This window comes from Zeus faber, assembly GCF_960531495.2.
Source record: "Zeus faber genome assembly, chromosome: 2".
Lineage (NCBI taxonomy): Eukaryota > Metazoa > Chordata > Actinopteri > Zeiformes > Zeidae > Zeus > Zeus faber.
The window spans coordinates 43,197,663-43,269,751 of record NC_137189.1 but is presented as its reverse complement, the minus strand read 5'-3'; positions in this window follow the sequence as shown (position 1 = coordinate 43,269,751).

Sequence of the window (72,089 nt, the reverse complement as noted above, 5' to 3'; positions counted from 1 at the left end):
TTTATGTGATCTGCGTGTGTGAGCGAGAGTAAATGTCAACATGGATGGAGGAACATACAAGAAAATCTTTGGGAAGTGACTCATTGGAGGGATCATGGATTATTACAAGATCTGTCCGTCCGCTACCGCGCCGCGGCAACATGAGGTGAGTATTTAGGACCGAGCCTATCGCGCTTCAGCACATGTAGGAGACACAGGAAGCGTCAGCAGTTGAAGCCTTAGCTGTGCTTACTGGCGATTACCCTGACAGTCACACATGGTGCACATGCCAAGTCTGAGTTCTGAGGAGAAAGCACGCAATGACCACTTATGTGGTGGTGTAACGGAAAGTAATATAACGACTAGTGTACCAAATTAATGTTGGAACGGAGTAATAAGTAAAGGAATAATATTACTTTTGATTAGAGTAATGAGTAATAAACAAAATTTTTCGAGTAACGAGCCCAACACTAATGGGATGTTACTTTTTTGAACGACAATGCAAGGCCTTGAAGCCACTTCCATTTTCATGATCCATGGCCAAGCTAAAAGCTTAATGCTTCACATGGACACAAGGCTTTGCTTTTTGGTGGTTTGTAATTAAAACTGAGTATGGATTAGCCAAAATGTGCTTTAAAGCACCTGCCCAATGTTTAGTCAATTAAACTTTTACTGTGACAATAAACAGCCGCCATTTATGGGAAGGAAGGTGGTGGTTTGGATTAATGATACATCCTACAATTCCTTTCTGCTCAAGTTTTAGAAGAAACCCTTTGACCGCAAAATATGTGTTGCTCATAGCCAAACTACTCCCATCGCATTAAGAGGCTTCTGTCAAGTGGATGTGGAAAAGGAGGTGAAATATGCTGCCACCAAGAAGGAAATCTGTCACCGGGATTTATCCAGTATAAGTTCATATAAGGCACCGTCATACAAGATCCACCAAAAAACATATGGTTAACTCAACATATGCTTGATTGTTTTGACAATACTCCCAGTTGAGATGCCACAATTGAATACAGTGTGCATGTGTACAGTATTTCACTCTACAAGGTGAACATGACATGACCTACTTACACTTACACTCGTTTATTATTCATAAGGATTTAGGATTATTTTGTCTCGTTTTTAAATTTATAGCATATTGCCATTTCTTATTTCTTTTAAATTTTGAGGTTTGTTGTTATTGTTTATTGTTGATTTGTAGGTTTACTTGATTGTTTATTGTAATATGTTGGTCAAATTTATGTTCTATATTATTATGTTGTTCAGTATAGGGTGGCAAGCACCAAAGGCGCTTATACCCTATTGTTTATTTATTATTATTATTATTATTATTATTATTATTATTATTATTCCGGCACATTTTCTCGATCTCCATGTTCCCACCAGTCACTTTTGGCACAATTTTCCACATCCCAATAATCAAAATCTAAAATTTTGGCCCCAATCACACCATCGCCACAAGGCCAGAAATACAGACAGACGGATGGACAGATAGACGGACAAACAGCGATTCCTTCCAGTATAGTTACAAGATACATTCAATGTCGTTTACATTGGTCAAGCCGTTTGACTACCAGCGCTCATACAGTAGAGAGCCCAAAAACTGATGCAGCAAGTGCTTTCTCATAAACTAATGGCCTTATTCTCAAAGCAGCACTTGCACCTTTTGCTCTCTGGACCAACTTTTTCAGCGATAGATCACAGCTGCCTCACTTTAGGTCGAGGCTTCTGGGAGAGGGTCCCACTTCAGTTTGACAGCCGTCAATTGATGCTTGCAGCTATATTTTTTCTTGTTATTGCTCATTTTATTTGTATATTTTCATTTCCTTAGTTAAATTTTAGGTTTATTGCATACAAACTATGATTATTCTCTATTTTTATTTGTATTATTTTATTATTATCATCTTTTGTTTTTGATGACCACAACCGTTCCTGGACTTGTATAACCATAGAATATATTTACTGTAAATATATCCATGTATGTATGTGTGTGTGTGTGTGTGTGTGTGTGTGTGTGTGTGTGTGTGTGTGTGTGTGTGTGTGTGTGTGTGTTTGTGTGTGTGTGTGTGTGTGTGTGTGTGTGTGTGTATGTGTGTGTGTGTGTGTATAATATATACAATGAAAAATGAAAAAAAGACGAGCATATATATATATATATATTTATTTATATAAATGTCCTCTAGTATCAAAAGTCCAAGTGGTTGTATATTGAGAGTAAAGATAGAGTACATTCTGTCCTTTATTCATTAATGCAGCTTAGCCGATTAAGCGTAAAGTTTTGATTGTCAGCCATTAATGCATAATACTCACAAATGGCTGACTATCAAAACTTATTTTATAGGAGTAATTGTAGACCTAAAGTCCACTAAAGTCACTTGGCAAGGACGAATACAATACAATCCGTACTGACATACTGTATGTTGAACATTGAAAAATGAATGACAAACTGAACAATTTGCCTCTTTTTTGTGATGGTATTAAGAGCTAGAGGAGAAGAGAGGAGATTCTTTTTGTACCAGAGACAAATGCACTAATTGTAAAGTGGACTTGGAATGAAAGTGTTTGCTAGAATGATGTAATTACTAAGTTATGTCAGACTAAGAAGTTATGTCATTTTGGAAAGTGAAAGTGATTATGAAACCGACTTCTCTCGTTGCAGTAATTTAGTAATTTGGTGATGTGATTGACTCTGTGCAGAGAGCCGGCTCACAGCAATTTTTTTATTCTGTCACATCACTGATCGACTCAGAAATCCCACCACCCCACTACACATGTTTAGAATGACTATTTATGGCCAAAAACATTTTTTAAATCATTTTACTTGTTGCTTTTTAATTGTATTTGTATTCATAGGTATATTGTGATGTTTTATATATCTTAGTTAATTTTAGTTTCATTGTTTATTTCCCAATTGTTATAATTCTTTGTTAATTATACGTTTATTGTTTGTTGCCAATTTTTCTAATTTTTAATTAAACTTTAGCTTTATTGTATATTTTTTATGTTTTTACATTTTTTTGGTTTCTCCACTGGTGACTCTAAGACTGCAAGATTATTCTTACTGATGAAGTCCCCCGCACAAGTCTTCTTCTTACCTCGTCTTCTTACGTCTATGGGAACATCCACACTGGAACGCAGGTATTCTGCGATGGACCGAGTGGAGGAGTCCACATTTCTCCTTTGCGGTGGGGGGTGGGGGGTGTCATACCCACTCACCGTCACTAGGAATGACCTTGTCACCCGCACTCGGCAATAGCAGTGTGAATTACATCCCTTGGAGGCTGCCTAATGTCATCATTACCGTTATTAATGGGACATGACACAAGTCATTGTGGTGCACTAACGCTCTCCCGCCATCTCCGGGGTAATGGCTTCTCCCCCCCACCCCCATGTAATCCTCCACCGGGTTCCCAGCGAGGGTGTCAGGAAGTCAAACGCCTTGCACCAAACTCCCTAAATCTGCCAGGAGACAATGTTAACAGCAGGTGCCCGGGTGTCGTCCTGGCGACAGGCAATATAGTCTCATTTCACCTGATGTGCGGTAATGAATTAAATCCCACTGCCCGGATTAGTTTAAAAAAGTATCTCTGGTAGGGAGGTGTTGAATATGTCAGGGGATGATTGAAATGTGTGGATGACCTGGTCTTTGGGACCAGGAATTCAGGATTAGGGTTAGGGCTGAATGATTTGGGATAATAATCGAATTGTGATTTTTTTCAGACCAATATTGCGATTTAGAATGTGATTTTTCCTTGTAAGTTCCTTATCTTCTGTATTATACACTAAACACAAGCAATAAATCTTTCAATTGTATGATCAACACAAAAATGGATACAGTCATCAAATCAACTGCTCTTTCCTGTTGGCCAGGCCTATGTGTTATGATGAAATGAGATTAATTAATGTGTGAATTTATTTGAATAATCTTTATTTAGTTATTGAATAGTAAAAAGAAAAACCTTTAATCACAGTAGAATATTGACTCACTGATTTATCTTCAAGGCTTGTAATTGTTCAAATTTGAAAATGAACTATAAAAAATATGTAGTGTTTCAGCAGAAATTTATTATTTCTTATAAAAATGTTGCATGCGTATGTCCACATTTCACTGCATATATGTATGACCGTATGTGTAAGTATGTGACAAATAATCTCTTGAACTTGAACTTGAACATATATCGCATACATCTACATACACAGAGCAACACTATGTGTGCTCAGGGACAGCTTTATGTGCATTCAATTTAAAAAAAAAGTTAAAGAAAAAAACAAAAAGAAACAAACAGACACATTATTCTGGAAGAGGCTCCATCCGGACTCTGCCAGGAGCACACGCCATGCACTGTGGCCCGGGTCTCATCGGGGGGCCGTGCGGAGGGTTAAAACAATTGCTAAAGGCGGGGGAGCACGGAGAAAGTGTCCCCGTTACGTATTGTTCCATACAAACTTGTTTCGTTCCATTAGGAGACGTAAAACAAAATAAAAACACACTGTTCTGGTACGCCTCGGAGGGAGACAGGTGCCCAAAATGTGCCCCGTCACTACTACTCCGTGCCACCCCCTCCCCCGCCTGGATGCCTGCTAGACGGCTGCTGATCTAGCTGCCTATCTCACATATAGGAAGAGCCAGCTCTGGACAGTACTATTGGTTAGATCGTTTCAAATTGGACAAATACTTGAAAAACTATTTTTTTTTTATTGCAGGTTTCGCGATTGGAAAATTGCGCTCTGTTAAATTGTGTTGTCCGTTTGAATTTGACTAATCGTTCACCCCTAGATTGCGTGATGGATGGATGATGTAGGTATCTATAAATATTTGATTGGTCCATTTGTGGAAGGGGTCAATTAAAGCAGACCGTATTAGTGTAAAAATAAATAAACAGTTCTCTATTGGGGCTTTTTCATCATAGAATCAATTTCAGGAACTGTTTTCCAACTTAGGTTTTTTACCATTTGATAATTGTATAGTTCCCAATGTAGGCCTTTTCCATTGGCTGGTTTCCAACTTAGACCTTTTTCAATTGGACAGTTTCCCAACTTAGGCCTTTTTCTATTGGATAATTGGTTCATTTTTTCAACTTAGGCCTTTTTTAATTTTTTCAACTTAGGCCTTTTTTAATTTTTTAATCGTTCTCTTTGGAGAACGATCTTACAATGTTTTGGTCTATAAACAACTAATCATCATTACTACTCCAAGAGTAGTCATTTTCCCAACATAGACCTTTTTCCATTGGATAGTTGGATAGTTTCCCAATTTAGACCTTTTTTCATTGGCTAGTTAGATAGTTTTCCAACTTAGTCCTTTTTCCATTGGATGGCTCCTGGACCCCAAAATAGTTCCTGTTACTGAGGTGGAACCTTTTGAGGGAATGAGAACAGTTGCGGGCGCAGTTTGCAATACTGAACAACACTGATTGGTCAAAGGATTGGTCAAATGAGGATCGTAGTACTCAAAGAATGAAGACAATGGAACCTGGAGCACTCTTGTTGTTAGCATGCTGACATGTAACTACAGTCACTGGAAAAAAAGGATACCTTGTATTGTTTCCTTTTCCTTCAAGTCGTGTTGCAGTTTGATTCAAGATTCAAGAGATATTGATACTGACATTGTTGTCAATATCCATATTAAATGAATGATCATAATGATGCTGAATGTTGAATTAAATTAAAACCATTTAACAACAGTTATTTAACAGTGAAATTCCACTGTCAGACATGATAAACTCAATATCTAGTACTGACTATCCTGTTTGAAATTGAATTTATGAATTGAATCTCCAAATTTCTTGGAATAGATAGTATGCATTAGTTTGAAAAACAAGGTTCTTCAGCCCTGCAGAACAGATGGCTAATTGTCCATGATCATCACCATTTACCACGGGCACATTTAGTTTGTGCCTTAATTCCAGCAACTTGGTGGATGTTCAAAGTTCTTTTAAAAAGAAGGAAAGGATATGCATGTACATATGGTCCTTGCATGAGGTCCATTTGGGCGGAGGGTTATTAGCTTCCAAAGGCAATTCTCACATCCAGTAGACTGTAATTTTACTGTTAAATTATACTGTTTACTAAAATGAGCTTCCCCAGTAGCTTTGCTTAAATAACTGAGACTATTGTTTCAATATCCGTTGCAGATTTCCTTCTGATTTTCTTCGAGCAACGTTTGAAAATGAACAAGTTGACCAAGCATGGCGAATCTCTATTTCCTCCTTTATATCTTCTTGTTCCCTGTACAGTGAGAGCGGTAGTATGACTGACTTACAGACTAACCCTGTACTGCCTGGAACTGGGGGGATATCAGCTTTTGCTTAAGAGCACTTTGGCAGGGCACACATTTTCTGCTTCCCCTAACTCCTTGTCGAATGAGTCGGACTGTCGCTAAAGGTCTAAACACTGTAAATGATCTAGAAGGGTTAAAGGTCAGATTGAAAAGTGATTCCAGACAAGGGCTGATGCCTGGTCAGCAGTGGTTTCCCAACCTCGGGTCCGGCCCCTCTTAGCGGGACGCTAAAGATCCCTGAAGGGGGCACAAAGAACTGATTAAGAAGTTAGGGATAACATGCAGCCAGCTAGTCATTATTGCAAACTAACCCCTGACAGGGTGATCTAGGTCTTGTATCACTCTGAAGGGTGTTCATTTTGCGATAATGACTAGCTGGCTGCACGTTACCCACTTATTACAGGGCTACTTAATAAATTATACTTTGAGACAGAATATTAATTTGAAATTATTTATATTAATTAACTAGTATGCCTAGATTAAGAGCTTATGCTAAGAAAATTACAATGTAGTGATCTATTCACCATACAAAAATGTTTATTCTACCTGACTTACTTATTTAGTGTTATTGATGAGAAATTAGACAGATCCCAAATAATCTCTTCAAGTTCTTCATTTTAGTTTCTATGTAATGTCCAAAATGGTACCACTAGCTAGTGTTAACATGTAGACGGAGTGGGAGTGATGCAAGTGAAGTGAGAAGTCGTGTGGCCCGTGGCAACGGTCATTATTAACAGATCAGTGGTGATTATCCAGAAATAACTGATTGTAGCTATTGACCAATCAGAATCGAGTATTCCAGTAACCCACTTGTAGTCCCGCCCTCCTACCCCCTTTTCCAATTCACTACTCAGCTTGGCAACCCAGGACAACCACCCACCCATCCCTCTTATAAATACAACAACAAACAACAACGTCAAATTACTCACTTTAATATCTCCATAGATTTACAGCCTGCAACTTTCAAAAAGATATTCATCTGTCTATAAATCCAACATATTCATCAAGCACAAGGCACATTCTTGGCAGGAACAGAACACTCTGTCTATTAAAATAATGTTCCATCCTAATGTTCCAGCACAGTTTGGTGTCCCTGGTGCTTGTAAGGTTTAGTACGTAAAGTAAGAATATAATATATTAAGCAAGAGGAAGACAAAGAAGCTTACATGCTTAAATGAATTGTATCAAGGTTTTGACCTTTTTTCTTTTTTCTTCATTAATTGGTTCAGTCTGACGAAGTGGAGGAAAAAGCAATGAAAATACAACAGTAAAGAGGCAATGTTCAACAAAAATGTGAAAACAGTACATTCAATTACAGAGCATAATATGCATAATTGAACCGGTTCTAACCAGATATAAATCACAATTTCTATAAATCCTAAGATAAGGGCCGTCTCTAAGCCCATTCACCAGAAGTCTTCTGTTGAGTCTTTTGAATAAACCAAGGTCTGTACATAGGAAGAGTCTCTCACCAAATTACCATGAGAATTTCAAAAGATATAATATAATACAATTTATATGTAGGTGTAAGATTTGAAAATTGTCAGAAAATGTCTGACCTTATGAAACATACCGAGAAAGATTGTGCAAAGAAATTAACCAGCCTATACCAGAATTTTTACTGCATTAAAATGACATATCTGCAAAGTAATGCAAGTGAAATTATGACAATAATATTATTTACGGATATACATGCTTTTGTTTAATTTCTTCACTTGTAACTAATATAAATCTTTTTAAAGAGTTGCAAGTTTTATCCAATCCTCACTGCAAAATCACACCCCTGCATGCGCAGTCTGTGATGGGATTTATACTGTATAGGAGACATTTTTTAGTTGTTTTGAGGATGGTGACTTTAAGAGGTGAGTTAAATAAATTTCCCTGAGATCTTCAGGTTCCATGGACCGATACGTCCATGTTCGGTTTAAAGTGTAAATCCATGAGACATGGATGGAGACATTGGGTGGATTACACTACAAGTACCAGAATTCCATTTCATCAAATTCATCGCGGCTGCTTTTCACTTCGTGTGCGTAGCGGACCCCGCCACACCAACAGTGGAAACAGAATACCGAGCAGCGCATGCGTAACACAAAATGACTGATTCTAAAATAAAGTGCCAGCTCAAAAAAAGTCATATCAAAATTTTATATGCGTTTTTTAAACAAAATAATCTGACGGATTACAACTTGAAAAAAAGACTTGACTCAGGGTTCATGTACATCCTACAAACGGCGTAGTTCTGCAGAATGGAGTTGCGCGGTCAGGACATTAAGAGTTGGGCTCCAACTCTTAACGACCCACGCCCTGCAGTACATCCTATTTGTGGGTATGACTAATTTGTCCAACCCAAAACCAGCCGTTGCATAAACTACACATACAAAAGCAAACGGAATATATGAATTAAAAAATAACCACTGCGTGTGTGTGTGTGTGTGTGTGTGTGCGCGCGCGCGTGTGTGTGCGTGTGTAATACGCATCTCATCATTGGAAGCTTCCTTTAACTCCACGCCGGAGCTGCCACTCCAACCCAATAATTACCACATCCTTCTTTACTGCTAATGAGGAGGTAAAATATGGGAGCGTCCAGTAGCCGCAGACATTTACAACCTCAGTTCGCACAGAGAGAGAGAGAGAGAGAGAGAGAGAGAGAGAGAGAGAGAGAGAGAGAGAGAGAGAGAGAGAGAGAGAGAGCGCTTCAGCCTCACAGTACATCACAGCCAATCACAGCTCTCACTCCCAATCGCCCAATCGCGTTTGTTACTTGAGAGTGCATTGTAACAAGTGTGGTTCTAAACTGGACCGGGGCAGTTCTACGTTTTTCCAAATTGAAGTAACCAAGTCAAGTAGGAAACTATCGATGGATGCCGAGTAAACGTCCCAAAACATTACAGTATAAAACAACAAAGAAGTGGCAATGTCAGGGGTCAAACGGTCAGCACCTGACCATGGCTTTGAACCTGTTGAAAGAGAGAAACCCCTGCAGGTCCAGGAGGTTTCAGAACTCCAATTTGGGGTGGTTTGGTATGTGCATGAACCTCATGATGTTGGAGCTGCGTCGCCCCTTTCTCCCCCACTCACGCTGGATGTGACGAAATCAGCCGGCAAGCTGAGCGATGAGATGCACCTTACTCTGCATACCAGCAGCGGGCAGTAGTCTGTATTCATGATTCAAAGAAGAAAACCGGAAGTCCCAGGATTGCAGAAATAAAAACAAAGGAAGTAGCCCGCTGCCTCGCCTTTTCACGCCACTCGCATTGCACTGCTGCCTCACAGCAAGAAGGTCCCGGGTTCGATTCCCGCCTGGGGCCCTGTTGGCACTGTGCTCCTTTCTGTGTGGAGTTTGCATGTTCTTCCCGGTTTCCTCCACCTACCATCAGTAAGGACCCCCAACAAAATATGCACACATCATCGTCTGACCAGCGATGGACACCGGGCTCGTCACCGGGCAGGACGAATGGTGCCCACTGCTCCTGGCTGCCCCCCCGGAGGGAGGACAAGCCAGGATGGGTTCAATGCAGAGGCCTCATTTCAACGGCCACCATCCAAAAGCATGTGCATGTGTTGTAGTGTGGTGTGTTGCGTGACTATTAAAGATTTAAAAAGAAAATAATAATCGGATGAGTTGAAGTTGACGAATGAGAAGTGTGGCAGTTCCGCCCGCAATACGCCACGTGAGTGACTTTCCTAGGGATTCGCAAACACAGAGCCACAGGCCATGATGGTAAAAATACACCAGTTTATTGGAGAGAGTGGTAAGATGTAACAAGCCAGGAGCAGATGGAACATTGTCATGGCAATGTGTGTGTGTGTGTGTGTGTGTGTGTGTGTGTGTGTGTGTGTGTGTGTGTGTGTGTGTGTGTGTGTGTGTGTGTGTGTGTGTGTGTGTCATGTGTTCATCGATTGCTCTGATGAACAACAGGTGCACAGCCACCCCTGCTCCAGGGCTCAATTAAACTAGACCCAAGGCAGCTGTGACTGTGTAAATTCAACCGCTGCCCCCCAAGAAGTTTCTTCTGTGTTGACACCTTTAACAAGGTGTAGTTGGCGGGTGTTGCTCACTTCCGTTTCCCTTCTCGTACGCCGACTTGCTTAAACTGAACGGCCAATCAGAGAGCTCCCATTCACCTATGGCTTCCTCAGCTGATTCAACAAGGTGAGTCGGCTGAGAAGCCGCTGGCAACAGTGTGTCCCGGCTTAAACTACGGCCGAGGGTCGGCCATAGACGCTCAACAGTGGTCAAACGAAGCAAAAGCTTTGCTGTGAATGCTACTGTTTGCCCATGCAGTTACTTCGATGCGAAAGCCATCGTTGGAAGCACTTTGGTTTCCACCCTGGTACCACACCTTCACACGTTGGGTGAAAAGAGAGAGACTGACAAAGTGTTTTCTTCAATTATAATAAATTCATCCACAATAAAAAAATACTGTTATTATTGGTTTTGTTTGGAGAAATGGGGACACACAGCAGATGGCTCTATCCATCTATCTATCTATCTATCTATCTATCTATCTATCTATCTATCTATCTGTCTGTCTGTCTGTCCGTCCGTCCGTCCGTCCGTCCATCTATAGATTTCCAGCAAGTTTTTTCTCCATCACTTAAAATGCTCTTTAAGATCCTACATCATTTGATTTGAGTTTTCAAATGGTCTGACGTGTCCCCATTGCGCTGCTGCCAGTAAAAATGAAAGTGTTTCAAATATTGAAAGAAGTTTAGATATTTTGTTTACGATATGCTGGAGCCTACAACCCTACGAGCTGTCCCTTAATTATTCATCAGCTTGTCCGAGAAGCTCACCACTTCACAAATGAATAATAATTCCCCGTCCTCCTGTAGGTGTTACCAAAAGAGAACGTTTCCTCCGCCTCCACATCAACATCGCTGGAACACATTTGCTCGTAATCAAATGAGAACACCATCAGCATTATTAATTAACTGAGCGCTGATGCCTTTGACAGCCTTTCATTTGACAATTGGCTAAAAGTCGCCACATAAACAATGCTCGGGTGTTTTCCCATGTGGTTACAGAGTTTAGCACGACACTGGTGCTGTAAAGTGACACGTTTAATTAAGCAGATTGATGTTTAATAAATAACAAGGAAAATCAGCGGAAAACTGCGAATGGACCATCAAGGAGCTTATGAGGTTATGTGCACAATACAGGTAGGATGGATCTACCGCCACTTTACAGGATGTGAAAGTGAAAATCTGTGAGTTTATTTCCGGAATAAAATATATCCCATATTTGTTGTTTTGTTTAGCTCACACTTTTTGGAAAACAGCCATTTAGTGTGTTGGCATTATGCATGTACGCCTCTCTCTCTCTCTCTCTCTCTCTCTCTCTCTCTCTCTCTCTCTCTCTCTATATATATATATATATATATATATATATATATATATATATATACAGTATATGCTGTTTTCAATATTTGGTGGCAGGGTCCACCACCTGACCAGCATCGCCAGTTATGGATGTACAATAAGAAAAGATATTCAAATTATTGTTAGAATAAAGACAGGGGTTAAAAATAACGATATTCCATTCTATTCTGGTCTATTCCGCTCTTAGGTAAACAAACCTTTGATACACTTTGTTGACATCTGCTTAATTTCTTCCTGCGTGTTTGAAACGCCCCCAGTGACAAAGTGTGTTTGTATCTTGTTTTAAAGCTGTTTTGTCAGAAAAAAAAAAAAGGCTCTCTTGGTAGTGAAGGAATATTAGAACGTCGCCTTCAAGTCCGTAATAAATCTTAATTCCCCTTCCCCCCGTCTCCCTGTCGCTCTTTCCCCGGTTCAGCCGGGGGTTTCAATGCCCCCTGAGCAATGGGGAAGGGACGACCAAAAAATATGGCCGACAATGGTTATGAAAATCGGGTTGTCTTATCGGGATTCAATTCTCTGTTCCAGGGGAGACGGCTGAGCAACCTCATGTGTATACCAAATGTATAAAAGCTGATTTATTTTGAGACAAATATCTTTTAAAAGCAGCGTTCGTTTAAATTGACGTTATGTACAATACCTAACCTAACCTGTAAATATGTTTTTAGAAAGCGGCTGAAAGTAATGACTACTCAAGTGGACTGGACATCGGTTACATAAAAAAAAACATTCAATCATATTTTACTCCTGACAATTCATTACATTCCCCCTATTCCGATGTTAATTGACGTGTCAGCCGCTAAAGCAAACTTTGCTGTTCCCCTCTGGGTGATTCGCTTCTTGCCGGTTCCACATAAATACTGGTTTTGATGATTACGCCATGTTGGGTGTGTGTGTGTGTTTTTTAAGAGGATTCAGTCTGAAAAAAAATCTCTTGTAAGGACACATTTTTGTTGACAAGCTGATAATTATTATTATTATTATTATTATTATAATTATTATTATTATTATTGGTATTAGTATTAATAATATTATTATCATTACAGTAACAGCAACAATAACATTTCTATATGGTTTATCAATTAAAATGACACAGAAATATTACTATTATTATTATTATTATTATCAACAGCAGCAGCAACTACAACAGCGACAACAACAATATCAACAAAAACATTTGTAGGTGCCTTGTCAAACACAATTGAGATTTGAGTAGCATTCAGTACAGATAAGCGTATGCAGAAATAATTATTATTAGGATAATTATTATCATTATTATTATTATTATTATTAGGATTAATATAATCAACAACAACAATGATGAAAATAATAATAATAATAATAATAATAATCATAATAATAATAATAAAATGTTATTATTATTATTATTATTATTATTAATAATAATAATAATAATAATAGTAATAATAATCTATATATATATAGATTATTATTATTCACCGAAGTAAAACAATGTGGCAGAGTCCAGTCCTCCCCCTCTGCTCCTGATAAAGCTGCTACACTTGCCGCTGGCTGAGAAGCTCCCATCAGAAAATGACATCTCCCTATTCAGATTGGCTGATTCTTGTCATGGCCTGCGTGTGAAAAGACGCGGGTACAGAGGGCTAAAAAAAACCCACGCAGCAGATAAGCTCAGGTCTGGCTGTTGACACGCCTTGCTCCCAAACAATGCAAATCATTCAGGACAATCTGCACCCCCCTCCCCAGCCCGCCTTGTCCTCCACCATTTCAAACCGCCAATTCAATCCAATACCGGCTGCGTGGATGCCACATGCCGGCACTGTGAATACTATTTCCATATGATTATTCCCTCCATGAATGGCAAAGTTCCCCGCTATTTCATCAACCTTTTGGCCCGCACACTTGCGACAAACCGCAAACACCTAAAGTCTCTTCTATTTTCCCTGAAAAAATCCACTCCAATGGGGAAGCTTGGAGTGTTTTTGTAGCAAGACCTCGGCAATCAGCAATGCCACATGATGAGAGAAAGAAAGAGAGAGCAGTACAGTATGGGGCTCCCACAGGGGTCATTTACCACTCCCCATTAATTATACCAACAAAAAGAAAAAAACTGAAATTTATACCATATATTTTGTACCATAACTCTTCCAATTAGGGAGCTTGGACTGTATAAAACCAACGTGAGTTTTCAAAACCCAAAGCCCATAAAAACATGACACACTTCTTTCAAAATAGGAGTGCCAATACCACCCAGGCAGTGCCCTTGAAATTAAGGCTACACATTCTATAGCTCCACCAAACAATTGCATCTTGACTTCCAATATCGTCTTGACTTTTGTTAGATGATTTCAAATTATAACTTTAAATCATAGTCGTGCATGAATATAAGTTCTATTTAAAATTCAAAGTTTAATGTTGAACAAGCAAAGGATTAGGGTCCAGGGACGGAGAGTGAATCAGGGTTCAGGAACACCTAGGCAATCAGGATCAGGGAACAGGCTGGGAATCAGGGTCCAGGAACAGGCAGGGAATCAGAATCGAGGAACAGGCAGGGAATCAGGGTCCAGGAATCACGATAGTAGACAGGGCTGAGAATGCAATAGATACAGAGACACAAAGACAAACAACAATCTGACCGCGACAGAGTTAATGGAGGAGTCTCGGTAGAAGTGGAAGGCAGCTCAGGAACGGGAACGTGCTGAGGCTCGGCGGGAGAGGCTCACGGCTCGGGAACAGCTGGACCTCGGGAGAGGCGGCGACTTCTCAGGAACTGGAATGGACTGGACCTCAGAAGAGGCAGCCGACGACTCTGGAACTGGAACGGAGTGGACCTGGGAGAGGAGGCAAGCAGCTCAGGAATAGGGACACAGCGAACCCAAGCAGGATCTGCAAACAACTCAGGAACATGCTGAGCCTAGGCGGGAGAGGTTGGTGGCTCAGGAATGGGCTGGACGTTAGCAGAGGGGACCGACAGATCGGGAACAGAAACAGGTCGAGCCTCAGCAGGATCTGGCAACAATTCAGGAACATGCTGAGCCTCAGCAGTAACAGGCTGACGGCTCAGGAATTGGCTGGATATCGGGGGTGGGGGGGGGGGGGGGGGCAACAGCTCTGGAACAAGAACAGGGAGAGCCTCAGCTGGATCAGCCAATGACTAAGGAACGTGGTGAGCTTTGGCAGGTGAGGCTGACGGCTCGGGAACAAGAACATGGCAAGCCTCAGCTGGATCGGCCAACGACTCAGGAACGTGCAGAGCCTCAGCAGGGGAGGCTAGCAGCTCGGGAACAGGAACAGGGGGAGCCTCAGCAGGATCAGCCAACAACTCAGGAATGTGCTGAGCCTTGGCAGTGGAGGCTGACGGCTTGGATACAGGGTGAGCTTCAATGGTGGCTGACAGCTCTGGACCAGAAACAGACTGAGCCTCGGCCTAGGAGACTGGAATGACAGGCTCTGGAGAAATGGGACGCAGAGAAGGGTGGGCATATAACTTCCACCAGTTAAACGCTAACATCGGGGCAAATTCAGGCTCCTGCTTCCAGGAGATAGCGAGAAGCATAAGGAAAGCTAGCTCTTCAACTTCAAACACCTCCTGCAGCGGAGACTAAAGGGTTCACAGGGAACCACACTCCCTCCTGGGGGACTTCTGAGGGTCCCTGGAGAAGAAGGTGAGGCGTGACCTCCACAAGGGCGACTGCTGGGGATCCTCAGGGGCTGGAACAGGACGGTTGATGGCCAGGACATCCGCTCAAGACTGGCGGCTAGGTCAACTCTAGGTTGACTCCAGGCTCACAACCCGCATCTTATTGACGAGCTGGCCTACTGCGAGCAGGCTAGTGACCAGCAGGCTAGTGGCTAGCAGGTGAATCTCGTGGTTGGTCCCTGATGAGGAACCCCCTGTAGGCTACAAAAACCAGGTCCACTGGGTTCATGTTTGGTCAGATCGTTCTGTTATGGATACGGACTGGTAAACCCAAACGCAGGAGTAAACACAGTTTTAGAAGTAGGTGCAAGGTTAAATGTTGAACAGGAAAAGGATCAGGGTCAAGGGACAGACAGGGAATCAGGGTCCAAGGACAGACAGGGAATCAGGGTCCGGGAACAGGTAGAGAATCAGAATCAGGAACCAGAATCAGGAAACAAGCACATTACTCACAGATATGCCATGTTTTTGTTATTTCATGGTAGGGTTGGGCGATTAAACAATTTCGATAATTTTCATGATAAAATCTTCCATGATAACGATGATAACATCTATGAGAATCATTTTTGATACCGTTTACTCAATCTGCCAAGAAGCAACACAAACAGTGAACCGCACAAAGCAGAGAAAGAGCCACGTGACACGAACAGCCAATCGTACAGCAGGAGCGCTGCTGCTTCATCCGCCCTCTGGTCGGCAGCGCGCAGCTGGGATGAGGCCCTTATTATATTTATAAAATAGAATGTTTTTATTATTATTGTTATGTAAAGTTATAACAAACTTTGTTTTTGTTATTGTTACAGTTTTTTTTTTTTTTTTTTTTCAAAATTGAAGAAGATCCAGAAACCACAAACATCGATGATGAATCTATGTGCACTGATAATGTAAAAAAAAAAGCAGATTTAAGTTCAGAAGATGAAAATATTGATGAAACATTAACTGATAAACAACAACATGGAATGTTTATGGAACAAGTTTCCAACCAGTTGATATTGTACAGGATGTATTAGAGCAGCACTTTGATGATGTTTTGTCTGTAAAACCAACAGAAGGGAACAGCCCTGCACCATTATTGGGAGATGAAATCAATGAAGCATATTCTTTCTCAGTTCTTTTCCCAAACAACAATGGGAACGTTTCATACGTGCTGTCATCCGAGTTTGAAATCTACATTTGTATCAGGAAATATCGCTGAAACGTTTAAGGACATTGGCATTAGATTCAGAACAGGTGTCAGAACAGGTGTCATCATGAACCAATGTTATATAAATCCACGGTTCGTCTCTGAGTGGTTATAAAAGTTGAAAAATTGTAAATCTGTGCTACGTTGCACAGAATCCCGAGAACTGTAATATGTATCTAACGCAACGAAACTGGAACCCGTGTATTGCTGCCTGCAGCTATATTTATTGTTTTTATTTATTTTATTTTTAAACCTGTGCTGTCAGTATGCTGGGCATAAAACACAGAGTAATTGTTTGCCATTGCATCTAGGACAGAGTTGGTCTACAAGTGGAGTTCAACTTCTCAGCCTGCAATGCAACTCTTTTTTATTTTTTTAATAATCAAGAACTGCTGCAATAACTCTGTCCTGTGAATGACCTGTGGGATGACAAGAGCACAGTTTTTTGTTCCACAAAACCACCACCAATCCCCCTCTTTGCCCGCCATGTGCCTCGGCCATGTCGGGCAGCTCTGCGCTCCCTTCAGGCCCTTGACCAGCCCCCGGATGTCGTGCATGCGGACCGCAGAAAAGAGGGCAGCAGATGGACCCCCACCCACAGTCTGGCCCCACAACCACTGGCACCAAGAGTGCCAGAGAACAGTTACCCAGGCAGTCCGTCGTGATGGCAGGAGTCCGCCCACCACCGACGTCCGCACACTGGGCAGGCTCAGGTTCCAGCCGGGTCACAGGACCAGACGGAATGTCTAACCAGCCCCAACATGACAGACCCCCCAGCCGCAGCCCCCACCCCCGGAGACGAAGGTGGGGTCTGCAGCCACAGCGCCAAGTGCCACGGACATCCCCACAGCCGCAGGGCACCTACCCAACTGCAGAGCCCCGGTGAGACCTGAGGCACCCCCACGTGCCCCAAAACACCACGACATTGCCCCGACTTGGAGTTATGTCAGTGATAAAAGTAGCCATATTTCATTAAATGAATCAACCTTGTTTTTGGATATTGCCAATAGTTTTTCTATTGAGATGTATTCTATTAATAAATGTAACTATTGGGATGTGGTGAGATTATTTCTGTTTTTCCAATAGAGTAATATTGTTTCCTTGATGATTGTTAAGGCGATTATAATGGGTCCAGAATGTCTGGATAGTTGGGCAGAGCCAGATGGCATGAAAGTAGTCATCTCTGGTATTAAGAGAACAAGCGTCTTTATCCACCAACCCTAACCCTAACCCTAACCCTATTTTGAACATTTTGTGTTGGGTGATATGAGCTCTGTGCAAAATCTTATATTGGATGAATTGCAACTTGGAATTGTGGGTCATAGAAAAGGTGTTGTAAATAAGCTTCCCACAGGTTGATATTAATGAAAACAGCAAGGTCTCTTTCCCATTCCATGGTAGGTAAAGATAAAGTGTTTTTAATAAAAGTTTGTATAGTCTCGAAAAGGGATTTTTTAAATTACCTATATGAGTAAGATGTTCAATCATTGGAGGAGGTTGTAGGATGTTGTTCGTTTATTTGATTTCATTGCTTTTTCGGCATCTAAGGAGGCAATAACAGAATTAAAGTTGTTCCATTGAGATATGCTGATCAGACTGAATAAACGACGGATATTGCTGGATGAGTGCTTGCCCTTGACAAAGCCTGTTTGGTCTGGGTAAATTATAAATGGAATTACTTTTTCAATCCTGTTGGTTAGTGTTTTACTAATAATCTTAAAATCGCAATTAATTGGACTTATGGGTCTTTAACTGGAGGGGATGGTTGGGTCCTTATTGGGTCCGAGCTAAACCAAAATGAGAGCAGTATTCATGTGTGGCGGCATGGTGAAGGTTGACTTTACCTCTGTAACCATTCTGACGAATAATGGGGATATAAGTGGCCAAAAGTGTTTATAGAATTCCACTGGGTAGCCATCTGATCCAGGTAATTAATTGTTGGGCGAAGAGAAGAGAGCTTTCCTGAGGTCTTCTAGAGTAAGTGGTTGATCTCATGTGGTAGCCTGCTCTGTGAGTAGTTTAAGGAAGTTGATATCATCAAGGAAGGAGTTCATGTTTGATATATTTGATTCACTATCTGAGTGATATAGCATATTATAAAAGTCTCTGAATATTTTATTGATGTCTTGATGTCTTGTTATCCTACCCTGTGGATCTTTGATGACTGTAATAAGTGTTTTATGCCTATCATGTTTCAATTGATTGGCAAGAAATTTACCTGATTTGTCATTGAATTCAAATGTATTCACTCTTGTTCATTGAATATGGATTTGTGTCTTTTGATGGATGATATCATCAAGTTGAGATGTAATTGCCTGGATCTCATTTCAGATTTGTTCAGTGGGTCAGTGGGTTTTTTGGGAGTGAAAGTCTTGTAATCGTTGTTCTCGTTTTCTTTGGCATTCTTGTCCATTCATCTTCCTGTGAGTGGAGACTGAAATAAAACTACCTTTGAAACTACTACTAAGAAAACTACCTCTCAGAACTGCCTCTGCCGTTTCCCAGAGTAAGGATGATGATATTTTTGGAGAGACATTGAGTTCAATGAAGGAATTCCATTTTCTGGAAAATAAATGGTTAAATTCTTTATCTGTCAGAAGTAAGGCGTTAAACCGCCACCTGTCCGGGGTGGTTACGGGTTCGGGTTGATTTTATTTATGAGGTTGAAACTAATCGGACGGTAACGGAAATTACAATAGGGTGGATTTCAGGATTAGTGATTTTGGACATTACAGAGTTACTTGTCAAAAAAAAAAGTCTATTCTATTGAAGCTTTTTGGGGTGGTGAATAATATGTGTATTCTATACAAGTATATTGATTATTTGATCGCCAACAATCGCCAAGAGCAAGATCACTCATATATTGTTTTATAGTGTCAGACAAACATCAAGGCTTGAGATTATCTCTGGTTTGTGAAAAGTCTAAACTTGGATCAAGTGCTGTGTTGAAGTCCTCTCCCAGTGTAAAAATTGAGTCAGAGAATTGTAGTTGTAGAGTTTTGAAAATATATTGTGAAAGAAATTTTGGTTGTCCTCATTGGGGCCATAAATATAAGCAAATTTATATTTAAATTTGATGTTTCCCAAAATTCTGTTAATTATTATGGATCACCCTTCTGTGTCTGATATTGTAGTTTTATTCTGATATGGGATACTTTTATTGATCAAAATAGAAACGCCTATTTTTTTTGTGATATGATGCAGAACAATTCTGATTTACTCATTTAGCTTTGAGTTTGAGGTGCTCGGATGCAGTGAGGTGAGTTTCTTGCAGTAGACAGAAGCTGGGGTTGGTCATCCTGGTGGGGTGACTTAGGATTTTGCTACGTTTAGCTGGTGACCCCAAACCCTGACATTCCAACTAACAAACTTAATGGGTGTCATTGTGGTTAGTTAGTAGGTGATGGACATGGATTTGTAGTTTTCCCATGCAGCAGCAGAGTGCATCCAAGGCAATAGCTATACTACCGTGCCCATGTTTTCCGATGGATAAGTCTGAGATTGTATCATTTACATTCCTTTTTACTGCAGAAAGTTTATAGGGCTACATATCTACACAAACAAATGACAAATAGACAAAGATAAACATAAAACATTGCAGAGTCAGACATACCCAGTGAGAGAGTGGATAGAGAGTGAGTGATGGATTAGGGTGATGAGATGATGAGAGTGGGTAATATTTACAATCCTGACATAGAGATGGTCCAAATTTCTACATATCGCATGTCAGAATCATCAGAATAACCAGGGTGTGATGGAGGAGTCTCTAATGTTAGAGTGAGTAAGTTAATGAATGAGTTAGTTGTGGTGTCCGTTCACACTGCAGGCCAACATCATCTAAATCAGATGTTTTTGCTCATATGTGACTCAGACCCGCTTTTTTGTGTTAACAGCACAAATCATTACAATTCGGAATTGAGCCACTTTCATATGTGGTCCTTAATGAGATACAGCTCAGATTTTTTGCAATGGGACCTTTTCATAATCACGGACCGAACCATAGCACACAAAATGTTCATGGACCGGGGACTCAAAAAAAAGGACCCCTGTGTCTCGAGAATGAACTTGGAATTCGGCCCCCCACTTCGGGACAGCAAGCAGAACGAGGCACATCGCGGCACCACCCAAAGCTCCACCTGCCCCGCGGCAGCCAGCCAACGTTAAACAGCGCATACAGCACAGGGAGGCAAAATAAATCATAAATAATAAATAATGAATAATAAATATATAAATAGACTGACCCGGAGAGGGGGCACCCACGCTTAACTGAGTTTTATGAATAGTCAGGACCGTGACCCCATTTAAAAAATGATGTTAACAGCCAACAAAAACATCGATCTGAGCAATAAGTCTGAATTGAGCACTTAAACCTGCAGTGTGAACGTAGCCAATGATAATATTATTATAATTATATTATTAAGCATCAAGCCAATATTATTATTTTTATTATTCTTGGCCTTTTGTGCACTAAAAGTGTCACAACAACCATTGAACCCATGGACACGGTTGAGGTCTTTCCCGGAAATAGCAGAACGTTTATGCATCACCGATACGCCAGTGTTCTAAAACTTCCGGTCGGGAAGTGAAGCGAGATGAGTTTTTTGAGTAGGAAGCTTTGTGACATCATCATTCAATTTGTTATATGTGATCGGGTTGTGGCTCCAGATGCCCATTTGCATCGTGCAAGGTGCATGGTGCAGACTCCATCGCTGTGATGGTGTGTGTATCATCTTACCTGCTTGATGTTGCCTTTTTGGAAATAAACGCATTCTGTCTGTCATTCTGTGCCGGCTTATTTTGCAGCATTCAAGCCAGTCAAAACATACAAGGTGTCTGAGTCCAAATCCGTTCTGTGTTTGTGTCCTCACACATGAAGTTCGCTTGCAGCTCCAGACCAATGGGTCTGAATTCTGCCTCTTTTGCGAAGTATTATTCGATTTAGAATTCTATCAAATGGAACTTATAAGATTTATCCATTTAGAATGTGAATGGTCTTGGAATCCACACTTGACCCCCCACCACAGTGGCAGGGTTGGATTTTTTTTTTTACTTTGTCCTAGAACAAAACAAAACAAATTTTTGGAAAGGTCTAAGTTTGAGAGATTTCAGTGGACCCTAAACTGAGATGTTGACCTTTTAACCCTTATCAGAGGTCACTTTTGAAGCCCTATATCTCAGTAATTAAGATAAGAAAATATAAGATAAACCTTTATTAGTCCCACAATGGGGACATTTACATCGTTCTAGCAGCAGAAAGGGGACAGCAGAAAATAAAGAGCATATCAAGTACATACTATAAACAATATAAAATATATAGAAACATAAAAATAAAAAAAATCACCATAAATAGGAACCAGATAGTACTAAGTGTATTGCACATATCTTGACACATTGCACATCAGGGGTTTTGTAAATATAAAAAAAATGCACTTTTTCACTGTGTGTGTGTGTGTGTGTGTGTGTGTGTGTGTGTGTGTGTGTGTGTGTGTGTGTGTGTGGTTGGTCTACTGGCTGCACTGTCAGTTATACAGTCTGACAGCCGCAGGGAGGAAGGACCTGCTATAGTGACACTATGGGTGAAGCAGCCTATCGCTGAAGGAGCTCTCCGGTACCATCAGAGTGTTATGCATGGGGTGGGATTCGTTCTCCATCATGGATGACAGCTTAGCCATCATCCTCCTTTCTCCCACCACCTGCACTGGGTCCAGGGGGCCCACCCAGGACAGAGCTGGCCTTCTTGATCAGTTTGTCAAGTCTCTTTCTGTCAGCTGTGGTGAGGCTGTTGCCCCAGCAGACCACTCCATAATAGATGGCTGATGCCACCACGGTATTGAAGTAGGTCCTCAGGAGAGCCCCCTGCACTCCAAAGGACCTAAGTCTTCTAAGCAGATAGAGTCTGCTCTGACTCTTCTTATAAAGTGCATGTATGTGATTAGTCCAGTCTAGTTTATTGTTAAGGTGAACACTCAGGCACTTGGAAGATTCCACAATGTCAATATCCATTCCCTGGATGTTCACCGGCGTCCGGGGGGACTGTCTGCGCCTGCAGAAATCCACCAGAAGCTCTTTAATTTTCCTCGCGTTCATCTGGAGGCGGTTCCGCTGGCACCAGTCTGCAAAGTCCATAGTGAGTTTTTTCAATTCCCTGTTGTTCTCATCTTTGATGAGGCCAACGATTGCAGAGTCATCAGAGAACTTCTGCAGGTGACAACTGGTTGAGTTGTACATGAAGTCTGCAGTGTAGAGGGTCAAGAGGAAAGATGCCAAGACCGTTCCTTGCGGGGCCCCCGTGCTGCAGATGACCATGTCAGACTCGCAGTTCTGAGACCTCACGTACTGTGGCCGGTCTTGGAGGTAGTCCAGGATCCAGGAAGACAGATTCATGGTCCACTCCTGTGTGCTACAGCTTGTCACTCAGAAGCACAGGCCGAATGGTGTTGAAAGCACTTGAGAAATCAAAGAACATGATCCTCACAGCGCTCCCAGGCTTCTCCAGGTGAGAGAGAGCTCGATGTAGCAGGAAGATGACGGCGTCGTCCACCCTGATGCCAGGCTGGTAGGAAAACTGGAGCGGGTCCATTGATGATCTCACCAGGGGGCGGAGATGCACAAGGACCAGCCTCTCCAGGGTCTTCATGAGGTGAGAAATCAGTGCCACCGGCCTGTAGCTGCTAAGGTCCTTGGGGTGCAGGATTTTCGGCTCCGGTCCCACGCAGGAGGACTTTGACAGCTGTGGTACTATCCCCAGCTTCAGGCTCATGTTGAACATGTGCTCCACTATCCCACAGAGCTGGGCTGCACATGTTTTCAGGATCCTGGCGCTGATGCTGTCCGGACCTGCAGCCTTTCTCTCCTCTATCTTCCGGACCTCTTTTCTCACCTGGATGGTAGTGAAGGACAGATTGGAGCAGGGGGGCTGAGTGAAGGGTGTGAATGGGGGGGCTTGTACTACCAAAATATGGTCAGTGTTTTGGACAGCTCTGGACATGTACTTTTGGAGAGGTGGTAGTGTCAGTAGGGAGCGCAATTTAAAATGGCAATATACAGTGGACATTTACAGTAATTCAGGACTTTGCATATTATATACAGTATGTCAATTCTGACAACAAAGTTATATTCCCTGACAAAATTAACCCCTAGTAAATAAACACATGTACAGACATGTGACCAAGTCTTTCTTATCCAAATTATTTTTTCTTGGGCAAGTCATGTCAGGTCACAGGTTATGTCAAGTCAAGTCGAGTTCTTAGTTAAGAAAGGTCAAGTCCCAAGTCAGGTCACTTTTTTTACCCCAAGACACTGCAATCTTAACTGCAGTATCCTGTCTTTATAAAGAGAAAAGACACGCTATTAGTACCTCTCTAATCATGATATTATTGGTCAACTACATTTGTATTTAAATTATTGATATTCAGTGAAATAATTGTATCAAACAAATAAGTCCATAAAAGCTTTTATATTTCTTTATTTCTTCTCAATCAAAAAAATATTCCCTCCTCATCACCTTTAAACAGTGAAATACTGACAACAAGACTACAACATCAAACTTTGATACATTTGGCCACTGTCCGTCTGTCTGCCTGTTTGCAGAATTTCTCAAAAAGCTATGAACAGATTTGTACAAATTGATTTGATTGAATGAAAATGATCGAATGAAATTATTTAATCCAAAAGTGATGAGTCTTGGCAAAGTCTTGGCTGCCATGATGATCTCATTTGATCAGTGATGCCGATTCCGGTCCCGAATTTGCAGTCCTAGCCCTAGTCCTAAACAATGTTTTGACTGATACTTACTAGTATAACATTTTTAAATCTATTTGAAAAAGTCTTATATTATTAAAGCTTCTATATTTGAGAAACTTTAACTTATAACCAAACAAATAAATAAAAATAAACACACAAAGACCTTTATGATGGAATAAAAAAGGGTAAAAGATGATATTACATTTGATTTCTTTTTCAGAGTTTCGGGAACACATCATCACTTTTGAAATTAGTTTTTCCAAGTTTCCAAGGGCGCAACATGGCGCACTGCTTGCAGGAGAGGGACCTGAGCGCAGACCAAATATGGCAGACATCCCCCATGGATGTCCACGTTCGACAGGAAACACTTCAAGTCAACAGCGGAAGATGGCGTGAACATCTGCTCTGCACAATGCGTGGTCCACTTGTGGAAAATGGAGACGACGGCTTTACAGTGGTAAGATAGTCTTTTAAAAAGTTTGTTTGCTTTTCTAAGGTTTTATTCAATGTTGTCAACCACAACTGACCATCTGTAGTGTAGGTTAAGCAGCTCATTATGTAGGTTTAGGTGTGTGTTAAGTGACTTTGAAAAAACAATCCAAACTAACCCGAAATATTAATGCTAATAATAAAACTGAACTGTTTTGCAGAAACTCCTTTGAGGAATCCAATCATGAACCCTAGCCCAACAAGCATCGATACACTAATCCTGGAAACACAGGTGTATTGTAAAAACATTACAAAACCGTTAGTTCTTCTTTCTGGAAGTCAGCCGGCAATCTTTTTGACATGAAAAAGAAATATCCCTCACTAAAATTCTGCAACTAAATTGTTATAATAAAAAACAAAACATTGTGGAGAGCCACAAAGTTGTCTATGTGGGAAACCCTGGACTGGCAGGTCAAAGGTATGAGGGTGCTAGGAGTATGGGGGAATAGGAATTTGCTATACCAACTAAAAAGTTTTTAAGGCTTGTGCTTTTATAATATAAAAGATTGTGGAGGGACATCACAGATCGACTGGGTAGCTGTTCCAACATGGGAGCATGAAAACAGAAGGCTGCTCTGCCTGCTTCAGTAATAACTCTTGGAATGTGTGAAAAGCCGGAGGACCTGAGAGACCTGACTGGCTCATCGCTGTCCAGCATGTTGGAAATATCATTTAGTGCCAGGTTAGTGAGAGCTTTGAAAATCATCAGAGATATGATTAGCGGATAAGTAATTGCATAATTGTTTGTAAACTATCTTTTCAAGAAATTTACTGAGAAATGGGAGTTGACTATAATTAGGATAACTGTGGTCAATCTTTTACCCACTTGGAAAAAAGTGCACTATCTAGGATAGCACAAGGAATGATATAATATTTTACATTTTATAACTGTTTTCAGATCGTCATCAAAATCCAGGAGGCCCAAGTACAAACCCACTACACGCAGAAGTACCAAGGCCAGTTTAAACCATCAAAGAAATCAATGCAGTTATTGTACTGCAAGTAAGTTGTTTGTTCAAATGAATAAATAAATGGATAACAGTGAGTTGTAGTGATGTGTGATGATCCTCATGTAAGAGTCCTCTCTCCATGTACATGTCTAAGGAATAAAGACTTGTACAGACATCTGAATCAACACATCAGTCAGGGTTACTGAGGGAACATTTCTCCCTGACAAGGCTGACTCCCTGACTGATAATGTTTTTGGCCCTTCTTCTTGACCTGGAATTATAGAGGTCATGAAGGGTGGACAAGTCACAGCCAATGACCCTCTCTGCTGCTCTAACCCTAACCCTAACCCTAACCTGTCGAGTCTGGCCTTATCCTGGACGTTGGCAGGCCCATACCAGACATGCGGTTTCATCAAGTTTTTATATACTTTTTATTGGTGTATTTTCCATGATTGATTAACTGATATGTGTTGCTTGTTGATCTTTTGAAGTGTAAACCTGGGTAACGATTTCTTTATAGGTTTAAATTGCTGGGGTCAATTTAATCCCAGACATAAAAGACGTCTGTTTATTTTAACATAATAGCTGCGTTATATTTTGATTTTGACAACAGTTGATGAAATAAAAGTGTTAAGGGTCCTCATCAGTAGCTCACAGGGTCTTCCAGTGCCTGTTCATATATATTTTTTAAATTGTTTATAATAAATTGTTTAATAAATACTTTGATTTAAACCTTTTAAGAGTCAACTGAAATTTAAAATATATTTCTAATGATTATATATGGTATATATTTTTTTAATTCGTGTGCTAATTCAAGACAACCCTCATCTCAATCATCGCAATAGCGATGAGAATGAAACACAGTAGAGGAACAGATAAGAGTAAATAATAATAAATGAAATAAAACACTGGCTGTGTGCCCAATGTTCAATCTTATTTATTGAGTGATTTTAGATCAGTGATTTATTTATTTTTTGTTGATTTTGATCCTGAGTCCCTGCAGGATTCAGTAATTAACGGGGACCTCAGGGAAAAATGAACCCCAAGGAGGCCAAAGTTCTTGTCGACCACGGACATCTATGGCGCAGGACTGCCATATTTGGTCTGCTTCTAGGTACTCCTGGCTTGGAGAGCCGTGTCCGTGTCTAAACAAACATGGAAGGATTTATAATGCCTAGTTTGACTTTAGCACTTATTTTGGTGAGTAACTTAAAAGTAGTGTTAAAAAAGACAAGTACGGGTTAATTATTTATTTAAAAATCGTGACACATAACTGCCGATCTGCATAACTGCCGATCCCGATGTGGTCAATAAAGTCAAATAATGGCCGTTTCTATCACCATGTTGCAAATCAGTGGCACCGTGCTTTACGTTATCTGCACGTGGGTGCGAATGTAAACAAACGTGGAGGAGTGTGGCGCTTCGAGGACCAATCACGGCGCACAGAGCTTAACACGGAAGAGAAAAAAACACTGTTCCTTGTTTCCGACTTATAACTTTCTAAACATCAACTTGGGTTTGATAAGAAAATCTCAACTTGCACGATAGCACCATTCATGTGTTACTACAACATTTGGCCGTCTGCTACCAAGCCGCGACAACATAAGGTGAGGGGGACTACCGAGCCGAACAAAAGTACCTTTTTGTTTGCCCTCAATATAACAGCGACGTCGCTGATTGGTGGTGGTGGTTACCATGGAGATGTTTACCGCACTGGCTGATGGGTGCACAGGCGTGCAAACGCTGACATTTATATCCAGTTCAATTGTATCTGTGAATGAAATTCATACTAAGGGTATGAACCCTTATCCCTATTTTCACCCAACCTTGAATTTAATAGACCATTCAAAGAAAAAGTGAAACCAGTATCTCGCTTTTATTTCGTGACAGAATGAAAATAAACCCATGAATTTTAAATTTTAATACAACCCCTATCACCTCGCTGAAGTGGCATACTTTTGTTCAGTTAGTTCACTTTCAGTGGATATATCTGCCACCCCCCCTTCTAAAGTAAAATAAAAGCTCCCCATTCAAAAAGTTATTTGTATGTGTATGTCCACACAGTCAAAAGTGATGTGTACAAAGAGAACCCTTTCGTATAAATTAGGTCTGAACGATTTGGGATAATAATCAAATTGCGATTATTGAGACCAATATTGCGATTTCGATTTAGTTTGTAATTTTTTTTAAGTTCCTTATCTTCTGTATTATTCCCTTAATACAAGCAACAAATATTTCTATATTATGACCAACACAAAATTGGGGGCAGTAAGCATATAAACTGCTCTTTCCTGTAGGTCAGGCCTATGTGTTATGATGAAATGAGATGAATTGATGCATGAATTGAGAAGAATACCATATCTTTATTTAACTATTGAATTGTAAAAAGAAAAACCTTCAATCACAGCAGATCATTGACTGATTCATTTAACTTTAAGCCTTGTAATTGTTCAAATACAATTGTGTATCCGATTGTGTAACATACAAAAAAAACATATATATTTTTTTAAATCACAGACTTCGCGATTTTAAAATTGTGTTCTGTTGAATTGCGATGTCGGTTTGAATTCAATTAATCGTTCGGCCCTCCTCTACATTCACCTATCACCTATCAGTCGTATAGTTCACTTTGGAGTACTAAAGATAAGAGATAATATCCAATAAGACATTTATAAAGGATGCCTGTAGCTGCATGTGTACCAGAGCACAAGTTATGAGAAAGATATGATCCTTCAATTCTTGTACTTGAGGCCATATAATTTGCAGCCGACAGTCGATAAAAAAAGCTTTTTCGCTCTTCACCGGATTGACTTGAAACATTCACCTATTTTGACTGGAGTGTCCTGCCGTCTCCATGGCGATGCTCCCGAGATGCATTAGCCGACATTAAATCTGAAGGCTAAAATGGTTTCCAATACATTATGTATCATGTGTCTTGTGTATCTGCCAGTACAAAATGTAAGTCTTCGGTTTGGATTTAATGAATGAATATGTACATTAATATGTTTTTTCTTCAAATTATCTTACATACACTATACTGTACATAATTGACATTCATTTACAGAAAAGTCACATGATTTCAAATGTGAAAACCACACATTGAATGCAAAAATATGTTGCTTTATATATACTGTATATACAGTATACAGTATATGCATATATATATATATATTGTTGATTTATTTTTTATTGGAAATATAGAACCGGGACACAACTACACTTTTCAATTTCATTTTCATAATTATTCCTCCAAATTTTGAAATACACTAAATCATGGAAAACAAAACAAACCATATTTTCATTTAAACAACAAAATATGTGTTTTCGGCACAAATTGCATATGATGATATGGGATTCACATGTGGTCACATATATAAACCACATATCAAAAACATTTGAAATCCACACATATGTGAATTCCATGCTAATTCAACATAAAATATATAATTCATAATAATAATTCATATTATATCTATTTCAAAAATATTAAATAGATAAAGACCTTCAAGTAAAGATATATAAATAAAATCAGATATAAAAAACACAACTAAAAACCGAAATATGTTCTTGATTTTTAGTGAAAAAGCATCATGTTTTACGAAGAGATTGAATAGCAGGCACTGACTCGGCTGCAGCCTTATTTCCTCAGGCAGGTTGTTCCAGAGCCCAGGGGTCCTGCTCCTGAAGCCCCAGTTCTAGTTCCACTCAGCTTATGAACGTCTGAGGTAAGGTGATAAATTCCAGGGTGATACCAAGACTAGAAATCAATTTTTACCAAAGCTGATGGATAGATCAATTCATCCATCAATCAATGGTACAATCAATCAATGGTACAATCAATCAATCAATCAATCAATCAATCAATCAATCAATTAACACAAGCTTTGTATCTGTCATATATATTATAGGCAAGACTAAATAAATCTCAATATTAGCTTATTTCCTCGATGGAGGCCCGCACGTCATTTCACTTAATGATAATGAATATTTTGAAATTCAGATTGTTTTAGAAAGTAGTAAATCCCACTCCTGGATGATTTTATCACGTTAACATTCCTGCACGGGTCAAAATCTGTTATTTATTAGTGCTTTAGTTGCTGCGGCTGATAAAAACAGCCGCTCCCAAAATATAACCAATCATGCTCATAAGCTGCCCTCAATTATGTAATAATACTTCTTCTTGTGCCGCGAATTGGGACCATATTATTATTCCATTTATCATGTGCACATGCCCTAGTCAATGTACACACACACACAAATACACACAGACAAATTTCCATTTAATTATTTAATAATGTCCTGTTACGTTTTGCACGAGTTGCACCAATGCCACACACAAACTAATCATGGTTTGTTTTCATCCTTATTATTTTAAAATGTAACCAATCTATAACCCGGCACTATATTGTGAATAATTTAGATCCATGACTGCCCATTCAGTAACCCATTCCACTGGGTCCCTGTGCCACCGGAGAGAGACTTTTATTCGTATCGTGATTTAAATGGCCAGGATATCCAGGCGTAGCCGAGGGCCCGAGAGCATCCAATTTGAGGCTGGTGAGAGTGGCATGTCGACCTATTTGCCTCATCAGAATGTGATCTCCCAGCATGCACTGGAACTGGAGGAGTTGTTGAGGTATCTCGGCGTCCTATTCAGGAGTGTGGTTAAGAGGGAGCGTGAGATTGGCGGATGGATGGGTGAAGTTTCAGTTTTCCTTGCAACCCTCACCTATGGTCATGAGCCTTGGGTAGCGACTGAAAGAATAAGGTCCCGGATACAGGCGGCTGTAATGAGGCTCCTCCACAGTGTTGCTGGGCTCAGCCTCAGAGATAAGGTGAGGAACTTGGAGGTCAGAGGACCTCAGACCTAAATTCCTCATACATGAAAATGTATTGCTGTACAAATGAACAGATTCGGACTCTCAAACATCCTTCCCAGCTCCAGCTACAGCCTAGTCTAAGCTAGTGGCCATTAGATGGATCATTCTTTCCACCAATAATTACACTAACCACTGCTTTCCTCCCGGGCATCTAATGATATTTTTTTTGTGACCGCGAGCCGGGCTGATTTATAATGCTGTCCACCCTGCCTTTTTTTTTAATTGACACTGTGTTTCTCTCATTCACATCAGTAAATTCATTTTGACCCCGGGACACCTTATCCCCCGCCCCCACCCCGAGTGGCTTTTTCTTAAATGGTGTCCATAAAAAAAACGACTTCATTGATCTCTCCAACCAATGCTTTTAATAAGTGCTTTGCATAACAAGTGTTTGAGTGCTGCACGTAGTGTACCGTCCATACATATATACAGTTAAGCATGCTTGGCCGCATGGTAAACTTTACAATGTTCTGCAACAAATATTTTGGTCATCTTGAGGCGATGAAGCTTTACGGAAGAAGGATAAAAGTGAAGAGGCACCTGCACTTTAATTGTTGCTTTTGTGCTTGTCTGTGCAGGCATGTCTGTCGATGGGGCCTTTCCCTTTGCTGCTTACGTCCGCATCGCAGCGACACAACGTGCATGGAAGTCGTCCTTTCTGCTTTTTGGAATGAATCCATGGTCTTTCGACCTTGTCGAAAGACCAAGTCTTTTCTGCGGTTTAACCAACCCCTACAGGTAGATTGGGTCTGTGCCATGACGTCAAGAAGCCACATGGCTAATTTGGTTACGTTTATTTAAGCAATGAAATGCCAGATATTTATTTTTTACACCGCTTTCTGCCAATAATTTGTAAGACCACAAGTCTTAAGGCTTAAGACTGTATACTTACGTAGCCTATTAATTTATTTTTTATTATTAAATATGTTATTTTATCATTTATTTATTCATTTATTATATACCATTAGATAAAATACGAAAATATGTGTGATTTCAAAAGGGGAACAAATAGGCGTCTGGCTTAAGGCTGCGCTGGTAGACACGGTATTTCAAAACCGGACCGTCGACCTAAAACCGGTTGGACGGCCACCTGAGTGTGTGCGTAGTGAGAGGAAGCTTGTGCAGGTTTTCGGGGGGCCTAATTAACGACGGCCGTAAATCAGTGCCTGGTTCTTACGGTGGCCCTGAAGTGCAAAACACAACGCCAAATAACAAAACACAACAAATCAAATAAAACAACACCAAATCAGTAAACACAATGACATTAACTCCGTCTCCCACCGGAAAAGGTGGGTGTCGTCGCTGATTTGATTATTAAGGGGATATCGTCAGGTCCGGTCGCCCCCGAACTCAAAGCATTCCCACAGATACCGCGTTTGGGGATTTGACGTGCCTCTGCGTGGTCGCCATGTTGGAGCTGTCAAGATCTGCTCATAAACAATACAATGTGTATTGAGAGATGCAGACTTCTCTACAAAATTAGGACTGTAACTTGCTCAATTCGGAACCGATTTTCATGAAATTTGGTTTGATATAAACGTGGGAAATTGAACATGATACTGGTTACTTATTAGAATTAATTTCAATCAATGGAGGTGGATCTAATCAGCTCTATGACCAAACATTAACCCTTCTGAATAGCCACAGCTTCCTCTGGGACATGCAGGCTCCCATCTATAAAGCTCCCATCTAGGGTAAATTATTTAGAATTTAGAACTTCTCAATTTGTGAGTTTCTTAAAAAAAAAAGTAGATTTCTGTATCTATTACATTGTTATAAAGCTGCCTGGTTGCTTGTTATTGTATTAATAATAAAATCAACTCATTAACAAAATAAACAAAACTATTTTTTGTTCCCCAGACGTTTTTTTCAGTTAAGAGAAGAACGTACCGTGAGTTTATCCGTACACGCCAAGACACATACTGTATGAGTGCACTTCTGCAGGCTGGACAGTTGCCATGACATAAACAATATCACAAATATTGGTAATCTCAAATATTGTAATTTCATCAATTCAATATCAATTTCATTAATTCACTTTAGACACTGATACATACGATACAATACTATATTATAATAACACAATAGTTCAATACAGTACAATAATATAATATAATAATACAATACAAGAGTATCTCCTTCTTTCGGCTGCTCCCGTTAGGGGTCGCCACAGCGGATCATCTGCCTCCAATACCTTCTGTTCTGCGCATCTTCCTCCCTTACACCACCCGCCTGCATGTCCTCCCTCACCACATCCATAAAGCTTCTCTTCCTCTTTTCCTCTTGCCTGGCAGCTCCATCCTCAGCATCCTTCTCCCAATGTAACTCTCATCTCTCCTACACACATGTCCAAACCATCTCAATCTGGCCTCTCTCGCTTTTCCACCAAACTGTCGAACCTGAGCTGTCCCTCTAATGTACTCATTCTTAATCCTGTCCATCCTTGTCCCTCCCAATGACAATCTCTGCCACCTCCAGTTCAGCCACCTGCCTTATTGTCAGTGCCACCGCCTCTAAACCGTACAACATGGCTGCTCTCACTACCGTCCTGTACACATCCCCCTTCACTCTTGCTGGAACGCTTCTGTCACAGACCACTTCGGACCACTCTTCTCCACCCTCTCCAACCTGCCTGTACTCTCTTCTTCACCTCTCTCCCGCACTCTCCGCTGCATTGGATGGTCGACCCCAAGTACTTGAACTCATCCACCTTCTCCACCTCCACTCCTTGCATTCTCAGCTTTTCGCCGCCCTCCCTCCCTCCCTCCCTCCCATTCAGACATATGTCTTAGTCTTGCTGACTTTCATTCGTCTTCTCTCTAATGCATGCCTCCACTTCTCCAGGCTCTCCTCCACCTGCTCCCTACTCTCGCTACAGATCACAATGTCATCTGCGAACATCATAGTCCACAGAGACTCCTGCCCGATTTCATCTGTTAACTTGTCCATCACCACTGCAAACAAGAAAGGGCTCAGAGCTGATCCTTGATGCAATCCCACCTCCACTTTGAATGCAGTTGTGACGCCTACTGCACACCTTACTACTGTCTAACTGCCCTCATACATATCCTGTACCACTCTTAGTACTTTTCTGCCACCCCCGACTTCCTCATTTAATACCACACTTCCTCCCTGGCACCCTATCATATGTTACATTGCATTTAGCAGACGCTTTTATCCAAAGCGACTTACAATTATTCAAACACTGACGGACGCAGCCATCAGGAGCAATTAGGGGTGAAGTGTCTTGCTCAAGGACACTACAGCATGCTAGCAGGAGGAGCCTGGGATCCAACCAGCAACCTTTAGATTTCTAGAAGACCAGCTCCACCTCCTGAGCTACTGCCCTGCCCCCCGCTCATATATATATATATATATATATATATATATATATATATGCTCATATATCATATCCTTCAAGACTATCCCCACCCCATTTCTCCTGCCATCCACTCCATGGTATAACAGTTTGTACCTGGCTACGATATTCCTGGCCTTACTCCCCTCCCACCTGGTCCCTTGTACACATAGTACATCTACCTTCCTTCTCTCCATCATGTCAGCCAGTTCTCTCTCGTTACCCTTCATAGTGCCAACGTTCAAAGTTCCTACTCTCAACTCTACTCTCCTATCCTTCCTCCTCTCCTGCTTTTTACATGCGGCGTGTATGTAAAAAGCCACCTCTTCTTCTTCTGTGGCCAACAGTAGCACAATTTCCACTGTTGGCTAATGGCACCAGTGGCGGTCGTGTTAACCCGGGCCTCTGGGTTGGAAATCAGATTTGTTGTTCGTGTGTTTGATTTGGCATGGTTTTTACACCGGATGCCCCTCCTGACGCAACCCTCTCTATTCATCTGGGCTTGGGACTGGCACTGATGATACACTGGCTTGTGCACCCCCAGTTGCCTGATTAATACAATACAATTGTATAATATAATACAATACTGCAATACAATACAATAATATAATATAATACAATACAAACATGTAGTACACTAATATAACATAATAATACAATACTACAATACAATAATATAATATAATACAATATAATAACATCATATAATAATACAATACTACAATACAATATTATAATATAATAATATAGCTGCAGGCCGCAATTCGCCACGTCCAGCGTAATCAGCCTTTCCTTAAAGTTCAATGGACAAGTGTGCCTTGTGCTTTGGTTCTCTAGTTCGGTGTGTTTTGTGACTGCAGATGTTGCCTGGTATTGTACTGTAAATGTAAATGTAAAATCAACATGAAAACTGCCTTAACAATATGAATGTATTAATATATACAAACCTATAAATATTTAAATTTGTATATATAAACCTAAAATAAATAAATTGAGGCAAGTGGTTTAACTGACTTTAATTGTAGAGCATATGTAATAAAATGATTTGGGTATAGTGCGCTCCACGAAAAGCACAAAAATTAGGAAAGTAGTGCAATAACACATATACAAGAAATACATATATTCCTTGTATTATGAAATTGCTTATGGTTATTGTCAGCAGTAATTATAATTTGGGTAGATTGTATACATGTCTCTGGAATGTCTATAAATTCTGACAGTGATGTTACTGATTTTTTATTTTGTAGAATTTTCTCTAGTGCATCAAAATTGTCCTCAGAAGTCTACAGCGATCAACCACAACATTGAAACCATTGATAGGTGAAGTGAAACATTGCTCATCTCGTTCCAGTGGCACCTGTCAAGGGGTGGGATATATTAGGCAGCAAGTGAACAGTTAGTTCTTGAAGTTGATGTGTTGAATGGGCAAGCGTAAGGATCTTAGCGACATTGACAAGGGCCAAATTGTGATGGCTGGACAACTGGGTCAGAGCATCTCCAAAACGACAGGTTCCTGGTATGCAGTGGTTAGAACCTACCAAAAGTGGTCCAAGGAAGAACAACCGGTGAACAGGCATGGGGCGCAAGGGGAGCAAAGTCAGGTCCAATCTCACAGAAGAGCTACTGTAGCACAAATTGCTGAAAAAGTTAATGCTGGTTAAGATAGAAATGTGTCAGAAAACACAGTGCATTGCAGCTTGCTGCGTATCGGGCAAAAGGATCTGTTGCTTACGTCTTGGTGCCAGATATCACAGGTACCTTCAGGGGTCTTTTGGAGTCCATGCCTCAACGGGTCAGAGCTCTTTTGGCAGAACGACAGGGAGCTACAAAATATTAGTGGTTATTAGTGGTGGTCTTAATGTTGTGGCAGTGTATATATTAATGATCTTTAATATGCTGCACTCTGTTCAATGCAATTTTCTTTTTGGGGTGCTTATACATAAAAAAAATTTCGATTCATGGTGAAAGTGTAGGAAAGATGTCCAAATGCAGTAAAAAGCAATGACAGTTCTACTGTCATTGTCATTTACTGTCTAACTAGTGCAAGAAAAACGTTTTTTTGAGCAGTAGTTGGACAGAACAAGAGAAGGCCAAAATATAGCAATGTATTTCAATGTGGTGCGACATATAAAACAATGAGGTTGTCAAAGAAACAACTTGTTTTTCCTTCCAGCAGTGCCTCCTCTTCCTGGTTTAAGTCAGTGACAGTATCTTGGAAGGAGACGTCTGACAAAGGTAGAATTTCTGTGTTCTTCGTACCTGTAAGATACACAGTGTTGCATTTCGATGGCCTTTCCATCAACTGCTACCATTTTGGTTGCTGTCGTCATCTGTACGACTTTGACCGGATTTCACCAATCTGAAAAAGACAGCAATAGCGTTTGTAGTGAGTAGTAAGAGGAGTAGGGCCTCAATTATGAGTATTGTAGAGTTTTGTTAAAACGGAAATGTATGTGGAATTGTCATTGGTTAATAATGTCGAATGTATGTCATTGTGCTTGGAGGGCGGCAACAGCTGTCAGAATCATTTGTAGTATTGAGCATGGGGTAGTTGGGTCAAAGGGCAACTCAGTTTTTTCCACAGTGGAGTAGGGGGTTACGATCACTTCATAGGATTGTGAATTAGAGGCTGTAAAGTAAAGATAAGGAAGAAGTAAATACAAAGTGTAGTGTATTATCAGTGTGGGTTTTTGTGTCTTTAATATCAGTAATTTATGTTTTTAGATACAAAATCTGTTGTTTTTTAATGTACACTTTATTAGGTACACCTGTACAATCCAATGTAATCCAATACGGAAGATTGAGTTACAAATTTAGTATTATGGTGTTTGTAATGTTTAGGGGTTTTTTTTTGCACTGTGTATGCACTGATACATGCACTGATATGTTTTACCATTGAGGTATAGTTGGTGGTGGTGTTGTACTGAGCTGCATTATATGGTTATAAACATGGAGTTGAATGTACTCATTTCGGACTGTATTTCAACAGAAACAGAACATTATACATTTCTTACAAGTAGAATTTATGGCCGAGCTGGTGTATTGGTAAATAATTATTGGATAGTAGGTGTGTATCTAAGAAAGTGCCGCTGATTGTATGTTATTATAGTGTATTGTATTTTGTAGTGAATAAACATTTACCTCCGTAATCAGTAGTCATTGTGTGGAAACAGAGAAAAATATTTAGCGTCATATCTTTATGTAATGTAAATGATAATCTTCTATTGTAATAAGATACAAAACTGCTGGGTGAGTCGTACTGCAAATGTCCAACTCTGCTGTGTGCGTCTAAATCTACAACTGCATAACATGATCCCTGCTTAATAATTGCACGTGTATTGCCAGTAATTGTTAATTAGCATGCATCATTAATTACCAGTGATCTGTGAATAGCTTTATTAATTGGCATGGCTATAATCCGTAATACATAGTCATAGTGTTCAACACCAATACTGCCAGTCACCGCTTCAGCATACGTTAATGCAAATGTTGTTTTACAGAAGGTATGTTGCCTTGGCAGTCCTGATATTTCAATATAATCTCTTCCGAGAACATTGTCTTTTAATCAATGTTCCTTTCATCAAAACAGCATCTAGGTCACTTGCTGCCCATGTAAAACATTTTGTATCTTGCTCTTAAGTACAGCTGTCAAACTGACAGCTGCGCACTGCTTGTTCCTGGAGCCTCCAAGCGGTGCATCCCCCTGAAGAAATTAACCTCTTAACGCCAAGATGTGGGGAGAATCCACAGGTCAGGTTTTATTAAAGGACGTTTTGTTCAGAAGTGGGTTTTTTTAAGAAGAGAGTGGCGGACCTCTTAAGCAGCACATTTGCTGATATGGATTTCTTTGAAGTATCTGGAAACCAAAATATAAAAATAATATTTCAAAACAATAATAAATATTTCAAAACAGATGCGCAATAAAGACATGCACATACACAATAAATACATGTTCTTTGTATTATGTAATTGCTTTGTATGCATTGATATCCCTGGAATGTGTACAAATTTGCACAGTGATGTTATTGGCTTTTTATTTTGTAGAACTTACTTTGGTCCATGTCAGTTGTCCTCAGAAGCGAATGACGTTTAACACGCTGCGCTTTGTTCAATCCAATTGTCTTATGGTAAAATACTACTTGTGACTTTGTAACTTCGTATGGTTCTGAGTTTGTATCTTATATTCCTTTAGTTAAAGTCCAATCGCGACTTTATCTGTGCTTGACAATATCTTGGTCAGGTTTGGGTTACTGACTTACGTGATCTGTGTACTACGTCAACTTGCTCATGCACGCATCAACTTCTTCGTTGTAACCAAAGTCTCTGCACGGCCCCATCTTCGTGAGGTAGTCATTGTTGATCACAAACTCCATCCACAATACTGGCCGATCTGGATGAAACTTGAATGACGCCATGTTGGAACTGCCCTGAATATACATCTTATTCAGATTGTCTGTGGGTTTGTCGGATCCATCTCATCCATGAAAGTCATCGGAGGACGGTCCCATCTGCACCTGCCACCATCTTGGTAAGGACCCGGTTCTTGACCAGTCATCAGACTGCCATGCTATCACGTGACCTGTGTGAGCCGTCATTTTCGCATCTGCGTGTGTTGCAGTGATAAAACAATCCATTTTTTACTAATTTATTAAACAATAACCGACCGATCTGGATCAACCTTGGATGATGGCATGTCGGGACCGCTGCGAATACATATTTTATTCATCATGTCTGTGAGTGCGGCAGATCCATGAGATCCGTAGACTTTCCATAGACTAGACATAGACTTCCATTGTTTTTCGCTTGACTACTGACTTCAATTCATTAACATTGCCACCCCTTTGGGCAGTAGCCCTAATATTAATACAACAATCCTAATCATAGTACAATACTACAATATTCAATATGATTATATATTATAATATAATACAATACTATAAAACAATATAATATAATATAATATAATATAATATAATAATGCAATACTATGCTATACTATAACTACGACTACTACTACTACTACCACTTCTACTACCATACAATATAGTGAGTCAAGTGTTTGAGACCAATGTTCTGTGGAACAAAAATAGTCTTGTTTATTTTATTAATGAATTGATTTAATTATTAATACAGTAACAAGCAACCAAGCGGTTTTATAACAATATAATAGATATAGAAATCTATATTTTGGGAGAAACTCACAAAAGCTTAAAATTCTAAATAATTTACTCTAGATGTTGCCTGTTCAAGGATGGGGGCCTGCATGTCCCAGAGGAAGCTGTGGCTATTCAGAAGGTTAATGTTTTGGCATAGAGCTGATTAGACCTGCCTCCAGGAACAGAATTTAATTCCAATAAGTAACCACTATCATGTCCCACTTCACACGTTTATAACAAACCAAACTTCATGAAGATCAGTTCAGAATTAAGCAAGTTACAGTCGATTTTGTATAGAAGTCTGCATCTCACATTGGACTAGCGGGAAACCAAAACCAATCTGCAGCTCGTGTTTCATTTGCTCTGCAGAGTGCGTCCGGCCGCCCTCCCGTTCAAGCGCATTTCCACCCGACCTTGCCCGGGTCGCTCCAGTCACGACCGTTTATCTAATATGGGGCGAGTTTGATACGATGGCGATGCAGAGGAGCTCTTGAGGCGTTTTTGTAAGCAACCAAGATGGCTGTCGCTGATGTGGAACGGTCTGTTGAATCTGCTATCGCCGTTGAGGCACCTTACCAAGATGGCTGCCGCTGACTTGGAACGGTCTGTTGAATCTGCTATCATGATAGTATTTTAAAAAACTGTATATATATATATATATATATATATATATACTATGTATACACATTTCGTTGCTCTGATTAGTTGTAGGTCTATCCAGTGCTCTGATTGGTTGTTGTAGGTCTATCCAGTGCTCTGATTGGTTGTTGCTCCATCCAGTGATCTGATACATCTTGGTGTCCGTTGGCAACGACACTTAAATTCCGGACTAATACACATTTGCGAATTGGTCTGGCGATGCCAAGCTACACGTTTATTACAAACTAGTAGTATAATAGTATATATATCAAATACAAATTTTGTCACAATTGGTTCAGAATTAAACGAGTTACAGTCAATTTTGCTGAGAGGTCTGCATCTCTCAATAAACATTGTATTTGTTTACGAGCGGATCTTGACAGCTCAAATATGGCGACCACGCAGAGGCGCGTCAGATCCCCAACGCAGTATCTATGGGAATGCTTTGAGTGACCTGCACAGTGGCCAGTACTTACGTGAGGTTCCGGGGCGACCAGACCTGACGATATCCCCTAAATCAACCGATCAGCGATGATCCTCCTCCTGGATAGGCACCTACCTTTTCCAGTAGGAGACGGAGCTAATGCTTGTGTTTTTTTTTGATTTGTTGTTGTGTTTTGTTATTTGGCCTTTGTCTTTTGCTGCATAATCACACACACACACACACACACACACACACACACACACACACACAATAATAATAATAATAATAATAATGATTATTATTATTATTATTATTATTTTATCACTCTACCTTCTTTGTTTTACAGATTTTTAATTTCTCCCTTTTGCTCTTTCACTGGACTGTACTTGTATGATTGTGTGTGACAGATAAGGAATCTTATATTTCTTCAATGTTTCATCTATTGAGCCCAAATGCATTCAATTAACGGTATCAGAATCCCATTTAAACTTATTTTGAAAATATTTTTTCATATGAAAAACATACTTGTGAAAATATACCACAAATACCGCAAATGCAAACTGTTGAAATCAAATTAAGCATTTTTTTCGTTTCCTTCCCTGACGCGCTGCACCAAACTGAATCAAAGCTGCAAATATCCAAGTAAGAGTCTGATGGCTCCTCTAGAATAAGACGTACCCTGTAAGAGCTTTATTGAAGTCCTTAATTTAGCCACTGAGCCACTAAGAATAGATATTTCTTTTTTTTTCTCGGGACTCAATTCCATATGAGAGCGAGGGAATGAGGGAAGGAGAGAAGTACAATTTATGATCTTTGTAGAAAATAAAATCAGCATTCTCTCCCAACGAACGGGTCCTATGTCTCTATGAAAGTTTGGATGAGACATATTGTTGTGTGATGTGTGCGGCTTGACCAGCTTCAGTTTGACAGTGTTACTTTCATCTATTGGGGAAACTCAATTGACCCTGTGCACAAAACTTCTTGTCCTTGTCTTCCTCTAAATCTTAAATCTTAAATTATTCCTGCAATTTTGTCTTTGAGGAAGGAGCAAAACGAAAACCAACCAATTCAGGAAACCAAGTAGTTTGTTATTGGACTTAAGTACAGTGGAATGCAAAGGTATGGAGAACCCTAGGTCAAAATGGCCAATGACTATCATCTGGCATTTGTCATTAGTGGGAAATGTTTCACCTGGGATTCAGTCCTGGGACAAATTACCTTCTAACAGACACAGGTTTTTATCGGCTCCAGCTCCAATGATGTGAACAAGACACCCCGGTCGACCTGCTAATTTTCGCCTCTTTAGCGGCGCGATGCGATGCGCATTTAAGTTGGATGTTGAATGTTGGTGCATACATAGAGAGGAATATCAGCGTGTCATTTGATCATTTCATGTCTCGTTTAGAATCCAAAATCAAAATGAGAAGTTACCTTTTATCTTAATTTCTTACACTTTTAAAATGATAAAACTATGAGAAGACCCCGTGCCGAGGTTTGGTAACCCTGTCGAGCCCCTTTCCCACATGGAATCCATAACATTGCTGGATAAAAGATATCCGACAACGGCAGTAGGTAGTCTTTCCCTCTTTGGCCTCCTTTACGGAAAAGTTCTGTCTGGAGTCTGTTCCAACATAAGATGACTGTTACGGATACAGTATGTAAATGGTTAGTACGTCCAGTATGGATGCGATCCTTTGGACAATCTGTCGGCAACAGACATAGAATGTGAATCGGCTTTGTTTTTGGTTTCCCCCTCCCGTCTCCCCACCCCTCCCGGAAGGACTTGGTTTCCTTCCGCTGACGGAGCAGGGACAGAGCGCAGTCCCTGGACTCAATAACCCTAACTCAATTTTATTAAATCTGTGTGATCATTTCCAACCTGTCCTACACTCGTTGCCTCTGGAGAAGGAAGGTTTTCCATCTGTTCTACCTCTCCCTGTTCGCTCGCCCCCTCCAGCTCCAGTGTAACCTGCAGGCAAGCGAAACGTTTGAACCCGATGCCACTGCACCGCACCCCTTACTGTAAAAGACACGTCTAGGGTCTGAGTGGCATTTTTAAGATGAAAAATAATAGAATTTAAGGATATAAAGACCTGTCTCTGTAGAAACTGGAAGTATTTTAGTTTCTAGCCTTTGCAGCGGAGTGCCAGGGATCGGACTCCCTTTCTTTTAGAATGTTCTTTTTTTCTTCCTGAAAACACATCATTTTCAAAATTTTGTATCAAATGAATGTTTGTAAAACCCCAGCTCCACCCCTACTTGACCTGCTTGTCCCAGCAATTTTACTGCTTCCATTCACACACACTTCCATTTATAGCTGTACCAGCAGCTGTATTTCACGAGGAATGATGCAAGGTCAAGAGTGGGGAAATTTATGGAATGACTTGTACCAGACATCGACACCAGCTCCTGTTCCTACATTTCATCAACATGGAACATTGTCAGTGGATTTCTGACATTTATTCCATGCGGGAAAGGGGCTTGTGTCAGTACTTCGTAACTCCTACTTTGGCAACTTTAGCAGCTTAAAAATGCTTCCTGTCGTAGCCAAATTCTTTCTTGGATTTTCTCCCATATTTCCGAGCAGAACTCTCTTTGTTCGGAAATGTTCTCCGGCCTCATTGCGTTGTATGGCATGTTTCAAAATCATGTCACAGATTTTCATTGGAATCTGGGGACTGCGATGGCCATTCCAAACCCTTCACCTTCACAACTTTCCTGGAGGTTCTTCATGGATGACTTTGAGGTACTTTATGCTTTTCATTGACCATTTTCATTGGTCATTGTCTTGCTGGAACGATGTCCAAAAAACCCAATGTCTCTTCAATTTCAATGTCTTGACTGGCTCTCAAATATTGTTCTCTAGAATCTCTTGATATTTGATGGAATCCGTTCTGACGTACAACCAGCTGACGTATACAGTAACCCAAAGCATCAAGGATCCACTCCCATACTGAATAGTTGGCAAGGTGTTTTTCTCCACGAATTCTTTAGTTTTGCTTGTTGGTTGTGGTCATTTCTGGTCGAATCTGTCCAATTCACATTGTTCCAAAAGGGTTCAAACTTCTCAAGGTTTTCTGCCCTTTATCCTTTCGTGGTTGTTATTCTTACTTGTTTCTTCACATGGGATGGGACAAACACAAAAATGCACACACACACACACACACACACACACACACACACACACACACACACACACACACACACACACACACACACACACACACACACACACACACACACACAAACAGGCACATGAAATCGCCAACAACCTCTAAATCCTGTGATATAAAAATGGCTGGCTTTTCCCACATCAAGATGAGCGGAGGGTGGGTGGGGAGGAGGGGTATTATCAGCCCTGGTGAGAGATAAGAGTTACGGCCGTCAGCCATGAGTGCCATGTAGCACAGCAAAGGCCAACCGGTCTTGACTTCAGACGAGGAGTCGCTGAAGGTCAGGGAGATTGAACGGGCGATCCATTCACAGAGATGACAAGCACACCTGTGCATTAATGAGGTCTATTACCCTACAACATGTCGTCCCCTCCTCCGGGGCCACAGGCTCTCAGGGATAATGTCACGTTCCTTTGGGAGTCCATGGTTCAGAGTCGCTAGTTCCCACCTCAGAGGTGAGCTTATGTTTGCTTGTGAATTCTACAACCTACAATTCGTATGTAAAGCAAGGGTAAATGTGCAGCCACACAGTCATTATCTCAAAAATAACCCCTGGCAACAACCACGACACACCCCTAATGACCAATTACAATTTAGTATTTCACAGATCTCCGTGATAACGTAACACAAAAAGACAGTAGTTTAGATTGAAGTTGGATGTGTTAAGTAAACATCAGTACAAAGGGAACTTTGTTTGGCATTAACGGTGTGTGTCGCCATGTTGCTGTGACATCAGGTCTGTTATCGCCACAAACTCGGGTCTGAGTGATTTTTTGCCAAAATCTGTGGTATTTGCAATTCTGAGACTTTAGGGATGGTTGTGAGATAATTTCCTTTGTCTTCTGTGGATATCTTTCTATCTGTCTGTTTCTTTTACACCAAAATAGAAGGTTGGATTGTTTCAACATGCCACTTGGGTTGAACGAAAGATATGGTTACAAGGAAAGAAGACAGAGCAAAAGACAGAGAGAGACAGAGAAGGAGGGATTGACTTGGTGTGGAGGAACATGCTGCCATTAGCAGCCGTGAACAGGAAATTATATGCGGTCATTTCCAACATGGAAACAGGATACCTGGGTCTTCTAAATGCTCAAAAATTGGGTTATAATCATAAAATCACTTGAGGTAGTACACTGAAAGAGCGCGATTGTAAGCATCATGAGGCTCAATGGCAAAGACAATCATGAAAATGGAATTTGAAAATAGGCAGGAATATTTTATGGACCAAGAAATGTACTCTGTTGGTAGATTAAGACATTGTGAATGTGGAGACTGTTAAACCCCCCGCCTTATTAAAATGTAGATATTAAAATGTAGGGCTACCTCATCTTCGAAAAGGAGATTTAGAGGCTTATGAAATGCTTTCACGTTGCCCCATTGGACTGCATTGAAGCACAGTAAGAAGCTGCAGCAGAGTGGTAAGATTTACCATTTTGAGCAATATTTGAAGGACTGACTTGAAAAATAGCCAACCTACCCTTTAAGCCATTGACTATTTAGAAGATAACTAAACCATATTGAATCTTACAAACATTGAAGGCAATATTATGGTCCCATACTGTAAACCACTTATTTTTAAACATAATTTTGATCTCAACTAGCCATGAAGTTACTTGAATCGGACAGGGAGATAAAATGATGCTCATTACACCACTGCAGGTGCACCAATCTTGTTTAGTTTCCGTTTTCTTTTTTTTAACTTACTTTAATGCAGATAGTTGTCCCAGCCAAAATGTGCTTTTAATTTTTGGGATTACTGGCAACTGCCGGACAACAGTACATCTGAAAATTATTTTTCAGATGCCATAGAGTGACATAATACTATTGATCCACCTTGCCTGGGATTTGGGACAATTGTTCAGGAATAGAAAATATCCAGTTAGTGCTCCAACAAAGGAAAACAAAACAGATTCTGAACTTGATTTATGAAGAGTTAAAAAAAAGTGCAAAATGAACATCTGGGCGCTAGTGTTAATGTGTAAATTGTGTAAATTATGTGTAAATTATTGTTGAAAGTTCGGCTCTGTTTGTAGCTCTGGCACTTTACGAGTGACTCAGTAAGAGATTTGTTCATTGGTTCAGTTGGTGTTATCAGATGTTGTGAATGGAATTCTAAGAAGAATCATTCAATAACTCTGTTAAAACTCTAAATTTTGGTTGAATGCAAAGTGTAAATCGGTCTCACTTGGTGTACTAACTTCTGACTCAGGTCAGGTCAGGTCATCTAGCAAGCAGAAAGTTGCTGGTTCGATCCCATGCTCCTCCTGGTAGCGTGCTGATGTGTCCTTGAGCAAGACACTTAACCCCCTAACTGCTCCACAGGCCCCTCTACATGGCAGCTTACATCCTAGATTCCGTAAGATGCTAGTATGGGTAAATGCAGAGAAATTGTGAATTTCCCTGTTGTGGGACTGATAAGGGTATATAAAATAAAATAATGCTATGAATGCATATACATTTCAAAGATTTACATTTGAGTATTTCAGTTTGCCGTCTATGAAAAAATGAAGACAGAGGAGAAAGAGTGCACAATGTACCTTCACACGAGGTTCTGTGTGAGATGCAGCTGTTTGTAATAGGCCATGGAAAATCATGTAAATTTCCACATTGCTTCGTAAATCCCTGATCAACTTGTTATGGTTCCAGATCTTTCTCCACGACCTCATCTCTTTCACATGACGTCATCTGGAAGGTGACTTTTGGTGGCTTTCCGTGGCCTTTGGGGGTGAAACACTTTCCCGCTTGATCTGAACCATCACTCAGATCGTCTCAGCCTCTCGCCCTCTGACCGCAGATGTCATCTGCCACTGAGCCTAATCTGACAGTACGCTAATCGTTTCCTCAATTAACATAATGTCCACCCAATAGGACTGGTTAATCTCTGACCCTTAAGACTGGCAGGGGCTAATAGGGGAATTGGAGAGAGGGCAAAGACCTGTGAACTAATTTTGTTTAATACTGTGTAATAATACGAAGAAGAAATCCATACAGATGATTTGCATGTGTGCGCTTGTCAGTGTTAGCGATTTCAAATGGAATAACCTTTTGAAGGTTGAAGCCAATTTAGTTTTAACTAGCTGTTCCTGTGGAATAATCTAACTGCCATGTGAATTCCATGCTGGGATACATGTATTACCACAAATTGATATTGCATGCGGGGACCAGCTGGTAAGCCAATTGTGTTTCATTTAACGTCAAAGCAGCTTCCTGTTACCAGCCAATCAGGTTCCACGATGGCTCTAGCTCTAACTTCACTGAACTTTTAAGCTTGACATTAATTCAGCAGACAAACCGCCATCTTTGAAAGGTGCATAATTGCATAGTAATGCAATTAACAAGTGCATAATTGTTCAAAATAGTGTTTTTTAATTTATTTTTACGAGTTTATATTTCCATAGTGAGATTGATTGTCTTTGTGGAAAATCGGGCAAATGCAATGTCTTTAGTGGACAGGGCTATAACTTATATAATGTATATGACTTTTATAACATATATAATATATATATAGTATATAACTTATCAAACCCATATAATGTATACAACTTATATAACATATATAACTTTTAGAACAACTAAAACGTATAAAACTTATATAACGTATATAACATATATAACTTCTAGAACATATAAAATGTATATAACTTATATAACTTGTATAACATATTAATACTTATATAAGGTGTATAACATCCATAACTTATTTAATGTAAAGAGCCTATATAATGGATATAATCAATTTAAAGTATATAACTCATATAACTTTCAAAATGTACATAACCTATATAACCTATATACGTAACTTATACTTGGTGGCACGATGGCGCAGTGCATTGCACTGCTGCCTCACAGCAAGAAGGTCCGATTGATTGGTTTGATTCCCGCCTGGGGCGCTGTTGGCACCGGCGGGTTATCTCCCAAATAGGAGCCTTTCTGTGTGGAGTTTGCATGTTCTCCCCGTGCTCACATGGGGTTTCCTCCACCTCACGTCAGTAAGGACCCCCACCAAAAACATGCACCCATCATCGTCTGACCAGCGATGGACATTTCTCACCTGGTCCCCGGGCGCGTCCACGTATGCTGCCCACTGCTCCTGGCTGTGCCCCCAGAGGAAGGACAAGTCAGGATGGGTCAAAAGCAGAGAATTCATTTCACCGGCCACCATCAAAGCATGTGCATGTGTGTGTGTGTGCAAGCATGTGTTATAGTGTGGTGTGTTGCGTGATGAATAAAGACTGTTTCTATATAACCTATTTAATGTACACACCCTATATGTGACCCACTGCAGATTTGAGGGACTTTTGGTTCTTTGAAAGTGGAAAATCAGAGCTTCAAAACAAGGTGTCACCTGTGCGAATCGAGCAAATATTTTTAAAGCTAAGACTTGTTAATGACGAGGGTGCAGCAAACCAGGTTTCTGAGATAATCCCCCTCAAAGTTTCCCCCACACTTCATTCAGCCAACAGAGCCACGTGGCTACTTGAAACCCTGTTGAATGGGGACTTGACACCCTGCTGAATGGGACAATCTCTGCATTGTTCTTGTGTTTATAGGGAATATTGAACAGCGTCATTTCCACACAACATTTTTGTTTAAAAAAAAAAAGCTTTTATTTAACAAGTAAGAATATACATGTTTTATAAAAGTGGAATTATTTAGGAGTTTTAAAGTGCAGACAACACAACAAAATGCAGTCTGTCAATAATATTAGTCTTTGTATATCAACCTCAGTGTGTCATTTAATATATAAATGTGTATGCCAAATATCTTCAAAGTTTTTGGAGTTATTTTGTGGGCTAACCCCAAGCCTACACCAGTTATACTGTGAGAGCCTGTTTGAGGCTGCCTCTTTTCATTTTCTTTTCGCCCCTGGCTGCATTTGCAGGTGAACTTGAGAATCTTGTCCATTGCTACTTGTTCATAATCTGCATTACCAACCTCAACGGACATCACGTCATCAACTTCATCAGTTGTAACAACAATGGCGTGTAGTCAGTCTCCTCCGGTGGGACTTGAAAATATTCAGTTTCATCGTCACATTAAGGGTGGAATCCGCTGTTTGAAATGTTCTCCAAGTCTGGGATAACATCTGAACACCGTCAGCCGGATACTCAATAAAAACTTGATAAGAACTCAATTAGAACTCAATAATAATTCACTAAGAACTCTGCAGTGAAAGAAGCACGAACGCGACAGGGAGAGGAGGTGGGAGTGGTTTTGCTTTAAATAAAGATGAAAACAATAAAACTAATAAAAAGTGAAATCAAACTCAATGTAATTTATTGACAGTACCCATATTTCCTCAGATAGTGACCAGGGCTTTTAAATACCTCTACTGCCGTTTGGGTGCCGTGCTCCTCAAAATAAATACATCTTTAATAAACTGGCATTATCTTTTTGTTTGGAGACACAGGAACAGCCGGGACACACAGTGGACCAGAGATCCCTCTCTTTCCATTACCGCGATCAACCACCCTGATCCAAGGTCAAACGTCCCTTGGTTTAAAACGATCATATAATAGATTCACGATTCAAGATTCAAAAGGTTTATTCGTCACATACATATACATACTTTCATACATATATGCAGTGAAATGTAATGCAACACACGGTGCACGGTGATAACACACAATATGTCCTAGGAAAAATTTCTTTCTAATAGACCAACTAACTGACTCCTAAAACGTAATACAGTAAGTCGAATAGACGCTGCCTCGCCTTTCTCACCAGTGTCTGTTTGTAAAGTCCATGCTAAGTCCTCTGTGATGTGCACTCCCAGGTACTTGAAGCTGCTCACCCTGTCAACAGAAGTCCCATTAATCGCCAAGGGCGTGGGCGTCCTTGATTGGGATCCACGCCTAAAGTCCACAATCAGCTCCTTAGTTTTGCTGACGTTCAGGTGGAGGCTGTTGTCCTGGGACCAGAGTGACAGGTCAGATACCTCCTGGCGGTAGGCCTTCTCGTCGCAGTCGGTGATCAGGCCCACGAAAGCAAACTTGATGATAGTGTTGGAGCTGGACCTGGGCACACAGTCATGTGTGTACAGGGAGTACAGTAGGGGGCTGAGGACGCAACCCTGGGGGGATCTTGTATTCAGGGTGATGGAGCTTGACATATGCTTCCCCACCCTGACCACCTGGAGGCGGGCTGTGAGGAAGTTCAGGATCGAGGCACACAGCGGAGCATTCAGTCCGAGCTCCTTCAGCTTGACAGCCAGTCTGGTTGGGACTATCGTGTTGAAAGCTGAACTATAATCAATGAACAGCATTCTCACATAGGCCCCCTTCTGGCCATCCAGATGTGTGAGCGTGGTGTGCAGTACCTGGGAGACCGCATCATCCGTGGATCTGTTCTGCTGGTACGCAAACTGCAACGGGTCCAAGGTGTGGGGGAGGGAGGCGCAGATATAATCCTTAATCAGCCTCTTGAAACACTTCATGACCACCGAGGTGAGGGCCACCGGACGGTAGTCATTCAGGCAGGCAGGAGAGGCGATCTTCGGGACAGGAACGACGGTGGACCTCTTGAAGCAGGACGGGACCACTGATTCAGCAAGGGAGATGTTGAATATTGTAGTGAACACCGGAGCTAGCTGGTTAGCACAGGTGTTCAGTACTTGGGCAGATATGCCATCTGGGCCCACAGCTTTCCTGGTGTTCACCCGCAACAGAGCCCTCCTGACCTTGTGCACGGACACTGAGAGTGCATGCTCATCCCCAGCGGTGTAACTCCAATTAGCCGGCGAGCTAGCGGTGCTGTTGCCAGACTCTAACCGCGCATTAAAGGAGTTCAGTTCGTTGGCAAGGGAGGCGTCCACACTCGTGGCTGAGGAGGAGCTGCTCTTGTAGTTTGTTATTGTTCGCAGCCCCTCGCGAAGTGTCTTGTGTCCCCCCGCTCCATCTGTAGCTCCACGGTCACTGTACATCCGTTTAGCGTCCCTCACCGCCCTCCGCAGATTGTACAACACCGCTTTGTAATTCATATTGTAATTCATGTCCATATTACAAGACCATCGTTGTAAGGGGCCGTGCGAGCATTCAGAGCGCAGTGGATGGAATTATCAACCCACGGCTGGTTTGGAAATATCCGAACTTTCACCGTGGGAACGATGTTGTCTGCTAGCGCAGCTACAAAGCTCACTGCCACCTCCGTAAACTCGCTGACGTCACTTGAACTTGATTGAAACATGTCCCAGTCAACGTCAGTCAGAGCGTCGTGAAGCGATTGATCTGTCCACCGCTTCACTTCCCTCGTCACCACCAGTTCTCGCGCGATCAGAGGCCTGTAAATGGGAACCAGCGAGATGGTGGCGTGGTCAGATTTCCCGAAAGCAGGGAGCGAGACGGTCTTGTATCCGTTCTTGTAAGGTGTGTAGCAATGGTCCAAAGTTCTATCTCCCCTGGTGGCACACGTTATGTGTTGGTGGAAATTGGGCAGAACTTTTTTAAGGTTGGCCCTGTTAAAGTCACCAGTCACCACCACAGCCGTGTCGATGTTTGTTTTGAAATCTGCACATCACATCGTACAGGACCGACAGTGCTATGTCGGTGTCAGCTTGCGGTGGGATATAAACGGCTGTAATGATGACCGTGCTGAATTCCCTGGGGAGATAAAATGGACGGCATAGTATGGTCAGCTGTTCCAGGTTCGGCGAGCAGGAGTGGGAGAGGAATTTGGTGTTGTTGGCGTTACACCAGCGGTTGTTTACCATTAGGCAGATGCCTCCACCTTTGGATTTCCCCGACTCTCCCGTTCTGTCGCCGCGGAACACGGAGAAGGCCTCGGCTGGACGTATGGCTTCATCCGGCATCAGTGGGTTCAGCCATGTTTCCGTCAGGCAGAGGACGCAACAGTTCCTCGTGTCACGCTGGAATTGAATCCTCGCTCGAAGTTCATCCATCTTGTTCTCCAGGGACTGGACGTTAGCAAGAAGGATGCTTGGCAGAGGTGGACGGTAAGGTTGCGTCCTCATTCTGACCCGAATGCCGCCTCGTTTACCTCGGTGCTTCCTCCGTGGGCCGGCTCGTGGAACAGCGACTCCATTTTTGTTGTTGTAGTTGTTGTTGCGAGTGTTCCCGCGTAGGATTTCCGCCGGCCACTCTGCTCCCACAGATAAAAAGTCCCAAAGCTGTTCGTTTAGGGAAATTTTTATATCCATGAGTGCATCGCGGTCGTATGAGTTAATTGTTGATGTTTTTCTGGCGAACATTGTGATAAAAAAAGGAAAAAAATACTAAAGAGTAAGAAAGTAACCGGAGCGCCGGCTCAGGCGACCGCTAGGGGCGGCGCCACTATCGCCACATTCAGCCTTATTTGCCGGTTTTTATTTGAGGAGATACAGTATCAATTATACATGCTCCCAATGTTGCGACTCCGGAAATAAACAAGCTTGTTGACCCAGGAAAAAAAAGCGTCCGTCCTCTGCAAAGACGCAACAGCATTTGGACCAATCGTCACAGGGGGAGCTCTCAAAAGGAGAAAAAGACAGAAGACGAAGTTCGCCTTAGGGGCTTCTGCTGAGAACACCGCAAGAACCCAGATCACCCAGAGTACCCCCTACCAACCTTTCATGCCACAGGGCCAGCCTTTATATCCCATTGCAAATGTTCCCCCAGCATGTCCCCCTGGAAAACCAGTGTCCCCAAAAACAGGGATTTCCTACAGATTATCAATGTCCCCAGGACCCCCAAAGCTTCCACTGAGGTGAGTTGACGCCCATGCAGGCTCCATTCCCCACAGGGATGCAACCCATGGTCCAAAGCACAGGCTCCACCTTTTCAGGTCCCAGGGTTCCAGGGTTCGCAATCATCATTGTCCTCATCATCATTGTCCAGGACAACTGGATACGACCCCTCAGTCTCAGTCCCACTACTCCAGCCTCCCTCGACACGTCATCCCGCTCCTCGTCGGACACAGCCACTCCAGATAACTCCCCACAGTAGGGCCCATAAACCAGAGTGGACCCGTTTTTTGCTCAGCCTGCCACGGTGGCAGCTATCTCTTTGTCTGCTTTCCGGTCCCTTCTGGCCAGGGTCCCAAAAGCTGCAGCCATCCGTCTACGTGAAATATGAATCAGGGAACAACGGTGCCTTCAGCTGCTAAGGGCTCACTTCAAAGCTAAGGCCCACCTCAATCAATTGGCATTATACAAAGATCACTGGCCATACTCAATACCACAAATGACACCAATTTAACCACAATTGGCTACCGCAGATGAATGGTTTCTTATGTACGTGTTATATTAAGGTTTTTGTTGTATTAAGGTTGATATTTGGTCATATTTTTCTGTTTATACCACAGAAAAGATGTTTTTTTGGTTATCTTATGCATATGTATATATGCACCTGGCAAAGAGCCTGGATAGCTCAGTTGGTAGAGCATCAGACTTTTAATCTGATGGTCCAGGGTTCAAGTCCCTGTTCAGGCTGTTTGTGTGTATGCATGTGTCAGGTGACAATAGAGAGTGTTCCTATCCAGCATACTCATTGTTATCATTGAAAGTTTTTCAATTGTTCTGTTAGAACAGAGGTTGGGAACCTATTGCTCACAGACAATTTTGAGCTAAGATTTTTCATCACAATTAACAAGTAATAAATAATTAATCTGTGTCATTTTAAACTAAAACAGGTAAGAGAAATTACCTGTTACCTGAAATTTTGAAAATAAAATTTGAAATATAAATGTGGCGGTCAAAGGGACGTAGTCAAGCACCGGCTGTGGACCACACAAAGACTCCGGGCGCCTTTTACTCGGCGCCCTGCCCCTCCTCAGTCTCTGCTCAGGTGCCACTTGTGGGAGTTTCTGCCCACAGGTAAGGATTTAGGGAGGGATATGGAGTCTTTCTGGCCGTGGTGCGCCGACATGGCAAGAGTTTTATTGATCATTTCAATATGCAGCACGCAGGTCAAAATTATTTATATCACTGAGGATTATTATAATAATTGTGGATAATAATGATCCTCTTGGGGTCAGGAGGAATGGCGTTCCACTGCTGGGCTGCTTAAGAGCCCGTGCGCTGATCCCCTCTGTAAGACAGACAAGCATTAAAAAAACTCCCTGCCTCGAGTTGAACCAATCAGCTGAACACAAGTGGAAATGGACAGAAATGGAAAAAACATAAATATGTATGTGACAAATAATCTCTTGAACTTGAACTTGAACCTGAAGACCAGCTGATTCTTAAAACTTGGAACGAGCTTCCTGTCACATTACAACACAATGCAGCGTTTGAGTATTGCCGAATTGACAATGTTTGGCTCTACATACGCATGTGAATCAGTCAGAGAAACATTAAGAGCAACCTATGCTCACGTTTAACTGATGGAAGCCTCCATGCCTGCATGAAGCTTAACCTCATTACATATGAACCAGACTACAAGGCCATCAGCAAAACCATGCAGCACCAGAAGTTGCATTAAAGGTAAAAAGTATTTCATTTATTATTGGTTAGCTACAGTATAACTGTATATTATTAAGAAGAATAAAGAGAAATGAATTATATATAGCGCTTTTTTAAGTACTCAAAGATGTGTTATAGGTTGAAAATGTATGCCTAACTTAAAAAATGCACGCATTAAGTTGCATTAAATTTTATTGAATAGTATATGGCTCTGAAGGAAATAGATTTAGAAATATTTGGCTTTTAGTGCTCTCCCAGACAAAAAGGTTCCCGACACCTGTGTTAGAATGTGACCTTAGCAATCACAAAGGGGAGAATGTTGTGGTAATAAGTAAACCCACATGAAATTAACCTATTCGATCTTATACAAAATCACAATACTCAAGATATACATATAAAAAAAAAATTGTAATGTATGCTATAAAACCCAAAATAATAAATAATAAATAATAAAAAAACAGAAAAAACTTGATCTTCTGCAAAAACAGATCACAAAAGAACACCAGACAAACACAGTTGAAGCAAAGAGATAGGCCAAGGTCATGTCTGAAAGTAGGAAAAGGAAATTTGCTCATATATGGTGAAAAAAAATGGTGCAGGAGTCCTAAAATCAATAAAGAAACGCCCTCTTCCAAGAAAAGGCAGGTTGCCAAGTAAAAAGGCTGTGACTGGCTGTCTGGAAGACCACCCAAAATCACCTGGTGATAGGACAAGAGTTGTGATGGGCTCAACCTCAAAAGGCATGTGATTGGTTACTCAACTTCCCAAAAAAATAGAAACACCCCGGCAACAGGATTGTGAGTGGTTCACAGCACAGAAAGGGGCAGAACATGTAGTAGGAGAAGGGTGCTTTTTGAACATAAAGAAGCATGAAAGGTTTGATTGTTAAGTCTGTTCCGCAGAGCCTACTCAAAGTCTGTTGATGTATTTTTTGAGTCCAGAACAAATAAATCGTCATGCAGAGATCAAGACTTTTCACTGGCCCATGTCTGATCTTTTTTTAACCATGACACTAGCCGCCAACATTGCTTGTGGTGGTTGCTGCGGCTGGTTCTCCCCCGGTCCTCCACCTGACACCCTGGGTGCTGCTGCTGCCAGTCGGGAGAGGGCTGTTCCTGTGTTCCTTCCCCGCAGCGGAGAGTCCCTGTACAGGTTCCATTGTAACAGTTTCGCCTACTACACGCCACCCAAGTGATGTTTTCTGGGACCTCCAGCACAGAGACACAGATGACGGGGTTGTAGCCGCACCAGTTTATTGTGGAGTGGGCTAGGTGGAATAAGCCCAGGAACAGATGGATATGTGTCATGACAAGGGCTCCACTCTCAAGTGTTTGTGGGGATAGGGGTTTTACCCGTTGCTTGTTAGACCAATCAAAGAGCAACAGGTATGCAGCCACATTGATTGTGGACCCCAATTACCTAGACCCAGGACATGTGTGGCTGCTCAAACCACACCATCCCCACACCACACTTATATAACGCTTAACTATTATATTATAATGTGCCCCTCCTTCTCATGTGTCCTGACAGGGCGTCTCTAATTTTGACTGTAAACACGCCCATTTATTCAATTGCAGTGTGTCACCATGAGATGGCACTAACTTCACAGAAAACATAATCACATTCCTGAGTGATTTCAGCTTTTCACCCCTAACCCTAACCCATTACCTGAGATATTGTCCTTTGAACCCTGACCAGAGGTCTTCTTTCAAAGTTCAATTGTTTTTTTGTCATATGAATGAGAAAAGGTCTTAATGCTTTATTTTAAACTCCATGTTGCACAGCTTTTTAATTAAAAAATGGGAGCTGTTTTTTTAATTTACATTTTAAAATTGAAAGTTCAATAGCTTTGTAATGAGAGCACTCAAACTAGATCTATGTAATTAAAGTTTCAAGTTTATTGCGAAATACTTGATAACAATGCAAGCATTATTACCGGTAATGAGATTTTAAGTCTCAGACCCAACTCAACTTTACATAATATGTAAAATAAGGGTATAGTAGTGATTAAAATAAAACAGTATTCAAAAACAGAAGTTAAAGAGTATTTAAACAGTTAATTTTTTTAACACAATTTAAAAATCTAAATGGAAAAAAGTAGTGTAGTATAAGTAATATAAAAGTGTTTACCTAAAAGAAAGACAAAATAAAATGCAGACAGTAATGACAGTGAGTCATTATTGTGGACATCTTAAAAACACGTGGGCCACAATAATGCAGTGTCATACTGAATAGTAAGATAGACATAGTGTTGTGAGACGGACACTGCAATATCCTATTAAGAGGTAAGACAAAACAGGTATGCAATGCAATACACGATACATTAAAGTGACTAGTTTTAAAGAAGCAAAAAACTAAAAACTAGTTTTTAGTTGTTTTTTTTAAGTGGCCAAGTGTGTGGATTTAAAAGGTTCTAGTCTTTGGCCTTTTGACCTCAAAATAAGGGTTTTTGAACCATCAAATTTAAATTTTACTTAAAATAATTGTGAAATATCGTAACAATTTTCTGCATTTGAGCCTTACTGTCAGAGAAACGGTCCCCCATCATCCCTCCCATTTAATAGCTTGATTTTACAAATTCCAAAAAACAATAATGGCACAATAAACCGTTCAAAATCAATCAATAAAGGTTGATCGAATAAAATGAACACCAGGAATATAATAATAATTTGTACAAACGTCAAAGAGACTAAACAGAATATGGGTCCTTTTGAACACTCAATATTGTTTTGCTGTTGATACAGTTTACTTCACGGATTAGTTGCCAACTATTAAATAAATCACCATATGATAGTAAACTGGATATTTGATTACCCCTCGACAGAGAGAAAATTTCATCTCTCAGTGAGAAAGGGGTGGATTCCTTTATTGGAATGTGGAGATTTTCATCAAAAGGTCTGCATTTCTATATGAATGGGTGAGATGTGAGGGCTTCCAGACCTGTTGGGTGACACAATGATCGGCCATTAAGAGTAAACAAAGAGATGGCCCAAATGATTATAAAAAAAAAGAGAGTAGGACGCAATAGATAAAACAGCAAAAACGTGATAAAAAGGGTGGTGCAGCAATTCAGATAAAAATGATCTCATACAATCAATAGTCATAATGCACAGGTGGTCAATTACACTGTGTGTGTGTGTGTGTGTGTGTGTGTGTGTGTGTGTGTGTGTGTGTGTGTGTGTGTGTGTGTGTGTGTGTGTGTGTGTGTGTGTGAGTGTGTGTGTGTGTGTGTGTGTATGTATGTATGTATATAGGAGTATGAATATATATCATTTGGGACCTCACAATATGTTATCGAACATGAGGGTCTCCCTGAGAACCAGACACTGACACTGGTGACGCAGATGTGACGTCATCCAACGGGGTTTCAGAACTAGTTCCGTGTTGTATTTACACCTTAACTTATCTCACTCATTTCACCTTATCGATCCACTAAAATGTTGTTTCTGAACAAATTTGAGGCCAGAGATAAATAGTCATTTGCTGAATCTTCATTCATATTAGATCTACAAGATAAAATTGAAAAGTTTGTTCCCACTTTCGTAAAGCACGGGCTTGCTCGCTCTGGGATTTTATGTTTGATTGAATTTACTCCATAAATGTAATAAATACATCGACAATAAAAGTACTTTTTTTATTTTATTATTTGTAATATTTTTTTTTATTACCGCTTAGTGTACGTGGGCTGGTCCCCACCCAGAGCGATGCGACTAGGTGGACTCAATGTGAGGGACCGTGGTCTTAGGTCTGGACCCATCACCAGCACTTCCATCACTGAAGGTTCAGTCCTTGTCCTGGAGTAGGGCTAAATAAGTTGCTCAAAAAGGAGTTCTAAGAAAAACCATTGTTCCTCTCGAAGTTCCTGCAGTGTGGACACAATAAAAGGGGCGGCTCCTCCAAGAATTCTTTCAAATAATAAAAAATGCACAATACGGCGAATTTTGCGATACATTAAGTAATGCGATTCAATTTGTTGCGATATTTCACATTTATTTTATGCAAATTAAAACACCTGTTTCACACGGTTACGCACAGTGTTTTCATTTGTATTATTTAATTAAATACATGTAGAATAAAAAAAACACACTGATTCATTCATTCTTTCAAACCATTAGTTCTTTAAAATCAAAGATGTTTATCTTGATTCTATTAGATGTACAGAACATATCTTTCATTCAAAAACATGTATATTTTTCATTTAAACAAACGTTAGATTATCCCCTATATGCGAGTTGATTTACATTTTGAACAACTGCTCCCCCAGTGGACAACTAAAGCATTACAACTGTTTTTCCACAATGCATTTGGGCGTGAAAATTACGTCACTGCGGGGCAAGGTCCGAGCACGGAGCCGATATGGTGTCTGCATGGGTCAACCACGCCCCAATCACAGATCTGCCTGGGCTCTGTCATGTTCCAGCTGCCCTCTCCAAGTGGCTCCGACTGTAATTTCACCCCAAAGCATTTGACTTTGATTCGCACACATACACCGACACCCCCATGACATCTCCCTCCACCTGACTCGCCCCTCTCTCTCTCTCTCTCTAATTGAGGGCTGCGGTCCAATACAATTATGGCGCGAATCATCCCGTGCTGATGTGAGGAGGTGGGGGGAGGACGGATTAACAGGATTAAGGAGATAATCTTCTGACCCCCCCCCCCCCCCCGTACCCCCACCCACCCCACAAGTTTGAGGGCGGGAGGGCAATTTGAAGAGAGAGAGATGGGGAGAAAGAGAGAGAGAGAGAGAGAGAGGGAGAGAGAGAATTATGGAGTAAAAACATATAGGAAGGTGATGGGGGAAGTTTAATGACAGCGCTGATGAGAGTATTGCTTTGTGTAACCCACGCCTCCATCCCCCCCCCCCCCAAAAAAAACACAAAAAAAAAAACACCAGCCATGTTCAGCCTCTCTGGTCTATGTCTGATAAATATAAAATAAAATATAAAAAATTAAATACAAAAAAGGGAAAGGAAAATTGTCTGTAAGATTATTACGGTCTGTGAAGAGAAAATGTAATTTCAATTATTTAACAATAATTTCATTTTGATAACATTTTCTATAAGAAATTAACTTTGTACCCGCACTGGATTTTTCAACGCTTTTTCGTGCTCAGTCAGAAAATGTATCTATTGAATCTTGAATCGAGTATGATTGTCCAACTTTTTTTTGTACAACAAATTAACTCAATTAAAACCAATTTATTAGAATGGGGAGATTTTGTTTGACTTCAGGGGGTCATGGGGAGGGGCCCAGATACGTACACTAAGGTCGTTTCTCAATACCAAGTACGCGAAGTCCGGACTTGCGGAATTTGTAGTTCAGACTTGGCAAGTTCAACTCGGTACAGACTCCCAGGGACCATTACCATTACCACCGCTTGGTGCGAAATGCATTCTGGGATATTTGGCTGTCCCAAGTCCACACAAGTCACCACCGATGCATCCTCGATAAAATGGGCAGAGCAAGTCCACATCCGGGCATTTGGACTGGACTTGGCTTGATGCGTACTTTGAATTGGAACAGTACTTGGGCTGCGACTGATGACGTGGATAAGTCCACAAGAACACAAGTACAGACAAGAACGCAGATTGAGAAAGGCCTTAAAACTAAGACTAACCAGACAAAAGTACGCCACCGCGGGGAGGTGGTGGTGGTGGGGGGCATAAATGTATTAAAAATTTGAATGCATGGTGTGGGGGTCTCTGCCCACAGGTAAGGGCTTAAGGAGCGAGACAGTCCTTTTTGCCGTGCTGTGCCAACATGGCGAGAGTTTTTATTGTAATGTTCACCAGAACCGCTCGCTCCATTGAATGGCATTCCGCTCTGGCTCCTGGTCGGCTGACGAGCGTGTGCGCTAATCGCCTCTGCAAGATAGACAAACATTAAGAAAACTCCCTGCCTCCAGTCGGACCAATCAACGTGGCGCGGGCGCTGATTAGGCCGAGTCGAGGCAGCTTGGCGGCTGTGGGAAAGGGAACTGCTGTCGTCCGCCGCCGGTGCCTGACGTCCCTTGGTCAGCCAACACATGGGTTTGAATTTCATTCTGACGAGCACAAAATAAAAGCGGGATACTTGTTTCAATGTTTCTGTATTGAATGGTCAATTAAATTCAAGGTCTGGTGAGAATAGGGATATTGGATCATACCCTCAGTATGAATCTCATTCATAGATACAATTTAACCGGTTATAAATATCAGTGTGCTTGGTTTTGTTCCATGACAAAGTAAAAAAGGATCCAACCATGCCACCGCAGTATTACTTTGTCGTCGAACAAAATCAAACAACAATTTTGAAAGGTCTCACCCCGGGTTCTTTGGTTCCACTTTGCGGAGTGGATTGTGGTGGATTGAATAATTGAACAAATGAAGCCGTGCCAGTGTTGTTTGCTTCTTTTCTTTTGTTTTTTAATCTAATGTGTTTTTCGAAAAAACAAAAAAACTCTTCAAAAGCAAAAACAAAACAAAATCGTTAACATTGTAATTAATGATATCCCATTGGTATCTTTATTACAATAATTAATGGCTGTTCAGTTCGATGGTGTCGTCAGCTTTCACATGAGTGGAAACAAAAGCGTTTGTCATCTCAAATGCTCAAATACAACAGATCGAGAAAAAACTAACTGGGTAAAAATGTCCGTCCCAATCAAAATTGGATATATCTAAAAAATAAATGATCTTTTTTTTATGTACAGTATACACCTGTAATCTATATTTAGGTATTTTATATATATATATTTGATTTATCATTGTTAAATAAACAAGGTACAGTAGTAATTTTATTGTTCTTCTTCTGTTCAGAATTTGAATCAAAGAATAGCCAAAATAATTTAATTGTCTTCATATTTAATCAGCCAGCCCTTATGATAATTTTCCTGTGTCCTGGCTTCCTTTCTATCTTCTCCTAAACAGGAAATGAGCTTTTGGTTTGTCACATTTCATTATTTTTTTTTGTACAGCTGCCACGGACTCTACAGACTCCATCAGACCGCCGGGCCGTGCGTTCGCTTCACAAATAATAACGCATGTCTCTCGACTTCTCTGTGATATCGTTATTATCGCTGTCAACTCTTCATTCTGCTCGCTCCTTCCACTGCGAGCGTCTTCATCTCTGTGTTTCAGACGCTCTAAACAAGAGCTGTGATTGGCTGAGGCGTGGAGCTCTGGGGCCTTGTTCTTCTTCAGTGCAATGAAAGAGGAACTTCCTCAGAAATGGCTCTCTTTTGTGTTGGTTTGGGGTGAGAAAAGGTTGTGTTCAGATTTAGGTCAAATTTAGGTATTGGGTTATACTGTCGATGGTTAAGTTTTAGGTATAACGATGGAGATGGTTATGTTTGGGGATTAGGTGGGAGATGGTTAAATTTAAGTTTAAGGTCAGAGATGGTTAAGTTGAGGTATAAGGTTATAGATGGTTAAGTTTAGGTATAAGGTTAAATATGGTTAAGTTTAGGTATAAGTTTATAGGTGGTTAAGTTGAGGTATAAGGTTATAGATGGTTGATTTTAGGTATAAGGGCATAGATGCTTAAGATTAGGTATTAGGTAAGAGATGCTTAAGATTAGGTATAAGGTCAGAGATGGTTAAGATTAGGTAATATGTGATAGATGGTTGGGTTTAGTTATTTTGCTCTGAGGTGATTAGAGAAGTTAAACTGTTTGATTGTTGAGGTTAAATTGTGCCTTTTGGGGAAAGAAAAAAATCCATGTCTTATTTGTATTGAATTGATTGAATCTTTTTTGGGGCAAAGATTCAGACTGGGTTGGGCTAATTGGTGACCATCGGCGAAGGCAGATTACTGTGCTGGAAAGCCTACTCATGCCCTTGCCTGCGTTAGGTCAGACACGACCCAATTACTTCAGAGCCTTCCCTTTCCTGTCTTCCTGTCTGTTACCCTGCGGGCTGCCAAAATTTTCAGATTCAACTCCAGGGCCCAGCCGGTCAAACAAGGGCCGAACAGATTTTGGATTGGATTAAATCCTGCTACTGGGTAGTTCAAGAGCAAAAATCCGGATTTCGGTCACTTTGAATTCAAGTCGGATCAGGTAATCCAATCAACAAAATACTCTGGAGCAAATACGCGTATTTACAACATAGTATTGGGATAATATTTATTTATAAAATTAGGATTATCCCTGATCCCAGTAGAAGGGTGGGTTTAGAGCCGATTACCCGAACAAAATGTACTATAACATTTATTATAAATACATCAATATAAATAAGATGGTAAATATTGTAAATTGAAAAAAAATGATGCTTGCTATATTTGTATTTATTTTTTCTATCACATTTACAGTGATAAAGCAGACTGTATGCTTTACACCTATTCCTTCCTTGCCAAATAATGCATTAAACCAAATAAGTCTGTCTTCACAAAATGAATAACACATAATAAACAAACATAATATTGATCACTAATTCATCAAACATGGTCATGGTTGAAGAATTGTCTATAAATAGATAGGTTCTTGTCCACCTCTAATTGTATGTCCACCGAGTCTCTCATTTAAAGGAAAATTGCGCTTTATCTGGGCAATTTGGTCATCATTTGGGAACAAAATAAAGCGAGCAAACATGCTGGCCAATGCGAAGGACACCGCTTTTACAACTTCACTGACAGTTGTTTTCTGGACTCCCATACTGTCAGCTATAACTTGTTAGATTGCTCCAGATGCACAGAAGCACTGAGCAATGAGGACCTGTTCTTCCAGACTCAGTGCATGCCTCTGTAGGGTTCTGTGTTGCAGTTGTGGCCTGACAAGATCTACAATGTAGTTCAGATGTTCAAGCGGTATGAGACACTCAATATAGACCCTTTGGCAGTGACATCTCCTTTAGCGCAGTGGAGGTGAATAATACCTGTCACGTCAGTGATGTCATTGTCAGTGTCTCAGTCTCTAAATAATTGGCAATGTAAATGGTGTAATTGGTCATTAGGAATACACACCTGTAACATTATTGCAGGCTTTAATCATATAGATTGGTTAGGGGTTGTGGTCCGAAATGTAAATGAGAACCACTAATGCCAAGACTTACAAAAACCTATTCTTAACAATACCAGTTCATTGGAATCATGGATGGAAAGTGGCCTTATTTTACACACTTATGGAGAGTGTAAGGTCACATTATCGCTCCATAGTATGTGCTTTCATACAGAGTGTGGAGCAGCAACATTGAAAGTGATGTTAATGCCACAGGGTCTGGAGAGAAGAGGACAGTGGAGCTGGTCAAGTTGAGGTGGAAAACATCTGAAACAGAAGGCGACCAGAGACCACAGCCAAGCCAAATATCCACAGATGGGTGACAAGCCATATTAAAGGGGTGAATACACAGATGTGGTTCTAGACATCATTGGTCGCCAGAATTCCTAATCGCTGCATGGGATACCAAATATTCCACAGGGAGGTGAGTACCAGCTGGTGGGTGAGGGTGTTTCTGTCGAAACAGGCAGCAGTCAAGAAGCTAGACTAGTCCTTACCCCTGTGGAACCAGACGCTGGACACTCAGCTACCAGTACACCACAGCCCCATCCAAGGAACAGGTGGTGAGATGTTCTTTTTTGATTTTGTTTAATTTCAATGAGGTTGACAAAAATATGATAATTTATATATTTTTTCTATTTACTTCTGATAAATATCTCATGTCTTTATACCCCGTAGGTCGAGCTTTGTAGGCTTAAAGCACTGATGATCAGGATCTGGTCATCTTGAACAGTCGGTATCTGGATCAGCGTGATCCTATCTTTCATTTCTTTTTTTCTTTATTTAAATACAAGATCTGATCTGGTTATCAAAACATGCGGTTTTGAAATCTGATTGGCTCCGATTGAGATTAAAAGTTTTGAACTCCCGGGCACAGGGAGATTTCTCTTCCCCAACGTTGAGGGTTTAGCTACCTAGACAAGCGCTGGGAACACAAGAAATATGTTTCCTCCATTTTTCATCCCATTTTTTCGCGCCTTAAAATCCTGGTTCTGCTTTGATAGTTTACAGTGTGAGTTTACAGAGTGAGGCAATGTTTGGTTTTGACCCAAGCCAGATGTGCGGTACCACTATCATCCCATAGGAAACAATGGCAACAGAATCAGCCTATCAGGATAAAGATAAGAAAGAAAGAGCAGGCCTGGAGCTTTTGAACATTTCTTTGAGTGAACCAACAGTACCGTCGGCTGTGTAGGAAACTCCTGTGTTAGTTTAAATATCGGCTTCATTTTCATGGAATCGGATGAGCGGTTGTGTTCTTCCCGGCAGAGCCACAGCTCAGTGGTGGGTAAAACAACATCTTAACTTTCAGCGAAATAAAAATGTCACGTCTTCACTCGAGCTGCTTAGCAAAAAAGCAGCTGTTTGTCACGTTCGTCACGACGTTCACCCATCTGCCCCTTGGCCAATCTGCCGGGGGGGTTTATGATTGATTAATGTGCGCTGTACACCGGTCTAACCAGATGACACAAACAGCACACGATATCAACACACACTAGACAGACTTTTATCACAGCCAGCCAGAAAGGTTACAACGATTGGCGGAGGTGTGTGTTGGTGTGTGTGTGTGTGAGAGTGTGTGGGTGTGTGTGTGCATGTAAGTGATTTGGGAAGAGAGCCAATAGATGTGAGACAATATTCTGCCGTGTTTTTCAACCACACAGGAATTTTTTTATTATTTTTGTTTTCTGTCCATACCCTGTGCTGAGTCAGACCGTTCAGACTTTTGGCTGAATGGTCCGCCTTGTCGTGATGCAAGACTTGCAATCATTTGTTCATAGCGAACAAATCGTTAAAATGATTCAGGGGTCTGGAGTCGCAGAAGAGCCCGTCAAAAGGGTCGTTCGCTCCTAGGTATAAAGTATGATTATTGTTAGAATTCGATTCACGAGTCAGAGCTGAAGCGACTCTTCTGACTCTCGTTACAGCAACCGAATCAAACAAGAAAGAGTCGGAAAATGTGAATGATCTTTTCACAGAGTCGCACGTAAAGAGCCGAATCTCCAAAAATACCCTTGAGATGGTGACAGTCATCGTTCGGTCTCATAGATCCATAGTTTTGGACATGGACAACTTATGATCTATTTCGACCTCACCCGGACTGGCACCATGGTCTTCACCTTAGATGAGTCATACCAACATAGTCACGACTATGTTGGTATGACTCGAATATACGAATATACGAATACGTCTTGCGAATATACATACTGTATATTCGCAAGAGCAACTCCCTTTGACGTTAACCACGACGTGCCCATGGGTGTGGGGTGAGCCATCAGACTTCCAGGGACCTGGAGACCCTGGCTGGAGCAGGCCTTAGAAATCGTCTCCACCAGCCTATGGGATGGATGCTGCCTAGACGACGGGAGGCTCAACTGTTTAGCACCGTAGCACACAAACAGCTGAGTGTGTGCCTGCCTTTGGAGCCGTGTACGATCCACATTAGCCTTCAGTGCCCTTACCGGACTCCATTTCGGTTGCCGGATTCACTGTCTGAGAGTTTACCATCTAAGGGAGGAAGAACGGTTTGGCCACAGGAGCGCTCCTGTGTTCGTGGCTGTCCATCTCAAGCACTCCTCACTCTCTGTCGGTACGCTCACTCACCCTCCTGGCAAAACATATGGCTACGAGGAATGCGATCTAATGCGACATGATCCTCAGATCCGACTGCTCCAGTGGTTCATATGGGGTCGTAGCCAAGGACCCCAACACCAGAGGGAGGTCCCAAGATGGAGCCTTCAGACTCCCGCCTGTGAGCAGCCGGGAAATTGGACAACATGGGGTGTTTCCCGACGGAAACGGAAAGATCCCCAACTGTCCCATGGAAGCATCTCACGGATTGCAGTGGTGTAAACGCTTGTGCTAACTGCCTTCCCTAAATCCAGCAGGCAGAGGAGGAAGTGGAGCACCGTAACCATCAGGCAGTTGTCTGGGAAGCCAAGCTATTATCAGGCAGCAGGCAGTAAACAAACTACACAGACTGCACTAAAGCCAGGCAACACAAACTAACCCTGTCCACTGCGAACAGTGGCTAATAGGGATATACTGTATATGAACCCACTGGTTCACAAAATATAACCAAAATACTGCTCAGGCAAACTAAATTCACCCACTCCTTGTGCGTCGATGTACAATCCCAACCTACTGCACACAGGTTAGGGGGGTACCCTAATCGATCCCAACAAGAAGAAATCCAACAGTAGAGGGCACAAGTTACTTAACATCACCACTCTTGTGTGCAAACATACGAAGGGAAATAAAGAAAAAGCTTGACTCCCAACAGCTAAAGGGAACAATTTACTCTTCAACGATTCATTTAGATTATTATATAATTTATAGCTGCTTCCTTACTGTTCCAAAGGAAAAACCAACACCAACTTTAGGTTTCTTACCCAAATGCCAGCGGGCTGTAGGAACAATCAACAGGTACTACCAATTAGCCCACCCGTAAACATAGAAACAGAAAGTCACATGCAAGCAGCACAGCTCAGCGCCTGCAGTAACAGATTATTGGCCTCCTAATAGTATTAGGAAGTGAAAAGTGGAAGTGAAAAGTGAGAAGTGAAAAGAGTCAACAAAGGAAAACAAAAGAAATACAAATTCTGAATTTAACTCAAGAGTTTTTTTCAAAGTGTGCAGTTTACGCCTCTTCCTCTTTGCCTTCATCGCCACATCTGAGACCGGTAGGTTGTACATATTATGTACAACCTACCGGTCTCGGATGCGGCTTTTGTTTTCCTTTGTTGGAAGGCTTCAGCAGCTGCAGGTAAATTGGATGAAACACAGTCCAAAAAATGTTCGGTGTGTGTTTGGAAATCGAAAGATTCACACACGGGCCTCGCACCGCATTAGATAACATACACTTTACATGCTCTGTTTGCCTGTGAGCGGGCATGCAACACGATCCCTCAGTTTTCCATTTCTGTCCATTAACATGAGGCGATGGGACTGAATAAATTGCTCAAAATAAGGAAACAAAACAGGCTGGAATTCAGCACCCTGCTATATAAATATATATATATATATATATATATATATATATATATATATATATATATATATATATATATAATATTTATTCATTTATATATATATATATATATATATATATATATATATATTTTATTTTATTTTTTTTTTTTTAATCCAAACTCCTGCATCCTAAATAACCACAACACCGCCTGAGTTGTTTCCCTACTCTCGCTGTTCCAGGGCTGCTCACCAAGTTTGAATTGTAATTCAAGTTCTTCCGCCCGTAGTGGATTTCCACTACAACAAATGACTGGATTTATTTTTAATTGGTCACCAATAAAGGTCACAAATAAAGGCCAGTGAAGGTCACAAATCATATTAGAACATTGCAGCCAGTCAGTGATGAAATGTTACGTTATAGACAATATTTGGTTGCGGGAACCTGAATGCCTGGATAATAATGTACCCGTCCCCGACGTTACCAATTTCCAGCCACATTCCCCGGGTTGGATCCCGCATTCCTGGAAATGTCACCATATTCGTAAAGGAAACAAGAGAATTGTAATTGGGGCCGTGCTGAGATTGATCTGATGATCTTCAGTGTTTCCTTTACTCTAACACAATGCCATTGTTTATTTGTTTGGATCAATCATCGTGATGAGAGCTTATCGCTATTAGAGATGGTTAAGTCGCGGCTCGGCTGTTTTGTGGGGATTCGGCTCTCTACGCGTGATAAAAAGATTTGGCCAACTCTTTGTCGTTTGATTCACTCGCTGTATTGAGAGTGAGAACCGTCTGTTTGGCTCTGAGTTGGGAATGGAATTCTCACCAGAATCATTTCATTCTGTTAAAAATATTTATTTTTGGTGGAATGCAAAGTGTAAATCGGTGACATTCAAAATGAATTATCCCAAACTCCTTGATCTTCTTTTCACGTTAATTCCATTCTCAGTAATTGTTTTCTGTCTACTCTCTCTCTCTCTCGCCCACTCACTGAGTTTGAACGCCTGTATTCCTGGCTGCAGTTACCGAGTCGCCAAACAAAACAAACTAACGACTCTCTTGCCAGAGCTGACTCCAGACTGCTGTGCCGTTTAAGAGATCAGTTCGCTAGGGACGGATCGTTTATGAGTCGTGCTTCACTCGATCGAATTTCCCCTTGAACTACCACCTCAATGCTTCGGTCTTAATAAGTCCTTCAAGGCTATTTAACATTAAATATCCTGTTTTATTCTGCTTTGAAGAGGTCCCTTCACAAGACATCAGTGTTTAATTCATCACTTTGTTGCGTCACTCAGCCCTGTCGAGATGTACGCAATTTTTCAAAACAATAGGATTCGGAGAACATATTTTCAAGCCCCTCACTTTAAAAATCACTGTAAACATCGAGCCGCCACATTCATCAAAACAAAGCAGTTTTCCAGTGATAAATAAAAATCGTCTGTTTTTGTGGCATCTTGCTGATGCAGACGATCGTCGTTTTTTGGATTTGTTTTTTTTTGTCTACAGACAAGTACTACCTGTCATCCTTTCACAGTTAAAGACACTCAAGGGCTATGGTGCCAGTAACTCTCTATGTTCGAGGGATGCGAGGGATGATTTGTTATGTATTTTCTGCCATACAATTCTACAGACACGCACACTCATTCACAAATAGAGGCAACAGCACAATCCTGCTTGAAATTAAACATTTCATGAGGGCACAGATGATAATTATTATTATTATTATTATTATTATTATTTTGTTTTTATTATTATTATTATTTATTTTTTTTAATTATTATTATTATTACAGAGACAGTGTTACAGTGTTATGTTGACCAAACTTCCTTTCATTGTTTTGTTTATTTTGTTTCCGAGCTCAGGAATTTGTCTTGTGCATTGAGATCAGGACAAATTTTGGTTTGACCGAACAAGGCGTAAACTGCGTTTTAAAAAGTCTAACGTAAGGCCAGGAGGTTGAACTGCGATTCCATGGCCCCCTAGGTGTAAGCGAAGGAATTGGGTCCACAGCGACAATCATTTTTAAGATAAATATTTATTTTATTCAATTCATTGTTTTGACATTCAAATTTAGTAAGTATGTGGGTGGGGTGTATGTGAAGATAGGAAATATGCTAATATAGTTTGAAAACACAAAACCCACTTTAAGCACTCTCCACTAACAGAGTTTAACATCTCAATGGCGAAAGCACTATCAGTCAAGAACAACAATAACACCTTGGACTGGAAACCTCAAAGCTCATTTCTTCTCATAAACAGCTCCATTTTATACATTTTATGGAATTAGCCCAAATCCATTTTTCTCTTCTTTTACTTTTTTTTTAACGTGTGACATAAATGAGATTTCTCAGTAGTACGAAGATACCAATCTGACCTCGTGTAGGCTATATATACAGCATACACAGCATATTTCATATATGTATATAAATATGTATATATATATGTATATATGTGCATATATATATATATATATATATATATATATATATATATATATATATATATATGCATATATGTATATATACATATATATATACAGTATATATACAAAGTGCGGTAAACAGAAAAATAACTTAAATCAAATTATCATTTGGTGGGACCATCCTTTGCCTTTACTTGTCACAGTTCTTCTGCAGATTTAGACTCAGGTCTCAAGTTCTTCTGTCATCATGTGATCCCAGAGTGACCGGATGATGTTGAGATCAGGGCTCTGTGGGGGCCGCACCATCATGTTGCAGGACTCCTTGTTCTTCTTTTTGCTGAAGATTGTTCTTTATGACCCTGGCTGTATGTTTGGGGACACTGTCGTGCCAGAAGATAGAGAGACGAATGTTTATGTGAAACATCTAAAGTTCCGAAAACCTTTGCGCTGTACTGTATATTAGTCCCAGATTTGAATGTATATACCTGACCATTGTGAGATCCGATCGTCTCAGAATGTATTTTTTCATTTTTTGTTTGTATTTTCACATATCGCTCCATCACTGTACGCCCACACAGCTGTCAGCACTGAAGTGCAAGTCATAGCTCCTTAGACACTAACACGGTTATAGATACCGCTTCGCCCTTGGACTTTTTATTTCTTTATTGATTTCTTTATGACTATTTTTTTCCTCCTAACCCCCATCCCCCCATCCTTATCCCTTCATGGTGCCATGCCATTGTTCCGATTTTCCCTCATTTTGAAAATCCAATGGACCTTAAAATGTCCCATTGTACATGTACGACACCCTAACCCCAACCATCTCTAACTTTACAGTTTACCTAAATATAACCATCTATAAGCTTATACCTAAACTTAACCATCTATAACCTTATACCTAAACTTAACCATCTATAACCTTATACCTCAACTTAACCATCTATAACCTTATACCTCAACTTAACCATCTATAACCTTATACCTCAACTTAACCATCTATAACCTTATACCTCAACTTAACCATCTATAACCTTATACCTCAACTTAACCATCTATAACCCATCATTTTTCAGACTATTTTGGTATCAGAATAATGGGCCGTCGGAACAGTCCTCTCCATCATGGACTGTCCGGCTGGAACGTATGATGTTGTCTTCTTAGTGATTGTGTTTGCGTGTGCATGTGCGTGTGCGTGTGTGTGTGTGTGTGTGTGTGTGTGCGTGCGTGTGCGTGTGTGTGTGTGCATGTGTGTGTGTGTATGCGTGTGTGTATAATGGTCAAGTGCGGAGTTTTATTTTTATTATCGTTACTTTTTGGGTAAATGGTTGCACGTCTTTCCTTTCAGAATAATGTCAGATACAAGATATGCTTACAGGCATGAAGGTGTCAACAGTCCAAGGCAAAAACATATATTAAAAAAGTGAGCAAATAATCAGAATCAAGCATTAATGTTCTGTCATTTAAATTGAACTAATAAAGTGAGTCTGGTGACGCAAGACTTACGAACGATTCGATCGTAATGAGTGATTCGATCACAGCAAACAAATCACTCAGCCAAAAGAGTCACATAGATTGAGAGCACCTAGACAGCACGGAGCGATGCAAAAGAAACAAAGAAGGATTTTTAATCTAAAATAGCATTAAACTCAGCATTTAGGCGTTTGGTTGGATGTATTCCATCTTGTGATGCACGACTCGCATTCGATTCGTCCCTCGCGAACCAATCTTTAAAATGACTTCGGGAGTCTGGTGTCACTCCGGCAAAAGGGTTGTTCGGTAACTAGTTATCTGCAGCCAGACACACAGGCATTCCCCGACACCCGACTCTTGATTCGTGAACGAGAATAGCCGAGAGTCACACATGTGCCTCAAGGCCCACAGCATGCAAGAGTGGACAAGCGAGAGAGAGAGAGAGAGAGAGAGAGAGAGAGAGAGAGAGAGAGACAGAGACAGCAAGCGAATATTCCACTGGTGAACACAACATAATCACTGAGGCTTTGAATACATGTGAGGGAAAAACGTGAAGGCATTTGGCACAAGTCCACCAAAATAAATAATAAAATGATTCCTGTGGGCATTACATTCACAACTCCGAAACCGAACCGACTCCCGTCTCACTGACTGAATAAAACCAACCAAGAGTCGGCCAAATTGAACAGATCTTTTTGCTCTCGCTCGTAAAAAGACGAGTCTCCAAAAGGAGCCGAAACCTTTCCTCAGTACCCGAGTCTCTTTTGAGACTTGAGCATAAAGACGATAGCACAAACAGGCTATGACAACATTCTGTTGGCTGCTATTAAAGGTCCTACGGCTATTCAGGGCGTAAACAGCCTAAGCTTGTCAGCAGGTTTGTTTTCCATCCCCGAGGTCTGAAATAAACACAGTATTATTGTCATACGCCCCCCCCCCCCCAAAAAAAAAAAACCCTACTAATATTAATTCCACGATGTTTTGTTTGGGACACTTCATCTCAAACTGAGGCGTCGCGGACGACGAGCGTTGAGTGGACGTCACCCCACTCTGAACAACGAGGGAACATCAACTACCCGTATTGGAAGCGGTAACTCTGCGAGGCACCCCTTTTGTTCGGCTGGCCATTTAGCTCGGTTTCTATGGCAACTGGCCTTCTCGCCGCTAAATTGTGAGCATTGTGCATAATGTCAAGACAGGTCACGAGCGTCTCCACTCGGAGGAACAAGCCACTCTGAATGGTTCTGACTCTAAAGGGGGGCCTTATACAACGCGCTGCGGCACTGGAGCTGCAGCGCCGACATGATTTTAAACTTAAACCTTCAAACCTTTGTGAGTCGTCCACGCGCTGGTGAGCAAGCAAGGCCGTCCTGACAGAGCTGCTCTCAACCGCCGGCCCATCTCCACCAGGATCACGTACCACCTGCAACCCCATCTCCACCAGTATCAGCTTCCATTTCCACCAGCATCTGGTCTCACCTCCACCCCATCTCCACCAGTTACAGATGGCAGGTTGACAGAGGAA